This window comes from Impatiens glandulifera, chromosome 2, assembly GCF_907164915.1.
Source record: "Impatiens glandulifera chromosome 2, dImpGla2.1, whole genome shotgun sequence".
Lineage (NCBI taxonomy): Eukaryota > Viridiplantae > Streptophyta > Magnoliopsida > Ericales > Balsaminaceae > Impatiens > Impatiens glandulifera.
Genome location: NC_061863.1, coordinates 47306406 through 47378494, shown reverse-complemented (window position 1 = coordinate 47378494; position 72089 = coordinate 47306406). Strand labels below are relative to the sequence as shown.

Sequence of the window (72089 nt, the reverse complement as noted above, 5' to 3'; positions counted from 1 at the left end):
TATTAGATTCAAGCATAAAGAGAATGTTAATTAAATAAATAAAGCTCAACCACATTAAATGTCTCCAACTTCATATTGATTTGATTGATCTCATTCGAGAACCTCAAATTAAAACAAAGATTTGAGTGTTGTTTTTACATTAGTAATGAATTTGTTTCCCATTATGCATTTATTTAGAATTATAAAAAAAAGTTTAAAATGTTCTACAAGGTTTCTCCAAATTCATTGTTACACTAACGAGAAGAATACGAAAATTTACGAAACAGAACAAGATTGGGATATTAAGAGTACTATAGGTTGTATACTTAACTAACTATATGTTGTAAAATTAACCATCTTTAAAATAAAAAATGAATATGTAATTTTGTAGGTTAGGCTGTGGGGGCTATAAGATTAAGGAGGTTGATATCCTTGCTACTTGCTGGTGCAAAAATCTTGAAGGTAGGCCACTTATAAATTAAATGAAGCATTATTTTATTCAAATGGGTCCTAACATACCCTAATATTTTGTGATGCATATAAGAGATTACAAGGTTCATGCTTCCCATCAATCGCGTCTTGTACTTGAATTTTTTTCCACAATAATAAATAGAAAACCGCACAAAGTAAATTCCACGACGTCTTTTATAGTTTGTGATTCATAGTTTCTTTTTGAAAATGATAAAATAACATTTTGTTAATCTATACAATCGTAAAAATAACCTAATAAAACCCATTAAAAAATATCACAAAGTTTTTATCTTTGGCCGGACCTATTAAAACTTTGATGCTATTGAATTATAGTTTAAGTTAAAAATTAATTTGTCTTTAAGTTATTAGGAAAACAATTCTAATATCACGAAATAAGATCACAAATATTTGCAATCATCAAGAAAAAAAAACTAGTGAAATCGGGAGAATCAATATCAACTTTCTTTTTCTTCTCAAAAACTGATTTGTGATTTCCTAACTACTTCTAGAGTCTTAAAAAAAACATAAGAAATAGAATAAAAAATCACTTTAAATAAAGAAATAAATGACCAAGACTCATATTTCATTGATATATATAATGCGGAAATGTTTAATGTAAATAAAAATAAAATGAATACAAAATAATTATGTATGACAGAAACTCTACCCATAGTTATTTTTCTCAAGGATTGTTATTTTTCATGAAAATAAAATAATTGAATGCATGTAATTAATGTATGATGATTTAATAATAACAATAATTATAATAAAATGTAACACGTGAATTAATTTGGTAATGTATGTGGTGCATTAATTACGATGTTATATAATATAGGTAATGTGAGCTGTCAAAACAATTCATTTATTTGAATGGCCATGCAATTTTATTTTTGGCCATACAAATATTTGTATCATTGATCAATATGAGCGTGTTGCCCATATTCTAAATCCTATATTAAATTAATTTAAGATGCGATTAGGAGAAAGAATATAATTAATTGTGATAAAAATTTACTGTTAATTTGGGAAATTTGGACAAAATATGATTATTTAATATATATGACTACATCAAAATGTCTTATCTATCAAAAACATTATAAAAAATAATAATAATGAAATGAACGGAACATCCGACCAAAGCTTAGTTTAGTCAAGATATTACAAACATGGGTAAGATTTGAATAAGACGAGGATCTCTAATAATAATTTTGTTTTGATTTTGTTTTAATATAAAATGGCAAAAAATATCTGCTAAAAGTCTAGTAACTTCGTAAACAAATTGTTGTGAAATATTGTTCTTTATATAGTAGGGCTTTACCAATAATCGGTAAAGATTTCAAAATATATAAAAAAAAAATTGTTTAATCATATCGACAAATTATGTAACGAGAAAAAAAATATAAAACAAACATATTATCCAATATGTTAATCAAGCTCGTAAGTTTTTTAAATAACAATTAAATTCCCAATCAATTTCACCGACTTTTTAAAATGAATTAAAAAAAATGTAACATTTCAAATCTAATCTAGGCAACCAAAAGTCATATATATTATTCACTTTTGTTTGTTTAGGTTGTTTTATGTTTTGTACTTTTTGTTTTTTAATAAAATAAATATTTGGTCAAAATTATAATTCTTAGAAAAACAAAATAAATGTTTATAATTTATTAAATTTTAATATTTTATTTTAATAATGTTCCCATTAAAATTGTAATGATATACAATTTCTCCAAATATAATAATCATATTACAATTAAGTTCAACCTGCTAGAAGGTGGTTCAAATAATAAAAAATGGTATTAAAAAAAATAATTTAAATTTTCAGCTATCTTCCTACACTAATAAAATAAAAAAGTTGTAGTTAATTTAAATTTTCAGAAAATTAAAATTTTACCTTTATTTCTAATTCCAATTATCACATTCAAATATAACCATACAAATTTTACCGATCCACTAGCCATAATGAATAATAGATTGAGTCAGTTAGACGTGACACTGAGGACAGTAATTTCAATCAGACACATCTGTATATATAGTATGTTACGATTTCTCAAAATAATAATTAAAAACCACAATCATGTATGTATGAATATATATATAGTTGGTCTAGTTTGATACAACTTATAAACTTAAATAATTCGCAATTACGTAATTTGCTAGAATAACAAATATTTTAACGTTTAATGAATAAATTAAATAATATTTAAAAATAAAAAAATAAGCTGAAACAATTATGTGTATCAAACACACATGTCACAACATTAATGTTTTGAATAAGTTGAATACTATCAAATCTATTTAAGCGTTTAATAATTAAGACGAATCGAATAAGTTAAATAATATGAAACAAATAAAAAAATAAGCTGAAACAATTAAGCTTTTAATGAATAAACTGAATCAAACTGGCCCTAAATACATGATTGCAACAAAATACAAATAAACAAATAAATCATAGCCCATATATTGGCTAGTTTGGTTCAATTTATTTTGTAAATGTATATGTTTTCAGGTTATTAAAAATGCTAATATTGAATGTGTTTGATAGGTGTATATTTTTTTTAGTTATAACTTTTTTTTAAAAATAATAAATGAGAACTAGTACGACACTTCACCGCTATGACCCCGCTTAAACTCAAAGTACTTTCTGAAATCGATTTATTAGTTACAACTTATTTACTAAAATATTTAAATATGTTTAATTTTATTCATTAATGATAACTTATTTACTACCATCAAGGGTGGATCTATGTAAAAGGCTACCAAACTGTAGTTCGGGTATCTCAAAATATTTTGTATGTAAATTTCATTAATAATGACAAAAAGAAATACCGTCGTTATTGATTATTTTTCTGTCGTTAAATCAAATTAGTGACCGCAAACTAGGTATATTTTGCTTTCGAATAAATTTTATATAAAAATAAATTTAGGGAGTATATTTTCAACTGTAGCTTCTACCTTACTACTATATTAAACTTATTGAGTAATCAAACTATCATATCCCATAGTATGAGTTTATGAATGGTTGAAATTAAAGGTCACATTGGTGAGCAGAAAAAGATGGTACAACCATTTCATAATAGCCCCATGGCCCAATTTCATCTGCACCACTCATTAATGAATATTGTATATTCCCTCTCTCTTTGTATATATATTTATTTAATGTTACAATTAGGTAATCAAAACACAGTTAAATATTACACATAGAATTTCAAGTAAAACACATATTGATCAATTCTTTGCTAAAATGAGTTACAACTTAATTTGTCACTTAAATCTTAAGTCTGTCTTTATTTATTTTTTAAATATAAAACATTAATATGAATCAATCCTTTCACTCTCATTTAAAACATTTTAAACGAAATAAAGTCTAAAGTAACAAATGAATAGTAAATAGATGTATATATATATGAAACGGTCGCATCACATTGAAGTTGTTTGATTATTTGTTCCCTTAATTTGCAGCTCAATATATTTATATTGAACTGTATGTATAGACTATGGAGTAGTACTAGAATCTGACAAAGCTTTAAATTCATTAATCATTTGCCTTCTTTTATTTTTATTTTTATTTTTACCCGTCTCATTGAATGCTTTTTACTACTGCAATCACCGTCTTCATGGTAGGTAAATAAATAATATTGTAACCAACTCTATTGTCAAATCAATTGCAATTTAAAAAAAAATATATATACATAATACAGATCAATAATAATAAATAAATGCGTCCGAATTCCGACAGTGGTAGTTATAACATATATATGAGAGATAAGAGAGATTAATGGTCACTGGCCCAATGCTTTCTATACTTCTCCAACAACCTATAACACATTTTCTTTTCATCTATAATATTTATAATAATAATAATTAATTACAAATTTTAACAGCCTAGTTGATTAATTATTTAGTAGTTTAGTTGAAGGTGGTCTATTTGTTATTATATTTTAAGTTATATTAAGAATATATAATAATATTGTATTATATTAATTAACACATGTAATCTAATATATAATTAATTAAATATTAGGTTAATGTATACTCTTGACCTATATATGGTGGCCTATTATAAAAAAAAAACAAAAAAAACATGCAAAATGACATTCCACTCAAAGAAGAAAACAAAATAGACATCAAAACAATGTCAATAATCTCATTATCAAGGTCATACATAAGAAATCAAATTCACTATAAGTTGAAAATTCTTCACATGTGCAACATATTTTTGGGCTATTATAGTCATCTGCATCATCTTAGCCTATATATTGGATTTTTGAGCCATCAAATCTCCTCTTCAAGTATGTAGATGTTCTTTTTTGATTAGTAGTGGTTTTCTATTGAATCGCTTCTCATTTTCATATTCATTATCCTTAGTTTGCCGAGAATTAAATAGTGGAAACATTAGGTTCGGGACACTATATATCAATGAATTATACTATGTACAAGGTCTGGCCCGAATGTTGGATATTCATGAGGGTTCTTATGCAATTTTTATTTCTTTTAAAGAGAATATAGAGATGTATAATAGTTTAATGTAAAAATTAACAAAATTAACTTAGCTTAGTTGAATAGTTATTATCTATATAAGTTTATTAATGACTATAAGTTACAGTTTACAACTTAACACACATTTTTATTTTTACGTGGCTCTCTTATATACGCAAATGCATATGCTGAATTGAGCTGACCCTAATTTTATATCTATCATAGATACGAGTTTACCATTCAAATATGTTCTTCGATCCCTATGGCTGAACATAGTTCATAATGCATACATGTCGTCCACCCTCACGATAAGATTGTTCAAGAAATGTGTTATTCTCCTTGTTATCAATTAGAACACTAATGACCGTGCATGATCCAAACCTTTTCAACCTTTTAAGTTGCCTTTTTTCAATAGGTGAAGTCTTCCTCAATCTACATCTCCTCAATGAATGGAGAAGTCAGTAGCAAATCAAACAGTGTTTTTGTTATTATTTGAACTCTCAAATAATGTAACCTAATTATTCGACGTAGCTTATGTCATCTTACACGATAACTTATCCATGATACCTAAAGAGCCATGGACATGTAGTATAACATGGGCAATCCAAAGCTAATCCATCTCGAATAAGTAGGATCCTAAATTTAAACGATCCCTCCAAAATAACATGGAAAAAGTTTCAAAACATAATTGAAAAGTACTATTCTCTTAATTACCCATTGAACAAAGAATTAAAAGCTAAGAAACCATGCACAAGGAAACAAGTTGAAAAATGAATGAATCGATCTGGATCAAGTTTTTAGGTTAACTAACTAGCTAGGTGATCTTGAAGTTTGATGTGATATTAAACTCGTGATGTGAAAGAGTTGTCGTCAATCATGGCGACGGTAGGTTTGGGACAGTTTAGAGCGAACATGCAATTTAAGTGAAAATGGAACTATGTATCGAAAGGAGTTTGTAATTTGAATGGGCCTATGTGTCTTTCATTTTAGAGTTGAAGCATAAACGTCCTACACTACAGTTGCAGAATATTTACGTCCATTGGTTTGAGAATGACAGGACTTAATTATAATGTCTACCAGATCATGTGAGACCTATTAAATTCAATGTTTTATACTATTGCACTACACTATACTACATACTAGGTAAGGTAATATACCTCCCATATTTAATCTGGTCTTAGCATTTATTATTACTCTTTTTATTTTTCTTTACCATACCTATATTATAAAGTGCGTTTTCTATACTAAGTTTGTTTTCCGAGGATAAAATCATTTTATTTTGCAAAACTCGCTAAAATGATTGTACTGAAAACACATCAACAACGATTAATTATGTTAGATTTATAAGTTGGTTACAACTTCAAAAATATTACCAACATTTATAATCATCGAGGAGGAATTAATGACTCATAATAACACAAACATTAAAACCTTAAAACTCCGGTGAATTGGTCGATAATAGTTTCTCTATAAACCGGTCTAATTGGTCTTCTATACGTTAGTTTCTAACACGCTATGCAAATTGTATGCGTCTCTTTCTTGGAACCATTTACTTGCTAGTCCTCTTTGCCTTTACATCTTTCTTTGTAAGTCTGTCTAATTGTGCTTTATGTAATTAGTATTTCCATTTTAGAGTAGATGGGTATCTACTTTTCTCTTGATTTAGAGTTTAACCTAATCTAAAATAGAGATCGGAGGTGTTAGCATTTATTATTTTTACTCATTTCTTTTATTTATCCTGACTATATAAACTTCACTAGTGTATTTTTGCTATTTTCTTTTAAGGATGAATTGTATTTTTTAATCTAAAAAATTTCTACTTCTTCTTGCTATATAATATAGCATGGATGCGACAAATGTTGCATAACGATGAATGTCGAAATTGAGAATGTAGGTTGGGAAAGGAAAGTTGCGAAGTAAATAAATAATTTATTTTTTAATCTAAATAACATTTCATTATGTCATAAAAAATGTCACGTCAAAATAAGATAATTGACATTTTGTTCGTTTAAAACAAATCCTCAAATGACTAAAAATATTTTTCTAAACCAATAGTCTTAAATACAATTCAAAGTTCAACTCTCCTCAATTTGGTATTAAAAGTGTGGTTATATAAATAGCAAATAAGTTAATATATATATTAACATAGATGGAGATAATCATGATTTGTGTACTTTTTCAAAATTTTGTTGATAAGAAGAAATAACCTAACCTTCAAACGTAGTACACTTCTATCTAAAGCGTTTTCGACAAAAATCGAATACGTGACTTTAATTTCTTATGTTAAACTGTTCTCAACGGGCCGGACACCTTATCTAATTTTATATTTTCTTATTTATTTAACACTAAATCAATCAAATCTCTAAAATAATCATATAGACCTCCAACTTAATTAGCAAGTTGAATAATAATAATAATATTAGTGTTTTAATCATATCATTATGTATAATCATTACAATTTAAAAGACTGGCTTAATTAGTTTAATAAACTTTAGAACTCACCCACTTATAGGGTTACCTTTAAATTTTTTCAAGTGGCAAGGCCTGTCAGCCACAGCTTAATTTGTAATAAAGATGTGTTTATGGATTAAATTTTTCCTGGGCTTTCCATTTACAAATTGGGCCATGATGGTCAATTTATATTTATTTAAACAAGTTTTAGAGACAAATATGAATTTAAAAAAGAACAAATTACCAATTTATGAAAATTAAATCTATCTTCTAAAACAGTATTATTCAGGAACATTAGAATTAGATATAATTCAAAAAAAAAATGATTTAAAAGAATTTATAAATATTTTCTAGATAAAAATCAGATCCAACTCCAACTTTAGATCTGAAACATAAAACATAAACTGCAAGACAGAAATAACTAAAGAAAAACATGCACAAGAAAGCTTTATGTACAAAGTTAGATTCAGTTGGGCTGATGATTTCAAGATCATCTTGGTTTCATTTGAAAAACTCTGTTGTACCAAATGGAGTGAAGTGTCATGTGAAACAAATCATACTTCAATGGTTTTGGATGCCAAAGGAAATGCTGCTGAACTTTCCTCACTCCCAATTGCAGCTCTAAATATCTCTTTTCTGGTATGGATACCAATATCTCTTTCAACTTTTCTATATCTTTCTCTGCTACAATAACAGAGAATGCATTCCAATCCAACACCTCGAAAAAAGGGGGCACGAAATTGTCGGATATGATTACGGGTACACATTCGTAAAATATGGCTTCTACAACTCTCGGGCTGTTGACCTCGTAGCCCTTAGGGCAGATACAGTACTTGCTAGTCTTCATGTGCTGAATGTAATTCATCTTGCTGGCTACACCTGGGGGCATGGGACCGAGGATTTTCATTTCGGGGTCTCGGTCCTTCCATTTTTCTAGCAAAATTGTTCTTAAGTAACCATGCATGTTGCCTGCGTAGAATGCCAGAATGTCTCTCTTGGAAGGAGGGTAGCCCCCAAGATCTCTTAGGGGATTTCTCGCTGATCTTACGTATGTTTCGGGTAGGGAGACATCTCGACCTATTTTGAAACCTGCGGTTACGTCCGCATTGCATAGGGCTTTCAGGCAATGTTCCATGTGGTGCCTTGTTTCATAAGGTGCCTGCAAAATAAAGAATAAAAACTTCAATGAACATAAGGATATGGGCGTTATTTGAAAACACATTATTCAATCAACAATCTGTTAATCAATCACAATTAAAAAGACCCTCAATTTAAAAAGTTATTATAGCCTAGTTTCTATCTATGTTATTGGAAGTTAATCTCAAATAACTCACTACCAACACTGAAAAAGGTTGTCCAAGAACTCAACATGAAACATGTTCATATATATTTTCTCATTAATATATTTATACATGTAATATCATCTTACCCAATAACCAATTCTCAATAATACTCACCAAAAAAGGTTATTTTGAAATAACTAAACATCAAACAAGGTCATATACTTTCTCATTAATATATTTATACCTCTCTATCCAAATAACCTACATTAAACAAGTTTATGTGAAAATAATCCTTACTTATTCAAATAACACTAGATGAAATAAACACTTTTTTTTTGTTTATGTATCTGGTAACATACCCAATCGTGACAAGCGACAAGAAAATGATCGGCTCCGCCAGTCCTATTCCAGAAACGGTACTTAGAGGCGATAGTTTCTGAATAAAGCTTGAGATATTGGCGTAGATTCGTGCGGTCATGAGAATTGCGAACATACAAGGTATGTTCTAACATCCTCGAACTAAACGGCATATAAAACAAATGAGCTTTCCTAGGATCCTTTACAACGAAACGATTGTTTCTCTCCATTAGTTTCATAAACCATCCTTCCGAAGCGTACAAACCTTTGAGAATAGGCTGGTGAAATATCGGTTTCTCACCTTCTCGATAGACATAAACCTTTAGTGTGCGTTCCATCAATTCGTAACTCCTGTTAAATGCGAGGAATTTCATTGTTAGGTTGATTTGTAGTTTAAACATAGCAAATCCACATTGATCATATTGATGAAACTCACCTCTTAAACATAGAAACATTCCTGAAAAGAGGAGCATAAAGTTCTCTATTGTTCTTCCCTGCAGGAGGAGCATTCTCAATTTGTGATTTTGCAGCTAGGATTTCCTTGTCAAGTGGAGATGACCAACGCGGTTTCTGCAATCCAGCAAGAACAAATTGTTACATGATTGAGATTTGAGTCAAGTCAATCTGTAGAAACACGAAAAGTTGTTAATCACCATTGCCCGAGAAGAACGACGATGCCTAACCAATAGCTGGTTCATCTCATCAATGGGCATAACAGTCTTGGGTGGCATCTCAGACTTCATCTTCCTCTTTCCTGTAGAAACTTTAGTTTTCGAAGAACTTTCATTAAAATTGACTGGTGGATATGGAGCGGAAGTAGTTGAATTCAATTCAAGCATAATCTCTCCTGATTTTTCATGGGTTTCCAGGTTTGGTTGAGCTTCATTGGAAATTTCCTTAACGGAAATGTAATCCTCAATGTTCTCAAGCTCGGAGATGTCTTCATCAACAACAACCAATTTCGTAATTAACGAATCTTCATCGAGATTTCTTGTCTGTTCTCCAACCAAATAATGAACATCACTCTTATTGACTACATTGTTAATCAAATATGAAGTACTATGGGAAAGATTGGAAGATGCTGGGTGTGAAAAGTACTGACGATCATCTGAACGTGGCTTGGAGGACTCATCAGTAGATGGTAACAGAGATCTTAGACTGTTCCCGTAAGGAAGAAGGAGAAATTGACAAAAAATATGAGTAATAGACACCAAACCAACTACAAGTAACCATTTTCTTTTCTCAGTTTGAAACAATCTGCAGATTTGGATGGGAAACTCCATACCCAAAAATCGAACCTCAATCCTGAAAGAATAAGACAGGCAATTCAGAAAGGGTTCATGGAGCTGGGTAGTAAACGGAGAAGGGAAAGGTCAAGAAATGAGCAGAGAGAGTTCATAGAGCAAGTTAAGTAAGTCATAAATCATAATAATGCATGTAAGGCTACAATTTGAACAAGTAATCAACAAGGTAGAGCCTTTGAAGTTAATGTCCCGGAGAATCTAGTGAAACCCATATTCAAAATCGTCTATTTAAGGAACAAAATCGAAACTATAGGCTTTAGTTAGAGATTCAGCAAAGAAAGAGCATTTAACAGTGAATCGATTCTGTGGTCAGAGAAGGAAATACCTCGAGGAGTCCAACTATGGAAGTGATGAAGAGACCGACTGAGATCGATCAGGAGCAGGGCACTGTTAAGTATTATTAATAGAAATAAATATATTACTAAACAAACAAGCAGACGAGCTTTCTTTATCATCACACTGGACTGGACTGACCGCCATCACAGTTCAGGAACTCTGAAACGCTGTCGTTTTCTTCTATATCTTGTTACAAAATGATTTTTAAGAATTAATAGGCGCGCAGAAATGGCTTTTAGAAATATATTATAATACATAAATAAGTAAATAATGATGTAGAAAATCAATTTGAGAAATTTCGAAAAAATATTATTTGGCACTCTAACTTTTGTCATTTATTAAAGTACTATGTAGTCAATTTATTTGTATGAGTAATTATATAAAAATTGAGAAAAAAAATTACAGTTAAAATGTGATAGTATTTTTAATTTATTTTCACATATATATCCAAATTAACCATAACTCTCGACTCGACAATTCGAACATATGTATATATATAGATTAGTTAGTTAAAAAATTTAACTTATATTGTTAAAATGTCTCGCGTTCATCAAATTTGGTGTTGAATTTAAAATATAAAGTCTTATTAGCCAAGTTTATTAAAAAGTTGTACTTGTTTTTGTTAGGTTGCAAATTCGAAACATACCTATAACCTTTTTAATTTTACTTTAATCGTTTATGGACGGGTCAACCCACAATCCGATTCAAATATCCATTTACTATCATATATATATTCAAATTAACCACAGTTATCGACCCGACAATCCAAACACTTTGAAAATTAAGCATCATTATATATATAGATAGATATGTTCGAATTTTGAATTATGTCATATCAACTATCATAATTTTAGTCATTTAGACCATTTCCAACCGAAAAACTTATTTTCAAACTCATTTTGGTGTAAATGTCTCATCAAACAGTAATTCTTCTTCAACCGAAAAATTCATTCTCAAACCCTAAAAGAATATTCCTATAATATTCTTCCTTAGATCAACTTTTATAACTTTTTAATATCACCTCATATATTTTACAATGTTATAAATTACACCACAATATTTTAATATCACTCCATTATTTTAAATTTGTTTATAAATTAATTAAAAAAATCATTAATGATTCAAAAATTACAAAATACAAAGTTAAAAATATTTTTTTTAACATTATTATAATTTTTTTAATATTATTATCAATTTTAAACATTATTATAAATTTATATTATATAAAAAATATTATATAGATTAATAAAATTATATAAATAAATTTAATGTATAAAATATACCTAAATTAAGTTTAGGGGTTGAAATAAAAGATTTTTTTTTTTTTTTGATATTTATGAACAGTATACGTTTTGCCAGAGAGGGAAAATGATGAAAAACCATTTTGAGTTTGAGTCTCAATCATAGAAAAAAAAGTTGTTTGAGTATGGGTATCAGTTGGAGATGCTCTTAAGTTTTACATAAACGAGTGAACGTTTATCTCCTTACTTTAACTTCACATAATATATATTTGTTTTAATTAATTTATTATATTATTTTGAATATTTAGCACTTTTAAACTTATGTATCTAAAAAAAATACTTAATTTAAAACACAAATACATTTAAATTGGTAGACTATACACAGAGTTATGTTCGTTATGATTTTTTTTGAAAAAAAAAACACTATCTCTAATAAAATTTTCTCAAAATTTTCCTCATATTACACATTTTTTAAGTCGCACAAACTAATTTCGACAAATTAAAATACGTAAATCTCAAAAACAATACTTAAATACGTCCAAAACTAGGGATGACATGTACCCAGGGCGGAGCCAGGATTTGAAACCTACCCGGACTAATTTTTTATTAAAAAGATCTATCCAAGCTAGTTTTATAGTTTGCTGTCATCAATGCCTTTTAGCGACGGAAAATAACCAATAACGACGGTAATTTACCGTCGTTATTGATAAAACACATACAGGTTGTTTAAGGCTACCCGGGCCGGCTTGTACTTGGCTCCGCCCCTGCATGTACCTATAGGTTGGGTAGTGAAGTACCCATCCCTGAATCCAATTTTTATTTTACTACCCGACCCCAACCCTAACAGGTATCTCTTTTTCTATAACATCCCGATGAGTACCCCATTACCCGATTAAAAACTTATAAGAGACTGTAGATATCGAAGAAGAATAAACATAACTTTAATAAATAATTTTAAAATTAGTAATATTAAAATGTTACCAAACAAATAAAAACAATACTTACATACATACTTATGTTGTAAATTTTAAAGAATATAACAATTTTCTTATTATTAGAATGAAGAATGAAGAATGAAGAATGAAGAGAGAAATATCATTTAATATCTATATATAATCATGCTTAATTCTAAATTATTGATAGCGATATGAGTGATTTGGATAATTATGTTAGACAAAAATGTAAGTTAATGGTTGGGTATAAGATATCAAAAATCTTTTTTTAATTATATATTTAAAATAATATTTAATACATATTAATTATGAAGGTGAAAATCAACCCTTTTAATTATACTTTATATTTTTTAATAAATATTAATAAATATTAATAATTTTATAATTTATATAATTATATATTAAATATATATATATATAACAATATATTTAAAAATTAATTTATGGTATATTTAAATAAAAATAAATTCAATTTTATTTAATTATTTGTCTTCTTTAATGATTTTTTTAATAAATAATTATAAATATATTAATAATTTTACTTTTATTAATAATTTTATTGATATATTATTGGTGATATTTTTAAATAAAAATAAATAAAGTTGTTTGATAGGTCCTCCGACGAAAAAGTAGGCCACCAACGAAACAAAACTTATATGTCGTATAAAAAGTAATTAATAGGTCCAAACATTCAACAAATGTTAGTTTTACCTCATTGACTCGTTATATTGTGTTAGTTGATTTGTTATATTGAGCTCATTTACTCGTTATATAGAGCTCATTGCCTAGTTATATTGATGTAATATATTTAGCTAATTGCCTTGTTAAATTTTGTTATAGAAGAAAATACGGGATGAACCAACAAATGCGCAACAATTCAATGACCCAGCTACTATACCACAAACAATAGTCTCCACTCAATTCTCTTTTACCACATTATTGTAGTTATGTTATCATGTGTTTATGTTATAGCAGTTATATTGAGCTTATTTCAGCGTTATATTGAGATCATTGACTCGTTATATAGAGCTCATTGCCTAGTTATATTGATGTATTATCTCATTATATTTAGCTAATTCACTCGTTATATTGTACTTGTTGCTTAGTTATATTGAGATCATTGACTCGTTATATTGTACTTGTTGCTTCGTTATATTGAGTTGATTGCCTCATTATATAGATATCAAATAAATGATCTTACTATAATACCACAAACAATAAACTATAGAACATAATTCAACATTATATTAAGTTTCTTTTAGTTTTACTGAGCATAAATATTTTAAACAATTTAACTAGGATTTGGAAGGTATAAATTCAAAATGGCTCGTTCATTGTCGTAGTGTTGATGCGAGATTTTAACAATTTGGTGATGTAATGAATCCTCAACCCATGCATATTATCAGCAGCATCTTTCGAATTCTCCCATAAATTCCATTTTTTTCAATTCGCCATGGTAAGTTTCCATGTGCCTCATGGTAAAATTTCACAATCAGTTGCGTTTATAGTATCCTGTCACTTCAATTTCAACAATGCAGACTTCAATGTAGGGAGAATGTCGGCATTAGTACACCCCTTTGAACGAATAAAGTGAGCAAACCGCTCGATAATGAGGTCAAGTTTTTTGTACTTATCTTCAAATTTTATACCTTTTGGGAGACACCGATTGTCTATGATTTCCACTTTTTATTTACAATTCCTATTGCCTCGAATGAGGTTGAAAACAACGACGTAAAAATGATTAAGTCTAGCAATCGGAAAAAAAATCTGCACGCAAACAAAAAAATATAACTAAATAATACACACAAGATATCTATCACTTAAGCTCCATATATATATATATATACAACATAAGCATTATATATCTACCACTTAAGCTCCATATATCTACCACATAAGCTCCATATATCTACCACTTCTTCATATATCTACTAATTATGCTCCATATATCTACCACTAAAGCTCCATATATCTACCACTTAAGCTTCATATATCTACCACTAAAGCTCCACATATATACAACATAAGCATCATATATCTACCATATAACTATTTATTACGATCCATATATCTACTTATTATGCTCCATACAACTACCTATTATGATCCATACAACTACATATTATACTCCATACAACCACTTATTACGCTTCATATAACTACTAATTACGCTTCATATAACTACTTAGTACGCTTCATATAACTATATTTTACGCTCAATATAACTAGTTATTACGAAATATAACACGCAAAAGATAACTTACCTTCCAAAATCTTGGTTGTCAACATCGTTGGTCTTCCTCTTTTGTGCATTCAGAGTCGTTACAACAGTGGTTCCATCAAATAGAACAATGTTGGAATTAAGTGGGACGGTAGATGAGATGTTAATATCGGTAGAAGAATCCATAGATCTTAGAGAATAGATAGCAAGAAGCGATTTGATATTGGAGAATACGTACAGTGAGAATACAAGAGAAGGTGAGGTGGGGGAAATATTAGGAGGCGAGGGGCTTCCACGGCGAGATGGATAACAAGTGGCGGTAAGAAGAGATTGATGGAAAGAGTTGAGCGCTTCCACAGCGAGACAGAAAATACCTCACGGCTCGACTAGGGTTTTGCACAAGAGGGAGCGAGAAAAGAGAGTAATGAGAGAGAAGCAATGGTTAGACTGACGACTCGACTAGGGTTTACACAAGAGGGAGCAAGAAGAGAGAGTAATGAGAGAGAAGCAATATAATTCAATCTAGGGAAGACGAAGAGTCACAGATTAAAGCTATTTTTTTTTAAATTGAAAAAATCCAGCGTGGCAATGCCACTTAGATTAGCTTTATGATCTGAGCCCTACCCTCGGCCCCAAATCATTATTCTATTTATAATTATAAATTTGTTAGGATATTTCATATTAGAATTTTCTATATTATGTAAAAACAAGATTATTCTGTATTAGCAAATTTATTGAAAAATATGATATAACAAAATGATGTATAGTAATATAATTTGCTTTATAATAGTATAAATAAAAGATCAAATTGATTTATTTGATAAAGTTAAAGCCTTAACATAAATTAAACTTACATTGTCACGTTCTAGAAAGGTACATACGATATATTTAAATAAAAATAAATAAAGTTGTTTGATTATTTATCTCTTTTCCTTTTTATGATTTTTAATAAATAATTATATATTAATAATTTTATAATCTATATAATTATTTATTAAATATAAATATATATAACAATATATTTAATGATTGAAATTTTATATTATTTTGTTGAAAGCTTAAAATTTTCATGAGATTTAAAATTATAATTTAAATGCTCATAAATTTTGATTTCTGAAACAACAACTCATAATATATTTAATGTGATGTGTATTTATTATATTATTAATTACTATCTTGTTATATACTTGAACTTTTTTTCAAGATCATGAAAAAAAAATGTGCCATATTAGAATATGATATACCAACATAAACATATTATTTATAACTATAAATTTGTTAGGATATGGATATTAATTCATATTAGAATTTTTTATATTATATAAAAACTATTAGTAAATTTATTGGAAAATATGATATAACAAAATGATGTATAATAATATAATTTTCTTATAATAGTATAAATAAAAGATCAAATTGATTTATTTAATAAAGTTGAAGCCTTAACATAAATTAAACTTACATTATCACATTCTAGAAAGGTACGTAGGATATATTCGACTGATTCTTGTATTATAAGGTTTTTCTTGGTGTAAGTGAATGTTTTATATTGCGGACACAATAATGTGGTTTTGCACAAAAACCAGGTTGTTTACAATAATCAATACCATAGTATATAAATCATCTTAATTAGACACACTTATATACTGGATCTATCAATTAGACAGATGTATCAATTGAGAATCTGCTACAAAAATACCTGAATATATAAAGAGATTTAACTAATTAATTTTCATTTGCTTAAATATATTTTTTCATTTATGAGAAAGAGTAATCTAATTATACCATAAGTGTTTATAATGACAAATAGAATGATCAATGAAAGAACAATCTTAGCCATTAGAAAAAACAAAAAGAAAAGAAAGAGATGCTTATGTTTTGATGTTATATGACAAGTTAGAACAAAGATTATTTATATTAAGAGAATGTTAAAATTTGTTAGTTTAATTAAGTAATAAATAAATATTTTTTATTCATTAATTAAAAATTAACTATTTAATATATATATATATATAATATCTACTTATATCTAATATTAATATATTTTTTTTAATTGCATATTTAATACATACTTATTTTCTACCTAAATTATTAAATTCAAATATTTTATGCATGTGAGATTCATCTTTTAAATGGTTATTGAATTATTGATGATCTAGAGTTACTCAATTCACTCCAAACAATGCTTAATGTTATTTAAGAATGCAATTATGGCATAATGTTAATTTTAATATTTATTAACTATTTGAACCAGGTTGATGTTTAGATTTTTTTTTAGTTTGTAAACTGGAATGTATTGGACCTTAATTTAAATATCTTCCCCTTAGTTAAAATTATTTTCACCTACCTAGTGAATTAGGTTTAATCCCCAAATTTAATTATTTATTTAATAATACCTTAAATATAAGTACTGAATTAAAAAGTAAGAATACATTTAATTATTTTCTCTTAAGCAACCCAATTATCAGGTACTCATCCTCTACTCTCTCATGCATATTAAATATTTATTGAAGGAGTAATTGGTAGTGTTTCTCCTTGTACATTATCTTATTTTAAATTATTTATTTTCATTTATATTTTATAAATGGTTTCTTATACATTTATTTTTAAATTTATATCTTTAATATTATAAAACTGTCAATTTGTGTTTAAAATATGTCCTTTTTTTATTTCATACTGCGGGTAAAGCTTTTATCTTCGTCTTGAGATGACTTCTTCAACTCCATTTTTAAACGGCGACGCAATCACTCTGTTCTATTTCTAGACAACGATGTTACAGACTAAGACGATGAAGAAGTTGTTACTCATAATTCGTCTATTCTATATTTAAATAGTGTGTGTTTGTGTTGTATTCCCAAAATCATCACTAAATAATAAATAATATTGATATTGTTGAAGGAGAAGAAAATTAATAATAGTCATATAATTAAAATGTAAATAATATGATAGAGATTACGAAATATAAAATATGATAATGTAATACAAAAGATGTAATATGCTTGAATCGTCCAACTATAATTGATTTAAACTAAATTGACGGTTATCCCTTAGAGAGAAATAATATAATTTGATTTGAATACGAAATGAGTTTATTAGTCAAAATAAGATATAATCCAAATGTGAGAAACACAAGATAGTTACAACTTTAGGTTATAGATGGTTTTAAATTAGTTATGAATATGGTTTAAATTTTGACCATAACATTTAAAATTGTTCATACTTGAAGTTAAGTTCTTCATTTTGTATTATTTGAAACGAGACTATCTATTTCAAACAAAAATAAATGTATAAAAAGCAATTCAAACAAAATTAAATGTAGACAGAGTAATTTCAAACAAAATAATGTATAGTGAAATATTTAAAACTTAATTAAATGTATAGTAAGTATAATACCTGTAACCCCTGAAAAACCCCTTGCGTCGGTTTCCGTGAAAAACTTGAGGTTCGAGAAATTTAACATTGGTTTACGTGTCAGAAATTTTCTTTTAAAATAAAACATTATTTTTTTAAAAATTTCATTGATTGCTGAAAACTTTTAAAATTAATTAAAAATAATTAATTTCGGGGTTCAATTTTAAATAATTAAGAGATCTATTATAATTAAATTACAGTTTGATTTTTAAAAATCTTTTAGTTTAAATGAATTAAACATAATTAATTTAAAAGATTATTTATTTTGAAAGAGAGTCGTCAATTGATTTTTGAAAATCAATAATGGTTGGCATACGTATATACAAACGTACTGACCAGAGTTTTTTTTAGTTCGTAGTTTAGTGATATTCGGGAAAGGGTTGTCGCACTTTATCTTCCGTACTTGTTTTAAAAACGGTCTCTACTTATAAAGTTGGCTTTTGAAAATTTGTTGTATAACGTTTGAGTTTTAACCGATTATTTTTCCGGTCCTAGTCATGCTTTTAGGTTTTAATCGTTATTTAAAATATTGAAATAACAATATTTAAGATAATAGTACATGTTGCTGATGATTACTAGGGAGGAAATACTTGAAAAATATCAGTCATTTTTAAAAATATTAGGGTTAAAAAATAAATACCAAACGAGCCTTTGTCAAAATATTTTACATAATATTTTTAAATAAAAGACGGTGTAGAAAATCAATTTGAGAAATTTTGAATGGACCAATTATTATTTGGGACTCGAACTTGAGTAATTTATTAAATAGGATCGAATTTTGAATTACGTAATATTTATTACAACTATCATAATTTTAATTATTTAAAATTTTTACAGAAACGAGTGAATGTTTGTTTCCTTACTTTAACTTTCACATAATATTTTATTTTTCTTAATTAATTAATTTATTTATAAAAATATAATAATTTTTTTTCGAATTTTCAATTATTCTTACACATTACATCTTTTTTAAAATATTCAAACAGTATTTAGCACTTTTAAACGTATGTATCTCGAAAAAAACTCAATTTAAAACACAATACGTTCAAATTGGTAGATCATACACAAAGTTATATCCGTTATAAATTTTTTTGAATGAAAAATACACTATCTCTATTCAAATTTTCTCAAATTTTTCCTCGTATTACACGTTTATTAAGTCGCCCAAACCAATTTTGACAAATAAGAATGCGTAAATCTCGAAAATAATACTCAATTTAAAAAAACAAAATACGTCCAAAACTAAGGATGACAATAGGTACCCTATAGGCCGGGTAGTGAAGTACCCATCCCCAAATCGGATTTTCATTTTACTACCCGACCCCAACCCTAACGGGTATCTCTTTTTCTATCATATTCCCGATGGATACCCCATTACCCAATTAAAAACTTACAACAAGAAATTTTAGATATTGAAGAAGAATAGACATAACTTTAATAAAAAAATTTAAAATTAGTAATATTAAAATGTTACCAAACAAATGAAAATATTACTTACCTCCAATTTACATTGTAGATTTTAAAAAAAAAATAACAACTTTGTTAATATTAAAATAGAGAAAAATTTGAATGAAAGTTTAAAAAATTAAAGGTTGAGTATGAAGAATGATGAGAGACAAAAAAATCATTTTGTTATCTATATACATACAATAATGCTTAATTTTAAATTAGCGGTCGATAGGAGTGATTTTGATCTTTATATTAGACCAAATGAACCGAGTTAGATTCATTTAAATATAAACTCAATTATAAGTTAATGAGTGGGTATAAGTTATAAAAAAAGTCTTTTTTTTAATTATATATTTAAAATAATAAATAATACATATTAATTTTAAATAATAAATAATACATATTAATTATGAATGTGAAAAGTCTTTTTTACTTTTAATTATACTTTATAATTTTGTAATAAATAATTATATAATATATATTAATAATATTATAATCTATATAATTATATATTAAATATATATATATATACATATTTAAAATTTAATTTATAGTATATTTAAATAAAAATAATTATATTTTGTTTGATTATTTGTTTCCCTTAATAACTTTTTAAATAAATAATTATAAATATATTAATAATTTTACTTGTATTAATAATTTTTATTGATATATTATAGGCGATATAATTAAATAAAAATAAATAAAGTTGTTTGATTATTTATCTCCCTTCATTTTTATATGAATTATTTTTAATAAATAATTATATATATTAATAATTTTATATGTATTAATTATTTTATAATCTATATAATTATTTATTAAATATAAATGCATATAACAACATACTTAATTATTGAAATTTAATATTATTATTTAAAAGCTTAAAACTGTCATGAGATTTAAAAATGTTATTTAAATGTGCTATTTTTTCCTTCAAGTTAAGATGGTCAATTTTGGTTTCTCAAACAACAACTCTTACTATTTTAACTAACTATTTTAAATCTTAATTAATATAACTAATATGATGTGTATCTGTCAATAAATTAAGATAAATATAAGTTGCAAAAACGTACTTGAATCTGTAACGAAGAACGGTTCATTAAATCGTTCTTCATTATTCTTCGGATCTTCTCTTAATCTTTGATCTTCTTGTTCTAGATTTGGACCTGATCTTAATGTCTAATTCAAGGCGGTTAAAATCGAGAGTTTACGTAAAATCGTTTTACATATGTAAACTCGTAAAATCTAGATTTTACATTAAATAGTAAGAGTTTACTTAAAACTTATTTTAATTATTAAATAAAAAATAAATAAACTCTAAAATATTTAACAAATTTATAATTCTTTCACTTATAACTATCCTATATAAACATATTATATACTTAAATCTTTCGCTTAAAATTTTATATAAAATTTTTATTACTAAATTGTTTATATATATAAATTAAAGATAAAAAAATATTTATTAAATTAAAAAAATATATTATTGTTTACGGATATATATATATATATATTAAAATAATAAATATTAATAAAATTTAGAAAAATAAATCTGTATTATATTATTATTTATTTATTGTGAACCGTGATATTTTAATTTAAGAAACCCTAATTATTCATCTTTTGTATTTCCATTCTCTCCCTCTTTATTCTCTCCATCAATGGGGCGGCTCTTTTTCAAAGACATTTTTCTCAAATCTTACTCTCAATAGTCTCCTTCTTCATAGATCTTCTCTTCGATCCATTCACATTGTCATCTTTTACGACTTTCACAAGACTTCTTTACTCTCGTTTATAAATCTACGGACCAAAGACCGGGAAAGAAATTTTTAAGATAAAATCATCTGTTTATACTGATTTTACCGCATTTATCGATTTCAATGAGTTAAATCGTGATTTAACTACGATTTTGTTTAAAAACGAGTTTATTTGATTCGTAACTCGTTTTTGTTAGGTCAACTCGCAAACTCGAACGAGTTTACGAGTTAACTCGCATTTTTGACAGGGTGTAATGTGAGAGAAACATAATAGGTAGGTTGTCTATATGAACCTAGCCTAATATACTCATTTATTATTCGGCCCATCAACGAAATAATAGATGGTATTTATGTTTCTACACTAATATATTCCCAAATTTATTATAGATGTCTAAATAAACTATAACATGTATACTTTAATAATTATTCGGCCCATCAACTAAATAATAAATGGTATTTCTGTTTCTACTCAAATATATTCTCATATTTATTATATTATTATAGATTTCTAAATAAATTCATAACATTTATACTTTAATAGATCACTTTAATTGGCCTTTAATCTTTATTATGATAATAACTAATATACAATTATTAAATAATATATGTACTCAAATATTGGAAATAATTCCAACATATTTTACTACCCAACGAGTAAGGTACTAGTGACTAAGAAGAAAGTCAGGTGAAGTGATCACCATAGAGAATTTTTCAAATCAGGCACATGGTGTTTGTTTGAGACCATAAAGAGTTTTGTGAAGCTTGCAAACTTCGTCAAGCTGATGAGGAACACCCGGGGGAGGCATCATATAAACCTCTTCATGAAGGCGACCATTAAAGAAATCATTATTCAATCCATTTGAAAGATTTTCCATTGACAAACTGAAGCAACAACAATCAAAGTGCGAACAATCGTCATTTTCGCAATAGGAGCAACCTTATAATCCATGCCATACTCTTGAGAATAACCTTTAGCAACAAGTCAAGCTTTGTATCGCTCAATGGAACCATCTGATTTTGTTTTAATCTTGTAGACTCAACGATAGATAATGACATGTTTTTCAGACGGTAGTAAAACCAAATCCTATGTATGAGTTTGATATAAAATAGTAAGTTCATCAGCCATAGAAGACTACCAAATGGGATCACGAACTACCTCTCTATAGGATGAAGGCTCAACAAAATGATGAAAAAAAGTGACAAAAGAAGCAAATGAAGTAGAATAAGAAGAATATTCATTATCTGGAAGTTTAGTAGACTTGCGAATGTGAGTGGAGTGACGAGGAGGAGGATTCACAGTCTCATCCGGAAATTGGGTGGTCATATGAGTAGGGACATAGGAGGTGGATGTATCGTGAACCAAAGTATCAGATAGATCTTCATCGGGCTCAGTTTCAAAGAGATCAATACGAACTAGATCTATTTGAGTCATATGATGTGAACTAATAGGAACAAAGAAGAATGAAATGTGCTCTAAAAACACAACATGACACGAGACATATAACTTTTGACTAAATGAATCAAACTAACGATATTCATTTTGACCAAGACCATAACTCAGAATAACACATAAGGCAGACCGGGGAAACAACTTATTACGCTCAACATGTGGTCGAATGACAAAACAAATACAACCGAAAATATGCAATGAAGAATAATCATGTGAATGACCATATAAATTTTCAAAAGAGGACAAACCTGAATTATGAGATATTGAGATTCTATTGATCACATGAGCAACGGTAAGAAGTGTTTCCCCCCAAAACACACTAGAAACCTTGGTTGATAGCATTAAAGAACGAGTTGTTTCAACAAAATGACGATATTTTTTCAACCATACCATTTTGTTAAGGAGTGTCGGTACATGAGGTTTGGTGAATGATATCATTAGAGTCAAGTAATTGAGAGAAAATCATTAAAAGTGTACTCATCCCCCAAATCACACCTAAAAAATTAATGACTGAAGAATGTTGGGTTCTCACAAGAGCTCGAAAATTGGTGACTATAGAAAAAAATTCAGATTTGCGTTTCATAAGATAAATCCAAGTAGAACGAGTGAAGTTATCAATAAATAAAACATAATATCGAGAATCTCCTTTAGAGAAAATAGGATAAGGTACCCACACATCATAATGCCCGAGATCAAATGGATCAATAGAAAATAAATATTTTTATAAAAATGCAATGCTGAAAATTTAGTCAATTTATAACCACTACAATAAAAAATGTCATGACTTTCTAAACAACCCAAAACTCGAATAGACACTAAAAACTTTAAATGAGATCCGGAAACATGCCCCAAAGGAGAATGTGAACGGTAAAATTATGAAGATGAACGATTTAAACAAAATTATGAAAAATCAATGTTTGAGGCAGCAACATCTAATACTTTAAGTTCATCCAAAACATAAAGTCCTCATTTCCTACGGCATGTCCTAATCAACTTCTGCGATCGCGGATCCTTAACACAACAAATGGAGAAGTAAACAAAATTGTGAGACCATAATCACACAATTGACTAACAGATATAAGGTTTACAGAAATACGGAGAATATAGTAGCATGTGGGAGAGATAAACAAGATGTATGTACATAATCAAATTATGGCAATAGAATTGGAGTATCATCGACAGTCATGACGGAAAATGATAGAACATAATTAACTGACACAAATGAGTTAATATTAGGAGACATGTGATGAGATGCGCCTAAATCTAATATCCATAAGGGAAACGATGTACATGAATTATCAGACGATGACAAACCTTTATGAGAGGAGGCGGACATGGCGTGAGGCGTGAAACTACTGAAATTGCTCAAACATATATGGATCCAAGGTCGGAGCAACAATTGTATTACCGATAAGTAGTGGGAGATACGTCCATTGTGCACTCGATGTCGAACGTTGTGATTGAGGTGGTCGTAGTTGTTGTTTATTCTTATTCACCAATTTCGAATATTGAGTCTTCCAATGACCCTTCTGCTTGCAGAATGCACGTTCATTTAGAGAGGCCTTAGAAGCAAGTCGATTTTGATTGCTAGCAACAAAAATAGATGGATGTGTAGGCGTAACTGATTCATTGTCTGTTTTAGACCTAAGTTGAATTTCTTCCGTTAGTAATTCATTGACAACAGAGTCAACAGTAGAAAGAGGGGAGCGATGTAGAATTGTTCCACGTAGTTCCTCGAAATCATTTCGAAGGGCCATTAATAATTGCACTAAACATTGTTCTTCTCGGCGAACTATGTAGGGTTCAAATTTTTGCAATTGTGCAGACTCATTGAGGGTCAATTGATCCCAGAGATCATGCATGACATAATAAAATTCTTGTATACTCTCATCATTCTGTTGAAGTGAGCTAATATTTGTCTATAACTGATACTGCTTAGCAAAATTTGACTATGTATATAGTTTGGTCATATGATCCCAAACTCTCTTAGCTATATCATATTTGGCCAACTAAATGTCAATAGAGTGGATAATAAAATTGTTAATCACGTAATGATTTTCGAGTTATCTTTTTCTCAAGTATCAACAAAAGTTTCATAATCACTCCAATTATCATCTACAGGTTTTTGATTCGCACCTCTATTACATATTCCACATAGATTTTTCCCACAAAAAAATCATAACATAACTCTAATATGTATAATTTTTGTCGTCTAACTGAATACTAATGAACTGAAGCGAATCATCTTTACGACCAGACATGGTGAAAACAACAGCAACAAATACATATTCCAAAATATAACAACGATAACACAAATACAGTAGCACGAATATGGAACAACACGGCATGACGCAACACGATGCAGCACGACGCGACACGAATACAAATTTTCAAACAAAATCAACTAGAGCAACAACTAATCAAAATGAAACGAAAGTAAAAAATACCATTGACGATTATAGACTCCAACACCAAATCCAGATCGGAAGCTGTAAATTGAAGGTTTAGGTTGAACAAAGAAGATTTGATACCATGATAAGATAAAAAAAAAATAGGTTAGGATTTCTTATTAGCACGTATTAATGTAAAGAATACAATAAAATAGTATATATAATTAGTTATTACCGAAAAAGAAGACTGAATAACCTTAAATGTACATAAATATAATATATCTAATAGTGATTCATCATTTGGTTCCGAATCAAAAGATGCTCAAAAGACAACAACATGAAAGAAAAATGAGACATTGATTCATGATTTGAAGGAAACAGATCTCGGTTAGAATTTCCAGATTGTGTTATTGAACTTTATTTTGTTTGTTTTTGTAGATGTATGTTTGCTGCAAATAGAGATATCCAAATTAAAGTTCTTATGAAATGGCCATTTAAATGCATGCATGATATGAATTAGTTTGTCAATTTAATAGAGTCGTTAGCTTATTTGCATGATTATTATGAAATGCTAAATAATTAATTAAAGGTAGTTGAGCAATAAATAAACATATCTGTCTTTGATCACAAACAATATATTATAAAGGTGCTGCTATATGACGGCACCATTAACGTCATCTAATATAATACGTCAAAGTTTTATCCATGAATCAAGCATGCGTAATAAAATAATGAGAATAGACAGACAAATAGACAGATCATAATTCATAATATTTATATATAGATAGATTGATTAGATTTTGATTTTTTATTTAATTGGCACAATCCGCCACTGGTTTTATGCAAATTCCCACCACATTTAACGCAGAGCATGTGTTTGGAATGTCAAACGTAATTACATGGGATGGGATTTAAACAAATTCAATGTCAATCATTAATTTCAAAATGGTTTCTCTATTCATATATAATATATTAATAAGGGTCATTCTTCCATCCATGTTTCATGTTTGTCACAACCGACTTCTAAATCATGATAAGTGGAATGTAATAATCCTTTCTTATTATTGATATATAATTAATGACTCCACATTCTACAACTGTGGAGAATCTGTTTGTAAACCAACTTAATTAGGGAAAACTTAACTCATAAATTCTAAAAAGATTAATGACACCGATCACCGGTTTTTCCGAGAAGACCTCTCTCAAACTATAGTAATCGCGGATCGGATTGGGTCGTTTTAGGATAAATTTAAATTTGTTCATATTACATCGATTACATTATATCAAGGTCTTAAAGTTCATCTCGTTTAATATTAGATCAATTTGATAACTTTTTGGATAATCTATACATCAAATAATTCATATTACTAAACTAATTAATTTTACTCAAATAAAACTAACTATAAAACACCAACATAATGATTTCAAACAAATGTTATTATTAAACAAAAACATAACCATCGTAACTTTAATTAATATATTCCAACTACGAATAAGATTAGTTTGGTTAGTTGAATATTGTATCCGACCTTAATTTATCGGTGTTTAATATATCAAAATTTTATATTCGACTCTATATCCGACAAATAAGATGTTTTATTCGGATTGGATAAGTATATATTTAGGAAGTTTAGATCGATTTCATTGCTCACTCTAATACAAAACATCCTGTTAACATAAAAAAGAATGAACAGAAATGGAGCCCAGCTATGAATTTAATATATAGCTCTAATTGATCTTATAGAAGCAGCAGCTTCCTGTTCTTGAGGGAAAATGTGTCATTTTTATTGTGATTCTCTTGCTGAAATCAATGCACATATCCCCATATGTCCCACAACCACAAACAATTTTCGATCTGCTTATGTAACCCTTTTTCACCTTTTAGCTAGCTCCATTATTCATATCTTTTAATTTCATATTATTATACCAAATTTTAACATATGTTCTTTTTTAATCAGTTGCCTGATTAGATTTTGCTCATATAGAATGAAAGGCTAACTCATCAAATATTATTATTACTTCTCACTTTAATTTAGTGTTTTTAATGAAAAGGAGACCTCAAGATAATAAGATATTTAGTCTAATTTTTTATGTTTATTTGTTACTTTTTACCCCTTTTTCAGTTAAATATATTAATTTCTTCTGTTTTTTATAATAGGCAAAAAAACAATATAGATTTGACTAAATGATTCAGATTATATTCTATATGCTAATAACAACTTGTATTAGTTGTTGCTTCATCTTCCAAGAAAAGAATTATTGAACCAGAATATATAATTATATATTGAATGAACTAGAATGAATTAACAACAGGGATTAATGTTGTATCATAACATTAATGAAGTTGGACAGGTGGACTTTTGGTTTATATTCTACACCTTGACTTCTTGGCCTTCCATATATATTCTTTAAACTATTTTAATCTCTTCATCATTATCCTAATTTCATCGAAATTATATTGATTAGGATTGAAATAATGTTTGATTAGATTTTATTTGGTGACAACTAAAAGGTAAGAGAGGATACTCGAAAAAAGGGTTTTATTCCTCGATAAATTGGTACTAATATTATTAATCTCTAACAATTGGGTATTTAAGAAATCAAATGGTTGTAAATTAAAACCCTTATTTTAAATTATGTAGTATTATAAATAATGATTCTTATTCCTTGAGAAATGAAGTTGTTATGCTCATCCATATCCTCAACACTAATGAATCAATAAAGCTAATTTCCCTTTTAAAATTCATTGTGAAGTGAAGGTACCAAACAAAAGCTGACAGACAAGAAGGATACTAACACATTGGAGGAAAAAGAAAAGAAAAAAAAAAGGTCCTTTTAAAAGAGACATGCACAATAAACCAAATGTCATCGTCTTCCTCAACTTTAAAAAACCAGTCTTTCATGAAGAAGTTTCTCTCTCTTTCTCCTTCTCCTTCCCACCCTTTTGAAATATCTCAATATCCTTTACTACTACTATGTTGATCTTCTTCTTCAATGCTGCTGCTGTGGCTGTGGCTGAGGAACAATCATCAAATGATTCGGTCACAAATTTCACTCCTAGTTTGGCCATTGTCTTGGCAATTCTCTCCATCGTCTTTGCCTTGACTTTCATTCTTCTTGTCTACCTCAAATTCTGTTACATAAGTGGTGCATCTGTTCACGACGACGACCAAGAGAGTCGAACCGGACCTGGTCATTTGAGGTCCGGTTCTAGATTCTCTGGTATTGACAAGAATGTTGTTGATTCTCTTCCTTTCTTTAGATTCTCTTCTTTAAAGGGTTCTAGAGAAGGACTTGAATGCGCTGTTTGTCTGTTCAAGTTTGAGGATGTTGAGATTCTTCGTCTTCTTCCAAAGTGTAAACATGGTTTTCACATTGATTGCATCGATGAGTGGTTGGGACAGCATTCCACCTGTCCTCTTTGCAGGCAAAGGGTGACACTTGATGACCTTAATAATTTCCTCTCCGGCAGCTTCAGGTGGCCGTCGGCGGCTGAGTCGATGGACGTTGACTCAAGCGTTGAGCTCTTTGTTGAGAGAGAAAGAGATGAGGCGGGTTTGAATTCATCTTCTTCAAGATTCAGCATTGGAGGAAGTTTTAGGAAGATGAAGGAAATGTATAGGAGGAATCAAGAACATGATCAACAAGTTGTTCTGCACAGAGTCAACCATAAGATCAGTACTGTTTCTGATCATCTTTTTGTTCTGAAGAACAGATGGAGCAATGTAAGCTCGTCGGACCTCTTGTTCTTGAACAAAGAAATGCTCCGATCGATGTCAAGCAGCCGGTTCTCCGCCGTAGAAGACAGGAATGAGAAGAAATTCGCTGTGAAGATCAAGGACGAAATGGAGAGAGGATGGGAGTCTGAGACCAACAAATTAGGATTAGTAAACTTGAGCTGTCACACATCAAGAATACTGATCCAAGATGGACAGAGATCAAGGTCAGAGATCGCAGTTCATCCGAGGCTCATCGACTTTCCCATGAGGAACTGCAACAGAGGATCTTCTCCTCCTCCTGCTGCTGCTGAGATCGGATCAGTCAGGAGGGAGGAAAGGATGAGGATGAATTGGCTTTCCATTGCTAGAACAACTGTCCGATGGTTTGCCAACAGAGAGAGATTTCAACCAAGAGTCTAATTTTTTTTAATATACTAAGATTGGTTTGCCAACAACAGTTGGGTTAGGACGAATAATTGCAAGAGAGCCAATTGATTTATATGTATAACTGTATTTACATGTGACAGAAACGCGCAAGAACAAGAAACAAACTCAAAAAATAAAACATACATTGTCTTCGTCAGGTAGCTCCATGCAAGTAAAAATGCATATGTATTCAACGAAAAATAATTTCTCTACCAATCCTGGAGCCATTCTGGATCATCATTGAGTCCTTCATTAATACTACATCCCGGAACTGGAGGCGCAATCTGGTCCTCGCTCCGAGTCTCAAGTTGTTGCATTATACGAGAGAGGATCTCGTGAGGAACTCTCATGCTTCCATCTCTAATCTCATTCCAGTCTACACCCTTAAACCATGGGTGCCCCTTGATGGTAGCCTCATCTCCTTGCCCCATTCCCAGCCTTGTGTTTTCATCAACTTCCAGTAGCTGAAACATTTTCATTTCTTTTAATTCATCTTACAGTTTCTAGCTAATAAAGACACTTTCCTTAAATCTTGCTTATAATAGAAATCAAAATGGAGGGTGGTGGTGGTGGGTACCTTGGTGATAATATCAACAGCCTCGTGGCTAAGAGTCTCGGGCAGGGTTATCTGCCCCTTGGCGATCTTTGAAAAGGTTTCAAGCTCGCTCTCCCTCCAAGATCCAAATGGCATTTCACCAACCAACATGAAATAGATCAACACTCCTAGAGCCCACCTGCACAATTTTAAATTATGAAGGAAGAAAGCATTCATTAATGTATCGGGATACAGAAACACAAATAGATTTCTTGCCATATTTTGTTTTTCCAAACGTTTTTGTATTTGGAAACTTAACGAGATACAAAAAGAGAAACAAGCGGAGATTATTATGAATGGGCCATACCAGTCAGAAGGAAGACCATGGCCTTTCCCTTGGACTATCTCTGGGGACAAGGAGTCAACCATCCCACAAGTTGTAAATGTCCTTTCGCCCAATAAATTCTTGGAGAATCTGAAGTCCACTAGCTATTATGATATAATAACAGAGAAAAAATATACAATCTTGTCAGTCGGCACAATACATAAACTTCTAGCAACATGGAAGAGTAAGTTCTGCTAACCTGCACATATCCCGTTTCATCAAATGTCAGGACATCAGGAGATACACCCCGAAAGAGAACACCAATCTGAGATTGAAACAACAGAATGGGGCAAAAAATACATATCAGTCTCCAATTTAGAAAAGAATAATAATAATAGATATGGACCTTGTGCAGATCTTCCAAGGCAGTGACAACACAGGCAGCGCAAAACTGTGCTGAGGATTCATTTAGTGGCTTATAAAGTATGGAAGCAATAGGACATACGATTCTTGTATTCAACAGTATTCCAACATATGCTGCATCAGCACAGGTACAAACAACTTGTGGCACTCCTGCCGAAGAGCTTAAGCTTTTCATCAAGTTCTTCTCTTTAAGTACTTGAGCTTCCTTTCCAAGACTTCTGATTTTGTGTTTGGAATACCTTTTCAAAGTGAGATATTTACCTGAATGGTACATGATTTATCACTCAATCCAAATAATTAAGTACTATATTGAATTATGGTTCATTCGATAACTATTATCTAAAATCACTTAATTACTTAGATTCAGTTCAAATTAAGCTAAATCGATTAACATGGCCTAATACGACAAGCTAGGAATGACTCAGTTCAAATTAAGCTAAATAGATTAACATGGCCTAATACGACAAGCTAGGAATGACTTAACTCACTAATATAATATTGTAAGAGCATTCAGAAGACGATGTTAACCCTTTAAAATTAATCAGTCTGCGTTACTAGTGAAATAGTAAGTACTTTTCCGTCATTAGTTTCAAATTTTATCATAACTAAACTTCATATATTTCCATTTGGTGTATTCAGCATTTATCTTTTAGACACTAATCGGTACTTAAAATTCCGTATTCAACATTCTTCACTTAATTTTCAGTATTTTCGTACGCAATTGATACATACATCACTAGACAACATGAAGACCAACCTGTATCACATAAGGAAACGAGGCCTATCTCGCAGCAGTCTGTGGTGTATACACATTTCTTCCAGTCCTACACAAGGTCAAACTCATTTTTTAAACTCAGAAGAGAACGTTCTTTCATGGCAGCGCCACAGTATTAGTGAGAGACTGAGAAATAATCTTACCACATCAGAGAGATTGACCTTGACCTTTCCCAGTGCAGAAGAATCAATGGGTTTTAAGAATCTTTCAGATAAATGCAGAGAATATGGTCTTGACCTAAAAAGAGACTCCAGGTATTCAAACTTGAAGGCTTACAATCACAAAAGAATAAGAGAGTATTAAAAACAGAATAAGCTTTACTTGTGATCATCCTGGGAAAGCTTCGTCAGGGAGCCAACAATGGAATCAAAATTTTCTTTCAATAAAACAGCACATTCAACATCATCCACAGCAATGACAGACAGCATCCCGACATGCTCTCCTAAAAGTGTCCATTCACCAAAATAGCTTCCCTCGTTCTTCTCTACACATAGTTCCTTATTTCCTTGAATTCCATCATCCTCCTTCTTCAGGTCAGAAAGAATACTGTTGATATTCGACTTGTTTAATGCTTCAGCGTCAACAGTAATCCGCACTTGACCCTTCTGGATAATGTACAATCCAGCAAGAACTTCATCCTGCATATCCGCTCTTGACAAATCTCAAAAAAGAGACTAACTTCAAGAAAAAAATATTCCAAAGAAATGACCAAGTTTTACCTTATCAGCAATAATCTGCCCACTTGAGAAGGAAATTTCAGAGAGGGAATCAGCAATTTGACTGAGCTGTAAAATTGTTAATCTTGAGAGGAGATCTACTGATCGAAGCAACTTCAATGAGGATAAATTTGCAAACTCTGACATAAGGACTCCCCGAAAATCTTCTCTTTTTAGAGCCCAGAGTGTCCCATCTGTCACTGCTCGTACTGATGCCTGGAGCGGCTTATTATACCTGACTTGAGCATAGAGAGTCAATTCTTAAGAAGGAAACACTTAATGGTTTATAGCAAAAATAAGTCGATCCAGAAATTTCTGAAACAAAGCGAAGTTAAAGGAGAAACGAAGCTAGGGGCTTACATGAGTGCCAGCTCCCCAAATGATGTCAATTTCTCTGCTGTATACCTTTGCAGAACTCTAGTTACCTCTCCATCGGTTCCTTCCTGCCATTGATATTTTGAAGTTACTCAATGTCAAAATGGAGGAGAAGTAGAATATAGTGGCCCCATTTGGAAATACTTATAATTTTTCTTTCCGAATCCATATGAGTGTCAACGAATCTGTCTCCGACTAAATTTAGTTTCCAAACATAATCTCATCCACATACATTTCTGGATCCAGGTGTTTCCAAACGGGGATGCATATTCTACATATCCACAAATATTTAGAGAGAAAAAGAGGGGCAAACCTGAGTTGCCAAGACCTCATATTCCCCACTTCCAACAACATAAAAACAGTCCCCCTCACCACCCTGCAAGGCATGGTAGAAATTATGAATTTCAAATGTCTTGAGAAACAAGAAGAATTGTCACTTCATATGAAAAAGGGAAATCAGTCTTAAAAAATTATGCCACACCAATCTTAACTTTTTCCCATCAACTTCAGTTACATAACAATTAAAGTCTATTGGATGAAAACAAAATTGAGAATGACTAATTGTGAACCTGTTTAACTACAACTTCTCCAGCTTGAACCTCAACCCTATGCATGCAATCTAGTAGAACGTGACACTGAGAGACTGTCAGTTTACGGAAAAGAAAATGATCATGCAATGCACGTTCAATGTGTGCCTGCAATAATGGTTGTGAAATTATTAGGGCATTTTCAAGTATACAGTGCAGGGAACTTATAAACAGTTAGTCTTATATGTCTAAAATGTGAATAACAGTCCAAAAGGCTTCTTCTTTGAAGAAGATTCTTACTTCTTCTTCCCATGTCTTCCTGTGGGCTGGAGATGGAGGAACCCATACCGCTCCATTCTCTAAAGAACTCTCAATAGCTCGGATTCGCGCACGCGATAGATCGTGTCTTACATGTTGATTCTTGGACATCCAGCTTGTGGTCGAAGGAGATTCTGATCCAGTAACCTCCACAACTTGAGGGTTAGAAGGAGCTCTAACAATACCACCAGCAGTTTTGGATTGAACACTAGCATCCTAGAAATAAAAGAAGAAAAAATAACAGTTAAAAGTGAACTGAGCATAAAGTACAGCAGGATAACTAAGAAAAACAAATCCAAAATAACTGTGGAATATAAACTTCCTTACATCAGTTAATCCGTTAACATGTACAACTATCACAGTAATATCATCTGTGCGAGTCTCGTATTGCAGCCAAAGTCTGTATGATTCAGCAACAATTGCAGCACATGCATCACGGGGATCTTTATGTTGTAGGACCTGAACATCATCATCAAGATATTAAAAAAGTGCTCCATAATAAAGAAAAGAAACACAACAAAACTATCCAGCAATAGCAGAAGAACAGAAAACTTCCATGGGAAGAAACAAAGGTTGCATGAAGTATTGTAAGTGGCAATTCTACTGATGAAATCATATTCATTCAGCAGATAAGATTTTGTATTACTAATGATGGTAGAATATAATTCTAATTCAACTATCATATGTGTAAAAAGGATGCAAACAAATCTGTGTTTCACTATCAGTACATGTGAAACTCTTAAGATTGTAACTCATGTTTAGAAGATGTACAACATTTATAGATGGGAAGTTTAAGGGTTCAAATATTACCTATCACATAAAAGGTACAACATAGATGAATCAAATTTTCACGGAGTTACAAAAAATCACGAAGAATTAATATGTCCCCAAGACAGAAAGGTATATGATATTGCCTTTTAATCATATATATAGTCCCTTTTAGTAACACTCTGACAATATCCTAGAATAATGATAGCAACCCAAACATTATGGATCTAACATAATTTTGGTACGGTAACTAAACATCCTATTTCTGGATCTTGAAGAAAAAAAGGAAAGAAGCTGTTTCAAATCAATCAGATTCAGATTTGATGCCAATCAGAATAATTAAAGGAAATTGATTTTATTTGATTCTGTTAATTTCTTACCATTAGGAAAGTTGTATAAAGTTGTAATAGCATAATTTAGGGAATTTGTAACAGAAACAATAAGGAAAAGTGTACCTTACCATATCAACCACAGCTTGGCTTGAAAGGAACTCAAACACACCATCACTAGCAATCACAAAGAAAGGATGATCAGGAGTAAGCTCAAACACAACAATCTCAGGGTTTGCAACGACTCCAATTGTCTCGGCAATTGAATCACCTATACTTCTTGTAAAAGCTGTACCGGGATACATCCCATTTTCTACCCATAATCTAGGAGGATCGCCATCATCGCCTTCTTCAGTACCCCAGCACACTACGTCCGGGTCTTTAAGTCCTTCAATCTGGTCTAACGTAAGAACTCTAGCTCCACAAAGCTTAGCCCGTTCAAGTTCATCAGATCGGTATGGAGTTTGATCTATAGACAGGTCAACAGCTTTGACATCCTTCCCTCTCCTTTCAGCTATAATAGCCCTAGAATCACCTGCATTAGCAACATAAAGTGTCCTACCACGAATAAAAATTGTAATTGCAGTTGTCCCACTCATACTGTCGTCCAAAGTATCAGCATGCAATTGCGAGTTTGTTGTCAGAAACGAAGCATGACAAGCCTGAACAGGGTCTGAGTTAAGTTCGCGGTTCCTGAGTAAGTTTTCACATAGCTTCCTCTTCACAAATTGTGAGCATTGAGCTCCAAATTCTCCATGTCCATCAAAAACCCCAAAGAAATGGTCATCTGAGCTGTTGCCAAATGGTGTATGTATGCAAAAACTATCTTGATTAGCTTTGTCAAGTGCATCTGGATAGTACCCTCTCTGAGATAAGTAAGAATATTGCAACTCATAATTCCCAGATGGAACCTTGACAGTACGTGATCCCTCTGGAGGAAGAAATTGTGCTGAGACTCTAGAAAGCCTATCTATGCCCACCTCAGAATCCCTAGTTAAACTCACCTGATTCAACAGATCCCTTGCTTCCCCATTTAAGCCATTTGAAGAAGCAGGTGAGAAGACGGAGATCTCTCCCACTCTCGGACTTTCTTTGATTTGCCCATTTCTAGGAGCACAAATATCACCAATCCAGACCCTCGAACACGTACAACCCATCACTGAATCCAGCCAAAAAATTGAATACCAATTACCAAAACCACTAAAAGCTTCATCCGTTTCAAGACCCAGTTAGCTGCTCCCGGATTCACAGAATGGAAAAAAGCAATTCAGATAATCTGCAGCAATGTTCCTCAAGCAACCCGACCTACAAATAAGGACAATCAAACCAAATCTACTAGAAGGTCATAACTTAACACACTACTACTGTATGTAAATTATAGAAAGTTCCATAAAATCAAAGGTTCAAATAACTGCATTTACCATTACGGGGAGTTTACAGAAGGGAAAAGATGTAAATGAGAGAGGGTAATAGCTTACTATAGATTCTTGGATCAAGAAAATCCGATGAAGGGATATTCAGTTGAAGAGTGTCTACGACGATTGGGCGAAAAGGGTATCGGAGGAGAGGAGTTTAACCTCGAAATGCTGTAGAGAGAATGAAGATGGATGGATAGATTGATAGATAGTATAATTGATCAGCGAGAAAAGGAGGAGTTTGTTAACAAAGAAGAGAGAAGATAGAAGAGAGGGAGAAAGGGAATTTGAAGCCTTGTCAAGTGAGAGACGTATCAGTCAGTGCATGTGTGGAAAGGGTAAGGACTTCACCTTTTCCTCTCCGACCACGCAAGTTCCACGCGCCGCCGCGTCCGGCTTTGCCGGTGAGTTTCTTTAATTTTTAAATTTTATTTCATTATGAATCATTAACTAAAATATTCTTATTTTAATAATTTATTTTAAACTAACATCAATTAACTTTTGGTTTGAATTAAAAAATATAAATCAAAGAAGGGTGGTGTATTATCAAAAAGGGTTTTGATCTTTTTATTTTATTTGAGTGGATTTTGGGTAAAAGTTTTGTTTGACTAATTTTTTTAGAAATGAGTATTTTAAAATTTATTGATCATTTTATCTTTTAAAGAGATTAGATAGAAAGATGAGAAAAACCATATTAAATAAACAGTATTTTAACCTACCAAACGAGTGATGAGATGGATAAGTGAAATCATGAAAATATTAGTTAAATTTTTGTACTAACAATTTTATTATCATCTACTTACTAACTCGCTTCCGACCTTTATTATATATAATGAATCCTTAATCATTACATCACTTCTTTTTATAAATTTATGTATGAATATATAATTGATATGATTAACTTTATTAACTCACTTCGGTCAACCAATAATTTTATTATCATTCACTTACTAACTCATTTTTGTCAACCAACATATTCCGTATTACACAACCATCTCCTTTTTACCGACCTTTATCAACTCTTTTTTGACAAACAACAACAATATTATTCTCATCTACTTATCAACTCACTTCCGTCAACTTACATATTATTTATTATCTCTTTGTAATTATTATAAATTTGCATCGGATGAGATTTGAACCATCAATCTTTATTATGCACAATTAACACTTAATCATTACCCCACTTAAAATTGTTAATTTTTTTTATAAATTTATGTATGAATATATTATTAATATAATCAACACTTATATATATATATATGGAAGGTTATAAATATAATTATTAATATATATATAAATAAATTATATAAACGAATTTAAATTATTATTAATTTAGTTGTTTAAAATATTAAAGTTATATTATTAGACATGTGAAACGTTCATCAATTTTAAAATTAAGTTTAAAATAAAAAATACTATTAGTTTATTGGGTTAAAATGTTAAACTTATATTGTGTGATGGTAAGTTCAAAATTTGTATATATAACATTTTTATTTATTTTTTCATGTTTATGGACGGACAAATCTACTCATGGACCGACCCAAATATTACTCTAACTTACATAATATCAAGTTTCTCGACCCCGGTAATTCGAACACTTAAAAAATTAAGCATTATTATTATTATCATTATATATATATTATATCCTAAAACTATTCATATATTTTTTATTTATTAAATTGGATTTATTTGAATTTGAAAAAAATATATAATTTTTTATTTTAATTAAAATAATATTTTAAATTAAATAATATTTTAAAACATACTTTAATATTTAATAAAGTTTTTTTTAAGTAAAAGTCAAACTTTCTCTCTTTTTTACATGTTTTCTTTAAAAAGTAATGAATAAAATATCTGGTAGGTTGGTTAGGATTTGAGTTAGGTACGGTTAGATTTGAGTTATTAAAATAATTAAAATAAAATTAAATATTATTTTACTTTCTTTTTATTTATCACATTATTTAAATTATTAATTAAAATACTAAATATCTTATATTTTAAATTATTTTTTTTATTTTATTTATATATATATACTATTTTAAATCTTTTTATTAAAAATAATTATTATTTTTTTTCCCTTTAAAATTTTTAAATAATCTCAATCCGAATAAACTCTTATTATTATAACTTGAGTTATTTGAAAATAATGATTAGTGATGTTGTTAATAATTTTGAAAAAAATATATAATATTTTTTTATTGAAAAATATAAAAAGTATTAATATATAATGATAAAATAAAATTTAATAATTTAAAATTATTTGTTTAATAAATTAAGTAATATAATAGGAGTGAGAAAAGTAAAAAAAAAAATATATTTTTTTTAATTTGAATTATTTAATAACTCAACCCAAACAAGGTATTTATTTCATAAATTAGGATGATTTGAAGCAAATCTAAAAGTTAATTATATATAATAAAATATATATTAACTATATTTTAAAAGAAATTTTAGAAGTAACTCTTGATTTTGATAACTGAAACAAAATTTTAGAAGTAACTCTTCTTTTTGACAAGTTTACCACTAACAACAGTTTTAAGTCAAATATTGTATTTTAATATATTTAACTTCATTTACATTTATTATGCACATAAATACCCGGTCTAGAATGGTCTAGAATGGTAACTAGTGACGGATTAGGAATTCAAATTAGAGTTGGTTTGAAAAATAAAATAGAATAGACTTAAATGTAAAAAATAATTATGAATAAAATAAGTGAATAAATGTAAACTTTATTCAACTTTTTAATAAATTATAGAAACAAATAATAAATTAAATTAAAAAATTATATCACATATTTTTAAGTTAAAACAAACTTATATATCCTAACATAGATTTGATCCCTTTCGTTAACCATCCATACTTCTGTTATAAAAATTTAATCATATTTATTATATACATTTTTATTCAGCTTATTCGTAATATTTTTTTTAGATGGAATCGAACTCATGACCTTTTAGTCTTTTAAGTCGACTCTTACCACATGACTATTTTGGTGGAGTGTTTGATTCAGCTTATACGCCCAACTTATTTATTTTTTATATTTATAATATTATTTAATAATTAATATTATATATTATATATAATGTTATATATATTTATTAATTAAATTTTAAATATTAATAAATAATTTGAATTAAAAATCAATAAATTTAAAAATAAATTATATTAATATATTATTTTTTTATAAATTTTTGTTAATATACAATTTTAAATATTAATAAATAACTTAAATTAACCAATAATATAAATATATTAAATTTTATAAATATATTTAATATAAATTTAATAATAATATATATATATATATATATATTTAATAATATTTTAAAATTCTCAATCTCTTCTCTTTAACTTGAAAATCACCTTTTATCTCTATTTTCACTGATTTTTTTTATAAATATTTAGATTCATTTACCCTCTATATATTTGATCAATTTTTTTTTAATTATAATCGGTATTTTTAAATAATTAATTAAGACTAGTTTGATTTTCAAATTATAATTATAAATTAAAAAAGTTATAGTATATTTATATTTTATATTTTGCTTAATTATTTATATATTAAGATATATATATTACAAATAATAAATAAAAATGTATTTAAATGTATATTTTATTATTATAATAATTTTATATATAATTTTTTGGGTGAACTTATTATGCAAAATGATTGTAGTAACAGTTTATTACGCAAACTCTTAAATACATCGTTTAAACGCGGTATAAAACAAGACCCTAATTTAAATAAGAAAATAGGTTTTTGAGTCAGATAAATAAATAGTACCAATCAGATGCAAAAATATGGAAACCATGTTTGTAGATACCTCATTATTAATTACTATCTTATCATTTCAGAATCATTCAAATTGAGTAGGGTGCAACAATATTGTAATTATGAGCCCACTAATTACTATTTCTATTGTTTTTCATATTTGTTATTTTTTCAGATTAAAGTATGTAATGATATTGCATCTAAGCTTAATTCATCACATATAAACAAATAAAAATTATCAATAACTTCTTAAAATAACTTCACTCATCCAGTACGATTCATTCAGTACGATGATAACTTATTATTCACTCACGATAAATTATAAGCAATTTCAGAGTCACAATTTAAAATCTATCCGGACTAAATTTTTATATAAAACTTATCCAGCTAAAATTAATGAATTATTTGGCATTATTATGAATTATCCTAATAATGGAGAGAGTACGATTAAAAGTACTGTTTGAGCTAGTGAGCCACCAGGATTTTTATAAGTGAGATTATAATAATATTGTCATAAAAATAAAAGTTAAATATATGATAAATCAAGATACTATAAAACTATTCTTATACATAAAAATAAGTGAATAAAAATGAGCATATATATATATATATATATATTAATAATAAAATTAAAATTTTATTTAGTACAATATTAATTCAATTATATCTAAAAACGCTTTGAGTTTAAATGGAGTTATGGTTGTGGGATGTCATGCTAGTTCTACTTTATTAAAAAAAAAAATAATAATCTCCCACTTTTATATCTCCAAATCGCAATCCACATTCATAAATAAAAATAAAGCGATTTCACTTCTTTTTCGTCCGATTTTATTGGGGCTTCTTTCTTCGGTCCAATTATCTTAGTTATCGTTAGTAACCGTTTCTTCAGCTTCCTCTAGGGTTACATAATAAATCCCACATATAATTAAATTAATGTTAAACAAAATGAGAGAATTGGCTAATGGCCAAGAGAAAAAACACAAAGACAAAGTGTCTATCATTACCCATTTCTTGTGTGCTCTTCCTTCTTGGTCTGGTCTGGCTCTGGTCCCTCAAAAAAGAAGTTTTACTCCCAATCCGATCACAAATAAGTGTTGGCTCAGGACCCACTTTCATGTTTTCATGACCCATCCATCCCCTTTTTATATTGAAGATTTGTGGAAGAGGAACAAACAACAATTGCTTACATGTGTGTTGCCTTTTTGTTACTATAATTTATAATGTTCCTTTTTCACATAAGATTTTTTATTTATAAAAAAAAACCATCATGACAACAGGATCGGATCATTGTTCTGCATGATGGCACGAACTGCAAATCACTCTTTTTCTTTTTAAGCATGTTTAGATCCCTAATTACATCATGATTAAGTATCCTTTTACATAATTTCATCGGTGGCTGTTTTTTTGATTGGCCCGAATCGGTTTCATCCTAATTATTCATGAGATAAGATCAAATATATTAATATAGTGAGGTTCCAGATGCAATGCATTGAAATTTGAGGTGAAAACATTGATTAAAGGGTAGGAAACAGTAAAGAAGCACATGGTGATGGGTCAACATAGGATTCATGTACATTTAGCTTATATTAATTGTCTGTTATATTAAGGACACACACATATATGTTTAGAAATCTAGTAGATTCCAAACTTGAAACAACATATAGCATGTTCACATGTCTCTATAAGTTTCAACTTTATTTTGCACTTGCTTTTGGCTTAATATATTGTAATCAGAAGGAAAGAATTTGTGGATTTCACAATTGCTTTTGCCCGACAATGCTTTGTATATTATTGAATCAAGGGCTTCAAAGTTTAAGTATTTTAGAAGGACATTTATTTATCTTAATTATTGTTTGAATGTCTAGGTTTATGGGTTAATATTGATAAATCAAATGTTATTGGTTACTGATGTGAATAATTTTGTCCAGAAGACTGATATGATATTTGATAAAATCTGGAAGAATAATAAATTATTTAAAGAGGAGATGTTAAAAGATTAAAGATCCCAAGTTAATTCTGTCATATTTTGTTGGCATCATAATTTAAGTATAAGTCGATTTATTAAAGTAAATTAAAATTTGAGATAATTATTTCAAACCTTGCTCAAAATTATAAATAAAAGATCAATTTTATTAAACATTTTAACTATTAATTTAATAAAATTTAGTAGTCAAAACTTTAATTTACTTAAAATTTGTTAGCTAAATTAGTGATATACATTATTTATTTATGAAAAATAAATGACAATAAATAATAAAACCATTTCCAACCTAACAAATTGATGCCTAAAATGTTTTTTTCATTCTAACACAACTACATACAGCAAACTCATTTTGAGTATCATTTTCTCCATTTACAAAAGGCAAATATACGTTTACACTGTTCAAAGAATCTCATTCCATACCCAAACTCAAATCCAAACTAAATTTTTCCTCCAACCGACACCCAAACTCAAATCCAAAATGAATTTTTCACAATTTTCTCTATCTTCCATACCATACATACGTTTGCACCGTTCATCAATTTTAATTTTTTTTTCTTTTAATTTAAACCTAAACTTAATTTAGGTATATTTTATACATTAAACTTATTTATATAATTTATTTTTTTAATTTATTTATATAATTTTATTCATTTATATAATATTTTTATATAACATAAATTTATAATAATGTTTAAAATTGATAATAATGTTTAAAAAATTATAATAATATTAAAAAAATTATAATAATTTGTGTATTGTAATTTTTGAATCATTAATGAATTTTTAATTAATTTACAAACAAATTTAAAATAATAGAGTGATATTAAAATATTGTGGTGTAATTTATAACATTGTAAAATATATGGGATGATATTAAAAAGTTATAAAAGTTGATGTAAGAAAAAAAATATTATAAGAATATTTTTTTGAGTTTGAGAATGAGTTTTTCGGTTTGAAAATTACACGAAAATAAGTTTGAAAATGAATTTTTTAGTTGGAGATCGTTTCATAAACTTTTTCTTTTTAATTAGTCATCTAATTGTTACACTATGTTTATTTTATATATTTAACTTTTTATATAATTTTTTTATATGTTTAATTTTTTTAATATAGTTAATATTTATTTAATTTTTTTATAATTTTTTTATATGTTTATTTTTTTTGTTTAAATTATTAATTTAGAATTAATTTTATCATAATTTTAATAGGTGTAAGTTTGAAAAATTATTAGGGTTTAATTTGTAAAGTTAGTAATACATAGATAGTTATTAAAAAAGTTAGTATAAAAACTAATATTTTGAGAATATTTTTTGAGTTTAAAAATTAGTTTTTGTGTTGAGAAGAATTATTGTTTGATTTGATAGTGACTACATTTTGAGTTTAAAAATGAGTTTTTGAATTAAAAATGATTTAAGTTAACTGCGTTTAAATTTATTAAGACTAGGGGTGTTCAATATTTGGTCTGAACCGAATATCCGACCGAATTTGAATTCACTAAATTCGAATTTCATTTTTGGTTTTCAAATCGAATTTCAAACCAATTCGAATTCAAATACGATTTTCGAAACTCAAACCGAAAACCGAATTCATGTTTTTATTATTTATTTTTCCAAACTTAGCTTAAGAAAAAGTTTAAAATAATCAAATTAATATATTTTGAACTCAAGATTTAATAATAAAAAAGAGGGTAACAAAAACACTAGTGGTCTAGTGGTAGAATGGTACCTTGCCACGGTACAGATTTGGGTTAATTCTCAAATTCGAATAAATCGAACCGATGAACACCCTTAATTAAGACCTTCCTATTTTTGTATAACTTTAATCATAAAAATAAAAAACAAAAAAAACTAAATCTGAAATCTAAATTTACTCCTTCACTTGAATATGTCAATTCAATGTTTAAACATATAAAATATTTATTTTAGTTTAAAAAACATTATATTTAAATATTACGATAAAAAGTGTAATTAATTGGTCAACAATGGTAAAGAAAAGAACCATGGATCCACTCTCTCTATTCCAAATCCTCCCTACCCAGAAAAAAAGAAGGATGATCGAGATCTTCCTCGATTGTTACTTGTATTACTCTGAGTGAGTGATAGAGAAAGGAGAAGAAATCATGGGAAGAGAAATAGAGAAGATGATTGCAGTCGGTCTCGTTTGGGGAGCTACGAACGCCCTGATGCGCAGGGGAGCTCTCATCTGGGACAAAGCCCTCAAATCCTCCCCTCCCCCAAACGCATCTATTCACCCGCTTTTCTCCCATCTCCAGAAATGGCTTAAGCTCCTCTTAGTCTGGCAATATACAGTCCCATTCCTGCTCAATCTCACAGCCTCAGCAACTTTCTTCGCTATCCTAGGCGCCGCCCCTATCTCTCTCGCCGTTCCAGTGACCAACGCAACCACATTTGCTGCCACCGCAGTGTTTGGAATTCTTCTCGGTGAAGAAACTCGAGTCCTGTCCGCTCTATTCGGTACTCTTCTAATCATTCTCGGTGTATATATCTGTATCATGTGATTGAATCATATATGGGTTTGATTAATTTGATGTTGGATCTTGATTAATTCAGAAATTTTATGATCAATTACATCTGGGTATCTTAATTTGTTTCACAATTGCATTCATGTTAACTGTATATATATATTTGCGTTTATCAAATAAAGCTTAAGGTTTGAAGAATTGATAAAAATGACTATATTCCTGAAATCCCTCTTTCTGGTAGTAACTATTAATGAATCCTAACCCACATTCCCTTGCTGGGAACGCCGCGATGAACCACATGTAACAAGTAGTACCCAGGTGGGGCGATCCTAGCGTTTGGAGGCGCTGTGACTGTCAAATGACTACCTACAAGGTGAATCACATCCAAAACAACCATCCTCTGGTTATGCGAATAACCGTGGGTTGTAAATGGAGGTGACAACATTGTCACTTTCAAATCCTCTTCATCCACGTTCATGTCCGACATTATCACTGCCAATGAGAACTTACGACCGTACCTCAACCGACTCTGCGAGAACAACTCTGAGATCTCGGGTCTGTGTTTGTCCAGAATCGGATCCAAGTAATGTGGCGTGAATTTCTCCACCCGAAGCTCTGTCTTGAACTTGGTTTGGTTCAAGAAATCGTAAGTAGGATTTGTGTTACTTCCTGCCACGAGTATCTTCCCATCTGGCAAGACTGCGGACGAGGAATGGTACATACGGGGAATGTCAGTTGGGTTCATTTCCTTGAAACGATTACCTGCCTTCTTATCTGGATTGTAGACTACTGGCCTGAGATTCGGCTCGTCGGCTGACCTCCAACCGGAAGATCCCATTTTGGCACCGTTCAATATGAGCAATTCCGCATTTGGGAGGATCAACATGTCACCCATCACCCTTCTCGAAGGCATCATCTCAATTTCCCATTTTGGTTTCGCATCCGACAACCGAATCCTACCGCAATCTAGAAGGGCCGGTGAGTAAATCCTTTTGGAAGCCAATGTGAAGGCATCTTTTGTATTGCCACCGCAGACTAGAACCTCGGGTGAGGAAGATAAGACACCTCCGGTTACCTTCAACGGGAGAAGGGCTGACATTCCAGAGGCAGGGTAATTTCGGGAGCCTCCTGGAAGGGTAGGAAGATATCGGAGGGTTTTTCCTGTTTGTGGATCAATGGTGATAGCACGATTATTTGCAAAGATGAAGAGGCTTCCATCGGGAAGGAGATAGACGAAGGGATATAGATTGTTCTCAACAAGGTCTTTGGTTTGTAAGAGGAAAGGAAGATCAATACTTTTGATCTCATTCTCGAGGGTATCTCCTTTGACGAATTCATATGAGTATTCGCCGCGCCCACCCACCACCACAAACGACCCGTCCTCGAGCTTCTCTTGCGTTGAGTACCTTCAATGTTTTGCATAACAAACATAATCAACAATCTAAACCATACCCTGATAAATTTGATAAAACTTGAATCCAAATAGATATATCAAATTGTACCATCTCTTAACAGAAAGTCCTTGAGGATTTTCTTGCCAATCACAGTCAGAACAAGGAGACAGGAATCGAACGGCTCTTTGTCCATCCCTAAAACCACCGGTGCTAATAAGAGATCCGTCCATCAAAACTCCTCCAGACGAGCACCATGAATCCGTCAAAAGCTGCATTCACAATTAATTCCTTTCCTTAAAAATAAAACATTAACAAACATAAACATAAAACACAAACACACAACCTTAAGGGTCCGAAATTCAGAGGTAAGCGCATTGTATTCAATTGCATGAGCCCAACAATCTTCTTTATCAACCTTGTTCGTGGCTCCCTTTGGAATGAGACGACAATTCCCCTCAGGCTGCAATTTGATTCCAGAAGGACCGAGGTTGGTGTTATCGTACAAGATAACCTTATTGTTTGGAAGCAGTTGCGCCTGCATTGCTGATACACCTGAATTGGGATTGTCTATGGCCCAAGAGCCAAGAAAGTTGGTTTCAAAGTCGAGTTTTGATTCGGAAGTTTCATCTCCCCTTCCAAACCCTGGAAATGGAAAGAAGGGAAATGCAGTTGTGGTGGAGATGGAAATGAAGATCGAAAGGAACAGGATCGACCTTGAAGAAGAAGACATTCTCCAAGAGACGACCTGCCCTTTTATGTGTTATTGGAAATGTGAAACCTTAGGCCTGGTCTTACAAAAAATGAAATTGGTGCTGTTTTTATATGTGATATGAGATAGAATAAACTAAATATAGACACCAATGGCGAATGGTTGAAGCTAGTTTGATGTTCATAGAAAAAAACTAGAGATTGAGAGAAGTTCAAGAGAGACTAGCCACATTTCATGGGCTTAATTAAACCTGCATTAATGATGCTTTTAGCTAAATAAATTGCATCAGTAGTTAAATTTATTTCGATATGTAAGCTGTAAATGTAATAAGTTTTATAGGTTACTACTGTTTATTAATTATATCACTTAATATCACCATAAATATGAGTTTTTTTTTTTTTTTTTGTTACTGTGGATATTTAATTGCACCCTAAATATTTGTCTTTTTTATTGTAATTTCACGTTTATCTTATTAGATGATTTTACGTTTATATTAGGGTTATTTTTTTGAACTCGTAATTTTTTAGTCTCTTTAAGTTGACTTTTATCAATGGGTTACCTTCGGGTTGTTTATTATTATTATTTCGTGAATTGTTTATTATTATTATTATTTGACTGCAGAATTGCAAAATAAAAAAAATTAATGTATTTTGTTCATTTTGTGACCTTAAGTTTTTTTTATATATTAAAATGGGTCTAACTCTTCTCTTTTCAGTTTTCCTAAATTTGGGTTAAGGGGGAAAGGGCCATAGATGACTGAGCGGTCACTAAGATCCGATCAATCATTTAGAAACATGAAAAAACGTTAATTATTTTAAAAAATAGATGTATAATTAAGTCATGTATTAAAAAGTCATCTCGTGTACAAATTAAAATAATTTTTTTTAACGATTTCCTATTAAAAGTCGAACCTAGATTCAGATCAAAAAGAGTTGCAGGAATGATAAATCATCCCAGCATAAACAATTGACCCCAAGAACAAGTTTGAGGTCATTTTTCTTCTACAAAAAGTAAGGAATCTCTTCTATAACGAGTAAGGAATCTGCTCAAGCTAATGAAGATTTAGAAAGTTATAAAACTTTATTTATCTCAAATTAGATTTTCATTATTACCGATTCATTTGAGAAAAAAACACATTAGGAACTGAATCATAAAAGAAGACAATTTTTTTATTATGGTTTATTGTAATTAGTCGTTATAGGGACAACGAATTTGGGAACCAAAGCAAGACCACGAATATGACGTGACCTGTTATTTGTATCGAAGATAGAAATAAAAAAAATCTTACTATTCAGGACAAAAATCTAATGAACATGTCAATTTTCCAAAAAAAATAAATTATTCCTCGCTGGACACGGAATCATTTCTCTATTATAATATGTAAGTCATAACAAAAATTGTTTTAATCAGGTTAATAACAAAATTAACCAACTTAGACCCATTTTAGTAATTGAGGCCAAAATTAATTTTATTAAATTTAAGATAATTAATGATTTTATTTGAAAATTAGCTAATATTTTTTCAATATCAAAATTAATTATTATTTAGAAAGTTTGTTCAAGTTAATATATTGAGTTGCAATTATGGATGAGGTTAAAGTTTTATTTCTTTTGGTGCTATCATCGTATAATAGAATAGATCACGCCTCTAAGAATGATGAAGTATTTATCCGAGTCCTTAATTTTTATTTTACTACTCGATTCTGACATTAACGGGTATTTATATTTTTATCTTCATCTTCGATTCGCCGGTACTCTATGCCCCGATTGATAGCTCATTGCTGATTAAATTATAAATTTACATGATCATACTGAAAAGAAGTTACAAAAGTAAATCTTGAATATTAACTGAGTAATAAATAATTTTAATGTAGTAATATTAAAATAAAACAAACAAATAAAAACATTACTTTTATTTATATATATATATATATATATATATATGATATAAATGTCAAATAAAATTCCAACATTCTTATTTCTATAATTGAATAAAAAAAAATATAGAATAAATATTAAAACAAATTAAGGATGGTGTGATGTGTTTAAGGATGAGCATTGAATAATAATAAAATAAATGATGTAATGTTTATGGCAAAGTTAATGTATTTGAGATTCTCTGCTACCAAATGATTGTGCTCCATGTTTCCTCTTATAAGGGGAGAAACAATCTTGTAAATAAAAGAAAAATATTTTTTTTATTTACAAAATTGCCCCTCCCCTTGTGAGAAGGAACAAGGGAGGTTTTTCTTTTATTTACAAGATTGCCTCTCCTCTTGTGAGAGGGAATCAGAGGAGCACAATCATTTGGTAGCAGAGGATTCTCTCTCACGATAATGATGGATATCTGAAAGTCACATTAATGTTCAACAAATATATATTAATATAGTTGATATTAGGTTCGGGTTTGAGTTTGACACCCTCTTTATTATCGATTCTAAACTTGATTGAGTAACTTATTCACTACCCAACCCCAACCTTGACCCCAATTTAAAATACCTGAATTTGATAATCATGTGCCTATTATCATTTCTAATTGCGATCACACTAACCTTTAAAAGTGGGGTAAAAATGAAAATAATTTTATTTTTATTTAATATTAAATTAAAATACGATAAAATTAGATGAGATATTTTAAGATGAGAAATATACATATAAAAAAGTATTTTTTTAATAAAATTTTAGACCAAGTTAAAAAAATATAAATTCTTATAAGATACATAATTAATTTCTATTTTTGATAAAATGATTTTATTTTATGACAAATAAGTTATCAAACTCAACAGTGATTCCTAAGCGATTAAAAATTACGAATTCGATTTTCACTTTTATTTAGAACGTTTTAAGTTTTTTTTGTTTGTGAAAGATGACATATCGTCAATTAAATAAAAAGGCAAAAAAGGGCAAAGAAGTTACACGAGTTCAAAGGAAATCGAAGTAAAAATAAACTGAATGAAGGACAATAATGAAAAAAGAGAGATAACAACAAATGAGAATTGAGAATTAAAGTACAATGAAGTCAGTGGTGAGGGTGACTTTCTCGTAAGTGATGTTCCAATTTTGACAATTTAACCAATTCTTCTCGTCTATGGGAATACGCCTCCACGTCCGGATGAGGGAGTTGTCGTCGGTTATGATATTGTTTCATACTGTATCTGCCTTGTTACGGAACTCCTGAGAAGGCTCTAGCGTTCCTCTCCATCCAAATATGATAAACAATGTTGACGAAGAAACACTTAAAGGTATTGGAACTGAAGTCGTTGCTCTTGGTCTTGGTGATGGCGAGGTCCTTGATGTCGGTCCATTCGTTTGGGAAGCTAAAAAAGCTCATTAATGCAAAGAATCTGCGCAAAAGTAAGGAGGCAGGAGGCGAAAGGGAAATTCCCAAGGAGGTGTTCAATGGACTCCTCATATCCTAAGAAAATGAGGCAATTATGGTTCAGAATGCTCATGTACTTCTTGATCCGATCACGGGAATAGTCCTCAAAACGTTGTAAGTTATATTGAAGCTTATGCTAAATGCAAAAAAAAAATGAAAATTCATTTTAATAAATTAAGCCCAAAATGAATATACATTAAAGTTGAAGATATTTAAAGTATATTTAAACTTTAAATGACATATTGAATAATTTCAAAAATATACTTCAAGTGAATGAAATTTCATCTAATATTAATACCCTTCCTAGGTGAGTGTGGCCCTAGTTAACCGATCTTCAGATAAAGAGCAACCAAAAATAATAGTGGTGTGATACTTAATGAGATTTGGGTATTAGGTATCACAGTTTGCTCTATCAATAATCAATTAATAACATGTTTATAATAATGAAATTATTTGATTACAAAGGAGAGAACATAAAGATGATGAGAGAGGGAACCCAAGTATCATGTGAGAATATGAAAAACAGTGAATCACAACCTATTATATGATGGAGGTCGGTGGTTGAGCGACTCTCCAGATCAACGATTATGACGAGGAAGAGTGGTTCCTCGTTGGTAGAGGAGGTGTGATGATCCATCTAGTCGATGGTCGACCTCAGGTGTTAGTGAGAGCCTATTCAAAACCGACGACTAGTAGGTGGGGTAGCTAGAGAGTCGCACCGACTATCGGTTTTCACTTGAATTTCCATGTAACCTCTAAGATCGTGTCTTGCGACCAGACTTGGGGAAGCACGATAAATAGGTGGAAGACACTATTGGAGTAGGCATGGTCGAAAATTTGTTGAATGCTCAAATCGGGATTCTGTTTCTCAAAACTAAGGGGGAAGCGCCATCTTTAACAATTAGTGGGTGAAAGAAAGAGTTCCTCAGGCCCAGGGCAACGACGAGAGTGGGCCGTCAATGAGAGTTGTTGTTGTAGTTTTAGACTGTACTCAAGACATGGACATTGGAGTAAGCAAGTCGGTTAAGGATTTTGTCGATGCTCCTAAAATTGGTTGTATTCAGGTCGAGGGCAACAACAGTTGTGGGTCGTTGGTGGGGGATGTTCTGGATGTAGCGGGGCAGTCTAATCCTCTAAAGGTTGGTTCTCCGTCTTATGCAGATAAGGTGAATAGTCAAAGGAGAGCAATTTGGTCAGATTGATCCAAAATGATAGTTATAGGTACGAAATCCTTCAAGTTTAGTACGATGATTGATCGATTGAATGTGATGTCAATCTCTAAGATCAAGAACTGTAAACGTTGAAGGATCGAGTTAGGATTGGATCATTTAAAACTTCTACGTCGTTACATGTCCTCGTCATCATGGACGAGAAAGCGTCTTGGATCTGGTCCACTTGGTGGTGACTTTTGGTTCGGGTTCAACTCCTGTGGAAGGTATGTTACTCTATGGGTTGAATACCGAACTGTATTTATTATGCCTCATGATAAGTGTATAATTCCATTAGTTGAAGAAGGAATTCCGTGCCTTGAGAATGCTATTAATTAATAACTGGCTGATGATGAACCTAATGTTTAACGTAAGTGTTATGGTGAGGAGGAGCGGGATTACGCCGGAAGGCTGACCAATAACAATGAGAGTTCCAATAATACTTGGGTCTTGTTATTTAAGCTATCCACGATCGATTAAAGCATTAGGTGAAAAGTTAGGTGGCTATGTGGAGATGGACGAAATACCGAACTAAAATGTAATTTTGGGAGGGAAAGGATTCGTGTAGGTCCGGTGGAAAGAATGTCGAATACTATTGTCCTGGAACATGGTATGCTTATGTATAAGGTTGCGGCGTGAACTGAATAGCCTTTTAGTGTGTTAGTGCCAAGTTTTAATTTATGTCCGAATTGTAGGAGAAAGACGTACCAGTTCAGACTTCAGACTTCCCCTTACACGTAATTAGAGGAGAGATAAATATTGGAGTCAACGTCGCAACCAATTGATGTGAATAATTGTTCAAAAGAGGGAATTAAATTCGGTGAGACTGTAGTGAGTGTGGAAGATATTCACCAAGACGATGAACCATTAGAGGCAACATTTACAAATGACTGGGTAGTGCCATGGAGAAGGAAAGTCGGGATTGCGAGATCGAAAGTAAGTCATCGGGATTGACCTCTAGGTTGGTACATGTATCATCACCTCCATCATATAGTTCCAAATTTGATTTGCGAGTGACGTCTGAGGAGTCTCCTCTAGTTAATATTCTGAGAAATATGCTCAAGATGGTTTTGTATCAAGCCCCATCCGATATCAGATTTGGTGGATAATGTGAGCTCATTGATGCGACATATTGTGAGATATGGTCTCCCATAGAAAATATGGTTCAAGTAAACCCTAATAGATCTTTGTAAACTATGAATGTGAGTGATTCGCCTATTAGAGTAAGTGATGTATTAAAGGAAGAGTCGATTGCGTGAGATAAAGAATATGATGCTGATGAGAAGGTATGTGTGGCATTTTCGACTCATAATATAACGTTGAATAAAAAAATCTCATGTTAGAGAGATTTTTTCTGATGAGTTAGAAGTGTGGCACGAAATTCGCAAAATCCTCACATTTACATATAATAAGAGGTGTTAACTCAAAAGATTGGTGATCTACCTCCTTGGTTCTGTCAAAACGTGTATCAAAGCCGAATCGGATTTACTCCAAGTAAGTCTATTTTAATAATTAGTAAAATATTATATTGGGATGTGTGTGGGATTAATGATAGCGAGAAACATTGTATTCTTAAACCTCTTGCGGGATTTATTGGAAGTGGAATATATTGTTTTTATGAGACGGAGATTCGCCAAATAAATCAATGGATTTTTAGGAAGTTGTGTTATTGGAAATTGTGTGAATGGGTAACACTTGACTCTATCGGGGCGTCAGATGAGATTCTAATTGCTTGGAATGATGACGTCTTCGAGAAGATGCATGGATGTTGATGTTGAAAGATTTTTTTAGTTAGCGTGTAACTTAGGAATCAGGGAGATAACTTTCGTTAGGTGATGTCGGTAGTTTACGGAACAATGCTCTATGAACTAAAAATGGAGTTCTGTAACGAATTGACAATAGTGACTAATTTATGGGATCTGTCGATCATCTTTGCTGGTGATATGAACAAAGTGAGTGACCTGTTTAAAAGAAAGGGTGCTAGACGATTGACTAATCAAATGAGAGAGTTCTCTAATACTATCGAGAATCTAGAACTTATGGATCCGCCACTTGAAGGAGGACAATACACGTTAAGAAGAGGCAATGACAACTATAGGTTATCCTAGTCTCGCATTGACACGTTTTTGGTTAGTGAGTCGATATTTCGGGGGTGGCTAATATTTTTCAAAAGGTACTTCTATGGAGTTGTTCGGATCATTGACCTAATATACTATAGTGTAGGGTTGTGGATAAGTGGCTGATCATTGACGACTTTATGACGCGTGTGCAATAATAGTGGGGGTATCAAGTTTCTCCTGGTTTGACATCGTCGAAACTTTGTATGAATTTATATAACTTACTTAAGCTACTAAAAAGTTGGTATGTGGGTGAACGTGCAATATTTTGTGCAAAGGTCGAGGATTTATGTATTAAGATTAATGTTCTCGATGAGGTGCAAGAGGTGCATGACCTTTTGGCATAAGATGTTAACTCTCGTATATTGCTAGTTAGTAATCTTTTTGAGCTATATAAAGAAGAAGAGATCGGGGCTAGACAACGTGGTAGGGATACTTGGCTGAGAGTTGAAAAAAAAATACAAAAAATATTCAAGGGGTCTCGAAGGCCTAGGCTAGGAACAATACGATTAACTCAATTTCAGTGTAGGGTGTTTTCCATGATTGCAAGCCTACGATTTCAAGTAGTATTATGCAATTTTATAAAGATTTATTCAAAGAATCATATAGGGTTAGACTAAAGTTGGATGGTCTGAATTTTTCTACTATTAGTGTAGAGTAAAAGGACGCATTGGAAGCTCGTTTCACAACAAAAGAAGTGAAGGCAGCAGTAATGAGTTGTGGGAGTGATAAGGCCTAGAGAAGAGATGGATTTACTCTAGCTTTTTTCAAAAAATGTGGTTTTTTTCTCAAAAACGATATCATGGAAGCGATCGAGCAATTTTTTTTTATTATAAATTCTCATTATTTGACAAGAGTTGGAACTCTTCACTAATATGCCTGATTCGTAAAGCGCTTTTGACTATTGATTTGAAATTTTTTAGACCTATGAGTATTGTTTCATCTTTCTACAAGATTGTGTCTAAATGTTTAGCGAATAGGCTACGCGGAGTTTTTGATTCAGTGATCTCAACAAATAAAATTACTTTTATTAAAGGTTGCAAATTTTTTATGCGTATATTATTGCAAATGAATGTATTAATTCAGCAAATTTCTGGGAAGATAAGTGTGCTTTCGTGAAACTAAATATTGAAAAAGCCTATGATCGTGTTAATTGAGAATTTTTATTTGATGTAATGGGTAGAATGTGTATGGAAGAGATTTGGATAGATTTGATCAAATTATGCGTGTCATAAGCTAAGCTCTCTATAATTGTGAATGGAAGACTAAAGGTTTTTTCGAAAGTTCGAGGGAAATCTGGTAGGGTGATTCTATTTCCCTATTACTGTTCGTCATTGTCATGAAAGCTTTTTCAAGAATGTTGGCTTTCTCCGAGCATGCTAGCCTCCTTAGAGGAGTGGATTGTGGGATGTGGAGGTCTCCATTTGTCATTTTATTTTTGCGGACGATACCTTATGCATGATTCAAGCCACTCACAGAAATTTCAAACATCTTCGCGATATTCTCTAGTTGTTTGGAGTCTGTTCTGTATTACGGGTTAACCTCGGTAAGTTTGAGATCTTTTTCTACAATTTCGTATCCAATAGAAGGAAGATGACATTTTCGAGCATCTTGAGCTTCGGGGTGAGATCATTTCTATCTACTTCTCTTGGGATGCATTTAGGTGCTAAAGCCCGTTTCAAAGCTTCTTGGGATCCGATAATCACCAAAATGGAAAGAAAGTTACCAATCTAGAAGAGAAAGATGATTTTAAAAGGTGGGTGTTTGGTTCTCATCAAAAGTGTTCTATCATTTATGCCTACTTACATGATGTCTCTAATTCTCATACCTAAAAGTGTGGCTGTGAGGATGAAAATAATTATTTGTAAGTTTTTTTGGAGGTCCTTTGAGTCATCCTTCCGTCATTTGATAAGTTGGGATAAAGTGAAGAAATTTAAGGACCAAGGGGGCTTAGGTATACAAGATTTGACTTTGTTTAATAATAATATTTTTTTCGAAATGGTGTAGTAGATATTCCTTAGAGCCTACCTCTTTGTGAGCTACTGTCATCAAATGTAAGTATGTGCAAGATTGGTCTAGCTAGTTCACCAAAACATATTAACCAGGAAGTGAAATACAATATTTGGAGTGACATCTCGATAATGTGGAACTCTTTTCATGGACAATGCATATTTTCGGTTGGCGATGGCTCTTCGATGAGTTTTTGGGATGACATATGGTGTAGTGTTAGAAGTCTTTCTCATCGTACATGGTCCTTATCTCGATTGCTATATATAGAGATGTTATAGTCAATGATATGTTTGAAGCGAGTTCTAATGGTTTTGCAATGAGAATTAAGTATAGGAGAAGACTAATGCTGAAGAGTTGGCTTCACATGATAGAGTGTTGAATTTGGTGGGGCGTAAAGAGGTGAATCCTTCTTTGTGTGATATTTTGCGTTGACAATATATTGATAATTTTAAGGTTAGTCATTCTTACTATTTAATTGTGGAGAATGCTCCTTACGATCACATATGAGAGAAGCTGTGGGACTTTAAGCTCTCATCGAAGATCTCGTTCTTTGGATGGAGTGATTTTGAAGGATGATAGATGCATGGAAAAATGATGTATTATGGCAAGTCATTGTAGAATGTGTCATAAAAAAGTGAAATCGACGTCTCACTTGCTTTTACACTATGATTGAGTGACTGCAATTTGGAGCTTATTATGGAAGATGACTATTATTCAATGGGTTATGCCGAAATCTATCATTAGTTGTTGAGAAGTGTGAATAGAGACGGTAAACTCGATTGGTCTAAGTCATTGACCCATATCTCACTTATCTTTTGGTGGACAATTTGGTTTGAAAGAAACAGTAAAATTTAACGTTTAGTGATCGTTATCGACCAATTCGTTTAATTCATAATACTATTATTATGACAATCAGGGACGTTTCATTGGGTAAACCAATTGAGAGTTGAGACAGTTGAGGAACTCATCTTGAAGATCTCCGTGCTCGTTAAAATTTGTTTTTTTGTTTGATCATTGGTGAAATATTTTGTGTTGTGTTTTTTTTCTAAATATTTTTTTTTCAATCTTTGTAATGCTTTTATTGTTGAGCTTAAATGACTCTCATTTATATCATTTTGCATGGACTATTTTCAAAAAAAAAAATATTTGATTAAAAAGAAAGTTGTAAGTAGTCAATTACACAAGAGTAGAAAAGGGTCCTTCCAAGTTCCAAATGAAGTAAAGAAACATAGAAGGTCTATCTATATACCAAATTAATTTGCATTGGCTAGCTAGCTACATTTTAAAAACCAAACCTTGAAAGATCTGTAATATTATTCCCTAAACGAAATGACCCCTGGATCGGCCTCCACTCCACAATTCAAATCTAATAACTGATGATAATGCACAATACTCTCCATTAATCTAATTAAAGAGAGAGCCTCAATTCCAAGTCTAACTCGTGCTTCTCTTCCATTTCAGAACCCATGCCCGCAGGTTTATTATTAATGTCATTCTTCTTTCCTTTCTTCCGCTGTTCCTAATTTTAATCAATAACACATCAATTAATGATCCATTTTCTATGCAAATCCCCATCCATGCATATGCATGCATGCACAATTGAAAAGAAACATATATATACCTGATCAAGTTGCATGGTGTAAAAGTACTGTCCACTCATGCTGTGTTGAGCAAAATGCTGGTTCTCTGCAAGCATGCCACCGCTAGGGTTCCATCTGCTTAATTAGCATTTATCAATGTTTTTTTAGAACAGGAAACTCATACATTCTTCTCAAATAATTGAATAAAAAATTCTATCATGAACATTCTTGTTCTTAGAACTCCGGAATCAACATATTTTGTTGCTTCCAAATTAGCTTAATATTCAGCAATCTGTCTTCTCTCTTGAAGCAATGTTTTGGTTTTCAGTCACTTGTTTTGATCCAACAGTAGGCTTCTACTTCCATTGGTACACCAACTAGTTGTTTGTTAGTCTGTCAACAAAACTCATATACATACTTTTTTGTTATGTTGGCTATATGAGTCTCATTTTACTAAGAATGATTATCAAGATTCTATGAAACTATTGCTCACAGACAAAATGAAGATGGCGAAAGACAATCAAGATGTTCTGTGGAGAATGAGCATGCAATGAATGACTAGAAAAATGGAGGAAGGAACTATATATAATTACAACAGATTCAAAGAATAATTCAAAAGAGTGAATAAGAGAAAAAAAGTTATTAGAAGAAACTAATAAATCTTTTAACTATGATTAATATTCTTCGTTTTCTTTAGTATGAGCATAGATGTTTTAAACCAAAACAACACAACTAATAAATTTGGAATTTGTAGCTATATTTGTAATAATTAAAAAAATTACTCAAACAAATTAACAAACTTAAAACAAAATAATTCCTACTTAAAAATGGATCAAATAAAATCATTCATCAAGTTATAAATATGAAATTATTTTGATTTGATTCATATGAGCCTTTGGAGACATACAAAAAGACATTATTTAATATATGACTCTTATATTAGATGATTATATTAGATCTAACATTAATCTTCTTTTCAAGAAAATCATTTTGTGTTCTTTTAGTTAAAAATCAAATTGACTCCAATATTAAAATAATGAATCAAGTGATAATGGTGCATTAATCAATTGCAAAATATTATTGGTAGGTTAATCATTAATTGTCCTAACAACTTCAAAAAGATTGTTTGTACACAAAATCAACATTAACAATATATTTAACTCTTGAATATGATTTTAAATTTGATTCTAAAATCAAAAGTTTGTAAATTAAATAATAGTTTATATTGACTTAAACAAGCTTCAACAAATTGAAATTCTGAAATATCATCAAATTTGAATTAAATTAGCTGAATTGTTTTCAATATAATCATTGTTTACCTAGTATTCATGTGAATAAATAATATGAATATTAAAAAGATCCATTAATTCTAAATAAAAATGACAAAATTCTTTATTGGTCTCAAATTTGTAAATGATACCAATGATATTTATGTGAATAAAAAAGTAGATCTTATAAATTATATTGGCCTAATGAACTGTAAATCTGTTAAAACATTCATGGTTAAGGATATCAAATTATATTAAAATTGTAAAAATTTATTAATGAAATCCATAGGGTAACAAACTACATGAAAATTTGCAAAAATTATATTTGTATGTAGGGACAACCCTTTGTTTTATTTAATTAATTTATTATATATTAATATAACCTATAATTAACTATAATTAACTATAGGTAATTAATTTTCCATATCATAATAATAATATTTCTTCCTAATTGGATTTAATTCTCTTCTCATCTAATTGTTTGTAATTTATTTTTCTCATTTTAGATTTAAACTTATCAACACAACACTAATGGGGTTGAGAAGGGCATTAGGGTGTCTCGAGTGGCTGGACTGCCAGCTGAGTTTGCGTCCTAGTCTCACTTCCTCGGCCTGATCACCATGGTTCACCCTCTCATGTTGGATAGGTGGTCATTAAGAAGATTTGGTTCATGAAATTCATTTTGACTGCATTCTATATGATTTCTCCTCATCAAATGAAGGAGTCATAATGCAAAGTTAACGATGACATCAGTTAATACAACAAATTTTTGATATCTTCTATGAGATCCATTTCCTCAAAAAAAAAAAAACATCCGAACAAAAAAATCTAGAGGAGCCCTTTGCATGTGTTAATTAAATAATGTTTCAATATGGCCCAAAGCACTACCTCCTCAAAAAGATGGTTCCTTCTGCGTTACTACCTACATTCTTCCAACATATGCAAATTCTCTTTCATTTACATGTCCTCCACTCTAAATGACACATTTTTTTAGCCCCAAATTAGTTAGTTGTTTTACATTTTGAAGATTATGACATGCTATGGACAAGGGCGCAAGTTTATCCTAAGCCAGCATAGCTAGCTCACAACACCATATTTAGATAAGTATTCGATTCTCACTAAGAACACTACGATTAAAAGGACTACGAAGGGTCGTTCTAAACAACCGGGTCAAAAACAAAAAAATGAAGAAAAAAATAAGTGGAAGATAATTGAATACCTGGGTGTAGGGGTAATTAGGTTGGAGTCAGCATAGTTAATGTTATAAGCTCTTTCTGATTCATGAGTAGTACTACTACATATTCCCATCTGTAACACAAGTTGAAATCAGACATATATATATATAAGAAGGAATTAACACACTTGAACAAGACTAATTAGGGAGATCATGAGTTTTAATTACTATGATATTGTTTGAATGGGTTTGGAAAGCATAAACTGGATGATCAGACAAAGATGTGTAAGACAAGAAAGATGATGATATTGGTGAATAGGCTGCTAATTAATTTATAAATTTAATTCCACATAAAATTAAGAGATGATGAACCTGAATGGATTGGAGTCTGATCTTTTCTAGCTGAGCAACACCAAGGCCTCTCTGTGGCTGTTTGTTCGGTTTATGATCAGCTGAATGACTTAATTTCTTCATCCCTGATCTACTCCTGCTGCTGCTTGAAGAAGAAGATGAAGATCTATCTTCATTTCCTAGGTTTGCCTTTCCAAAATAACGAGTACTGTTATCCATCTCTTGATCTTGATCTTAATCTTAATCTTTTCTTTCCTCTCTTCTTCCTAATTAATTCTCTAATGTGGGGAAGATCAAAAATCAAGATATAGAGAGAGAAACAACTATATAATAATAATATTAATATTAATATTAATATATAAATGAATTAATCAATCATCTTTATTAATTTAAGTAGCTCTCTTTTAAGCTGTCTGGATACCCTAGCTAGCTAGCTAGTAACTATTGCATGCATCGCTGGATGCCTGGATTGTGTTCTAATATTAATGATATATATAGCTCTCATCAATAGTAATTACTAATTAGTATATTTCCTTAATAATTAATTTGTAAAGCCTGTTTTTGTGGAATAATAATACATATTAATTTAATTTATACCTTAACATAATTAAGAGCTCTAACCTAAACTGCGCTCCTTGCCGCGGACTCTATTGGTCATCATCTCAAACTCTTGAGATAAGGTATATAATAATTAGGATTGCGATTTTTCAAACTAATATCTGAAAGAAGACGAGTAAGATGATATTTGTGTCCTAGAGCACGATTGAATTTTAACAATTTTTAAGTTTATTTTTTTAGAATAATGTGATTTTTAATGTATGAAATATTATATAAAAATATACTTAAATGTAATATTATCATATATAATACGGAATAAAAATGATAGTAAAAAATATCATTAAAATAAAAAGGGACATGTATAATAAATTTACTCTCCTCCCAATTTCATTCTTAACTACTAGCTTAACAATGTTAGTCATAATTAATCCTAATCAGGACTACATTTTTAACTTGTATGTGTGTATACAATTATATAAATTTAATTTTCTTTTATTAAATAATTCATTGTAGAAATAAAATTATTTTTAAGTTTTTAATTTTATTTTTAAATTATATATAAATTTACATAGGCCTTGTTTGAGGAGGTGGTTTTTTGGATTTTGTCTGGGTTTTATCCAAAAAAAACCATTGTTTGATAAAAAGTAGGAAAAAATTGGTTTTTAAAATTTAAAAACTAATTTGCCTTTTGACTTTAGAAAATGAGGAATGATAGAGAGCGCGACTCTGAGACAACGACTGGGAGCGCGATGCCTACGTGGTGTGCTACGTGGGTTGACAGGTAGAATATTTTCTTTTTATTAATTATTTTATCTCTCTTCTTATTAATTAATTTTTCTCTCCTCTTATTAAATAATTTCTCTCTCTATCTCTACAAATTAATTTATAAATAAATTCTAAACCCTAAACTCTAAACCCTAAAACTTAAATACTAAATTTTAAACCCTAAACCCTAATTAATATCAATGATTAGTTGAATTATGAATTTATCTCTTTTATTTTTATTTTACTTTTATGACTTTTCAATTCCTTTATTTATCAAATATTTTTGATGGCCTCTTTTTTTTATTTTTTTTTATATTGACTTATTAATATTTTTTTAGTTTTATTACTTATAAATAAATGTTTATCTAATATTTCTATTCTTACGATTAATTATTTTCTCTCCAGTAACTAATTATTAATAATAGGAGAGATAAAATAATTAATAAAAGGAGAGAGAATATTCTACCTGTCCCACGTAGCACACCACGTAAGCATCGCGCTCCCAGAGATAAAATAATTAATAAAAAGAGAGAGAATATTCTACCTGTCCCACGTAGCACACCACGTAGGCATCGCGCTCCCAGTCGCTGTCTCAAGTCGCGCTCTCTATCATTTTTCTTAGAAAATATAGTGTAGGTGAGAGAATAATGATTTAGAGAGAGAATAAAATTAGAGGGTAATTTTATTATTTAAATGATAAAATTATTTGATTTGATGGTTGATAAAATGTTTGGATTTTGTGATAAAAACTGGGTTTTATCCCAAAAAACCCCATTCATCAAACGAGGCCATAAACAGTTCGAACAAGTAATGAATTGTATTAGTCACTTTTAAGAAACTAATCCATTGCTAATCAATTAATTAATTAGTACAAATTTCAATATTCTGAGAGGTTTTAATTTAGTATCTTCCATCAGTCACATGATTATGACCCTAAGCCTAGAATGACTTTGACATATATATATATATATACATATATATATATATATACATATATATATATATATATATATATATATATATATATATATATATATATATATATAAACTATATGGACTATTTCTGAATTAACCCGGTTAATGAAAAAGTGTTTTGCATATATATATTTCTTAAACTACATTCAATATAGAAAATTATTTACCATTTGAGAAAATGAACTATTTGGAAGTATTTTAAAACCCAACTAATTAACTATTTGAGAAAATGAACCATTAACTATAGTATAAACAATAGAGTAAAACAAAATAAATGTCTGAATAAAAATATTTACTCTATCTTTATTTTAAGAGAGCACTAAATCACAAAGATTAAAATTATCCTTTAATTCAATTGAATAAATATAAACTCTAAATAATATATTAATCACTTTCAACAAATGTATAAGACTTTTTAAATTTGTAAAATTAATATATACATATATATATTATATATATATATATATATATATTTTGAAAATAGTCAATATATATTAAAATGGTTTAATTAAGTACAATAAAAAAACATGACATTAGAAAATAAAATAAAAAGAAATTACCAAAAACATATGAAATATAAATTAAAACAAATATCTTTCCTAATAAATTATTGAGCTTGTAAGTATTCGAAAAAAACGATTAACTCTACAATTGACTTCACTAGTTTTTCGAATTGAATATTAGAAAACATAAAAATAATATAATGTTATGAATATATACATTGGACGACTATTATCATTTAAAGGTTTAAAGGTTTGACGATTTCTCTTTTAACTATATAGTCCATTAAAAAATAATTGGGATTCTAACCCAAACATGTATGCATCAAAAAATTCTCAAAAAAGAGTCTTTCACTTCTCAAAAACTACATAAGGACTTGGACATCACCCAATAAATTCTAATCATACTCACAAAAGACTCCACATACTATAAACGCTTCCACAATGCAAAAGTAATGCAAAAGTAAGTGAATCGTTGATTTCACCTTTTATGACACATACGACTAGAGGTGTAAACGAGTCAAGTTGTTCGTGAGTAGCCCGATCAAAGCTCGGCTCGAACTCGGTTTGACAGAGCTCGAGTTGAGTTCGAGTTCGAGCTCAAGCTCGAGCTTTATATTGTTGTTCGAGTAGCTCGCGAGTAGCTCGTTATATATAATAAAAAACTCCTAATTTTTTGAGCTATCCACGACTTTCATTCTCAAACCCTCTATATCTATTCTTCTTTCATTGTCAAACAACCAAACTCATCTCCTCTCCTTCCATTCCCATTTTCTCCTTCCATTCCCAAACACCAAACCCCTCTCTCTTCTCCTTCCATTTTCAAACGACAAAACCCCTCTTTATTTTTTCCTTCAATTTTCAGCCAAAAGCCTCTCTTTTCTCCTTCCTCCATCTTTCAGATTCTTTCTCCATCAAAAGACCTTTAAAAATTTGAGCAGCTTGCTTTCATTATTTTATATTTCGAATCTTGTTAAATTTGAATATCACTATATGACCCGTGCATTATATTGTCAAAGTTTTAATATTTGTGATAAACATTTTTTAAATATTTAATTTCAGTTGTAATTTCTGAATAAAATGTTTGTGATTGAATGATTATCTTTAAATTATGTGATTGTATTTATATATCTTATTCTTAAATAATATTGTGATTATATATGTGTAGCTTGTGAAATATATATTATATTATATTTTAGATATTATTTAGTGGTAAAATATAATTTTAATAAATAAAATTTAATTTTCGATTTTCGAGTTCAAGCTCGAGTAGCTCGAATTGTAATCGAGCTGAGTTCGAGTATATATATAAGTTTTTATATTCGATCGAGTTTGAGTATTTACAATGCAATTCGAGTCGAGTTCGAGTAGTATATGGTATCCCTACATACAGGGCGGGCCGGCCCTGAGAAGCCCTGAGATTTTGGGGACCCTATCCAAATTTAAATTTTGGGGCCCTACAATAGTAAAAAAAAAATTAATTTTAATTAATAAAATAAAATATAAATAATTAATATATTATAATACGAGACTAAAAAGAGATAAAAAAAAAAGTTATTTTTATAATATATATTTAATATTAAAGGAGAAAAAAGAGGAAAAAAAATAATATTAATAATATAATATTATTAAATATAAAAAAATGGGGACCCTTATAAAAGTGGGGGTCTTATGCAAGTGCATTGGTTGTCTTACCCTAAGGTCGGCCCACGACAGCTCCCACCATAATATAACATTTTTTCATTTATATATATATATATTAATTTGGATTTTGTTATATAAATGACTAGACTAGGACTAGGACGAACAAAAGCCTAACTAATCACGTTTTGTGAAGATTGAAGAAGAAACTGTTTGGAAAGTAATGGAAGTCACGTAATATAATGAAGGGGCAAGAACCAAATCCACTAGTGCACATTGTGCCTGCGTGTGAAGGGGCAAGAACCAAATCCATCCAACTAGACACAATCAACCTCAATCCCATATAATATAAGATTCTGTGTACTTTTTATTATAAATAATATTAATCTCAATACCATCTTTTTATTATTTATTATATGCATATCTTTTGGAACCATCTTTCGTATTGTACTTTTATTTATAATATATATGAGTTACTTTCATTATAAATTCCATATTGCTTATAAACAATGTTATTTCCATGGATTCTTATTGATATAAAACAGATCATGATATATATATAACAGATCATGATATATATATAAGATAAATGAATCAATAGCTTTTATACAAATTAATAAGTTTAAGTTATTATTTTAACCGAATGTTTTATGTTGACTGAAATTATATTAAATGTAAGTGTAAGGGCTATTTGTTATTTTAATAAACCAATTTGGGGTTTTAACCCGACGAAGAGTTTGTAACCTTCTAACTGAAATGATCAAGATTGTGGTTAATGATTCCTTGCCTTCTCTTTAGCTTTCTTGATTGATTTTGTCTAGCAAGTCTTAGCTTGCTGGATTTGTTTATGGTATCAGAGCATGGTTCATATTTTTCTTCAAACACAGACGAGAGCGATTCAACTGATAAGAATCAAGAAGTGGAGAACTCAAACCCTAATGTGATTATCAACGAAGGATCGTCGTCTTCAAACACAAATCAAAAACAGATGCTCAATTGAATAGGATAATGGCGAACAAGAGGAAATACAACACCAATCCACTACTTCTTCAAACTTCAAAATGGAGACATTACGGGTGCAATCATTACTAATTCTATACTAACAAGATCATTACTATGAGTGGTGTACAAGTATTAGGCTAACATTTGAGGCAAAAATGAAGCTCAGATTCATCGATGGATCTTGTAAGATGCCACTGGATGTAGATGGAGTAATGCAAATGGAAGTTAGTGGATGCTATGATGAAAAACTAGATAATAAACACTATAGATCAAAACCTGAAAATTCATTTCCAGAATGTTGTAATTGCTCAACAACTATGGAAAGATATTCGAATTACATATGAAGGCAACAATAGACCAAGACGTTTTCAGTTAGGGAAGAATATATCCACTATTCAACAAGATACTTCTGATATTGTTGAGCATTATTCTAAAGTTAAATTAATTTGGGATGAAACTACACATTTAAAACCAGCAAGAAAGTGCAACCGTGATAGATTAGATGTTGTCAATTGTTATGGATGTAATGTTGTAAATGAAGTAGCACAAAATGTTGAAGAAGCAAAGTTGCTTAAGTTTATGATATAAGTAAATGACTCTTATGAACATGTTATAAATAATATGTTAACATTAGATCCATGGCCTTCAGTTCATAAGACATTTACTATTCTAGTTAATGTTGAAACTAAGAGGAATATTAGTATAAATAAAGGAGAATATACTGCAATGATGGTCAAGGAGAAGACAGAACTGAACAACAAAAATCAAAAAATTGAAGGGAGTTCAAAATTACCTACTGAAAATTCAAACTTTACAAGAACTTTATCTGCACTCACTGTGGATTAAAAGGTCACATAAAAGAAGGTTATTTCAAATTGCTTGGATATCTGGAGTGGTTCAAACAATCAAGAAAAAACAAGTTGTTTTCAACAAAACAAATGTGACAAATTTCCATTGGATTACATTGAAGAAGATGTAGAGGTTAATGGAACGGAATATAAATTGTTCAAAGAATGGTGCAAGGCAAATTCAAAATGAAAAGAGAAGGTAACAAGAGGAACTTCAGAGTATAGTGCATGTAAGTACACTAAAATTCCATATTATTATGATTCTTGTTATGCATTTACATTTGAACATAGCATGAACACATATTATAATTATAACAATGACATAATGTGGTTGATAGATTCAGAGACAAGAATTCATGTTTGTAATACTAGAAAATTGCTCATTAATATTAGAAAACTTGAGAAAGTAAGGATCTTATACTTAGAAGATGAATCAATTAAAAAAATAGTTTAATTAAGAGATATGAAACTAAACGAAAGATTAGTACTAAAAGATGTCATGATAGCAAGAGACTTCAAATACAGTCTAATATCAGTAGCAAAATTGATTAAAGATGAGAATATGATGTGTATTTTTTATGAAGATGGATGTATTTTACAGGACCATAAACTGATCAACAAATTTCAGCTTGGGAAGAAAATTGGAAATTTGTTTTTTTTTTCTCTTCGTTATTGTTCTAAAGACATTTCTAATAGTAGTTTTACTGAATTTTCATCTCCTATTATTGATTGTACTAAAATGCTTAAAAGACTTGGTCATTCATCTCCTAAAGTTATGAATAATGTCTACCCTAGTCTCTGGGAAATAAAATACACCATTTTGAAATTTGTTTTATTTCAAAAATGTCAAGATTCTCTTTCCTGATAGTTATTCTATTTCAAAAAAAATGTTTTGAACTTATTCATGTTGATTTTTAGGAACCTTATAAAGAACATTCAATAATTCAAGTTTCTTATATGTTAACCATATTAGATGATTAAAGTAGATGCACATGGATTTTTTTCTCAAAGATAAAACATATGTATTTAAAAACATAAAAACTTGTATTACTTTGGTGAAAAATCAATATGAATCTTCAATTAAAATAGTAAGAATTGATAATGGCACTGAATTTATAAATTCAAAATTCAATATATTTTTTTATTGTTTAGGTATCATTCATAAAAAAACTTGTGCCTCCACAACAAAATGGTATTGTTGAGAGAAAATATAGAAACTTGATTAATATAGCAAGGTCATTGACGAATCAATCCAAACTTAATATCAAATTCTGGCTTTTTTTCTCTTCTTAGTGCAATTTATTTAATTAATAGAATGTCATCTTCAGTTTTGAATTTTAAAATACAATATTTTATGTTACATCAAAAAAAAGTGTTCATATAATCATCTTAATATTTTTGAATGTTTTGTTACATTGCAAATGTTTTGCCGCATAAAACCAAATTTGAAGATCGTGGTATTAAATGTATTTTTATTGGTTATCCATATGATCAAAAAGGCTATTTGGTTTATGAAATTAGTAACGGTGTTATTACTATTTGAGAGATGTTGTATTTTATGAAGATATATTTCTATATCAAAATATAACTGACAATTCACATGACACAATATCTGTTCCAAATAGTTTTGAATCATCTATTATTATTGATAATGAAATATATTTTGATGATGATATAACACATGAAGTTATTTCTGACAGTTCAATTGATTTGTTTGAACATTCTTCTCAATTTGAGTTACAATTATTTGATCACCAACTTGTTTTATCAACCGATCATATTATTACTTTACCTAATTATTTGATTCTCATCATGTTCATCATAATAGACGAAGTACTAGGGAAAAACATTCACCTTCATGGTGGAAAGATTTTGAAGTAATTCATGTTGAGATTGAATCCACAAATTTCAATTAATACACCCCTAACACTTATCATTTTGTAAATTCTCTGTTAGATTGTGAATACATTAACTTTCTTTCTAATGTTGATCATACTTACGCACCATAGACATTTTTAGAGGCTTCACAAACTCCTGATTGAATTCAAGCCATGACACATTAGCTTGAAGATCTAAAACATAATCATACTTGGGAAATTATAACTTTACCAAAAGGAAAAAAGGCTATTGATTGTCACTGGATTTTCAAAAACAAAATTAAACTTTGATGACAGTTTAAACAAATTTAAGACACGTTTAGTGACTAAAGGTTTTAATCAAAAAGATGGAATTGATTTCCATCAATGTTTTGCACATGTTGCTAAATCAATTGTAGTTCGTTTTTTAATTGCACTTACTGCCTCTAAACGATATGACATTTACATCACATTGATATCAATAATGTTTTTCTTCATGACAATCTTGATGAGGAAAATTTATATGAAACTGGCTCAGGGTGTACATTCTGATTTTAAAAAATTAGTTTGTAAATTTAATAAAAATTTATATAGTTTAAAACAAGTTTCAAGACAATGGCATGCTGAAATTTCCTTAATTCTAATTACAATAGGATTTATTAAATTACAACATGATCATTGTCTTTATATTAAACATTCTAAATCTACTATCACTATTTTGCTTATATATGTGGATATTTTTCTTATTGCTGGAAATGATTTGACTGAAATTTATTTGATAAAAAATTTTATTGATTCTAAATTTACCATAAAAGACCTTGGGAAAGCCAAGTACTTTCTCGGTCTTGAAATTGTACAAATCAAAAATGGTTTTTGTGTTAACCAAAGAAAATACATTCCTGATCTTATTATCTTATTAGTGTTGTTGGTCTTATGGGTTGTATACCAACTAAAATACCCATGATCAAAGGCATTAAATTTTCCAATGATCATGAGAATATCTAGAGATGGCAATGAGTACCCGTATACTCGATACCCGTAGATACCCAATAGTAGAGTTCGGATATTTAAAATCAGGTTCGGGGTTGGGGCTGGGGAGTGAAAAATGTTACTCGGTCGGGTTCAGGGTTGGGGATGGGTAGTGTTGGAAACCCAAACCTGATATCCGATATCCGAACATATTAATATTAATATATATATTGTTAAAATTTAAATAACTTTTCAAATTTCACCTCTTAACCTTCGTTACAATACAATAAATATGGTATTTATTTTCTCTTTACCAAAAATCATAAGTCACGCCAACATCATTATAATAAGTGTTTACTTCTCATTAGTCATACTCTTAATCTTCATTATTCATTTATCATCTTTTTTCAATTTTACTTCAACTTTTATCTTCAACATTCTCTATAGTTTTTGTTCTTCAACTTCTATCTTCAACCTTATTTCTAGTTTTTGTTCTAATTTCAAGTCTTCAATAATAAAAAGATTGTTATACTGTTCAACATCTACAACATAACTATGCAAGTAAATAATGTTTTCATTTGTGTTTTTTAAATTTCGATATTACTAGTTTTAATGTTATTTATTATTCAATAAAGTTATGCTTATTCTTCAACTTTTATAATCTTATACTTATTTATTAACTTAATCTTCGATCTCTATTTTGTAGTTTCTTCTTCCGTTTTAGCGCAACAAAGTTGACATTTCTGTAACTTCTACAAAACTATTCAAGAAGGATGTGTTTTATTTGTGAGAAAATTTTCTTGACGATGAATATTTTGAAGTTTATGTTTAATTAAGTATAATATTATATCCGTTTTAAGTTTACTTATATTTTGTAGTATGAATTAATTTATATTATGTAGTATGAATGAATTTATATTATGTAGTATATAGGAACGATTAACTGTTGTTTAAGGATACAATATTTATTAATATTTTTTGGTCAATTATATTTTGTAATAACATAGTTAAGATATTAGATTTAATTTATAATAATTTTCAATTATTTTAGTTTAAACGTTTAATTAAAAAATATATATTTAATATTTAGTATATTTAGAAAATAATAAATATAATTCCACACTTTAATCGGGTAATGGGGTACCCATCGGGTATCGGGTACCCTACAAATTAGGGATGATGATATAAATAGAGATACCCGTCGGGTTCGGGGTCAGGTTCGGGTATAAAATAAAAATTGGGTTCGGGAATGGGTACTTCACTACCCAGCGGGTATGGTACCCGTTGTCATCCCTAAGAATATCACATATCCTTCTATATATAGGAGGCTTATTGGGAGATTATTATATCTTAATTATACTAGATCAGACATTATATTTGTTGTACAATAATTGTCTCAATTTTTTCTTTTTGATAATTCACTACATATTGAGGCATTCTCTAATTCTGATTGGAGCTCATGTCTAGAGATAAGAAAATCATTATTAGGTTATTGTATCATATTTGGAAATTTGGTTATCTCTTGGAAAACAAAAAACAACCTATTGTATCTCGTTCTTTAGCCGAGGCTGAGTATCGCGGCTTAATTAGTTGTGACAGTTTGCGAGATTAAGTGGTTTTCATATCTTATTAATGATTTCCGAATTGTTCTTTAATTACCTATTACATTACATTGTAATAATCAGACAATCATTCATATTACGGAAAATTGTGTATTTCATGAGCGGATAAAGTATTTAGACATCGATTGTCATGTAGTCCGAATCAGTTTTTTTCTAATTTTTATAAATTGCTGATATTTTTAGGAAGACTTTGGATTATCTACGATTCAACTTTTTTCGATCGCAATTATTTTTGCGAGGGAGGAGTGTCAAGATAAATAAATAAATTTGTAACTTTGTAGCTTTTATATAAATTGATAAGTTTAAGTTATTATTTTAACAGAATGTTTTATGTTGATTGAAATTGTATTAAGGGTAAAGTGAGGTTATTTTGTTAGTTTAGTAAACCAATTTGGGGTTGTAACTCGACAGAAGCTTTGTAATCTTCTAATTGAAATGTTAAGATTATGGTTAATGGTTCATTGACTTTTCTCTAGCTTTCTTGATTGATTTTGATATATATAAAATAATAGCAGTAAATAACAAGATAGATTTAAGGTATTTAACTAAGTTCTGTAAGGAGAATCTCTCGATATTATATTATATTATATTAATTTGTACAAATATATCAAAAACTATAAAATTTAAAATAGTTAAAGACATAATATAATTTTTTTATGTGAATTTATCCCAAGATTTATATTTTTTATCAATTAATAAAACTTTTTATCTCCTTTTATTAATTTTTTTTCTTATATTAGTATTTGATATTTGATTATTTTAATTTTTTTAAATTTTTTCTTATTTATATATTAACATAAATTATTTTAAAATTATTTTTCTTTTAGAGACTATCCTGAAATATTATAATATATAAAATAGTTCAATGTTCACTGTTCACTGTAATATTTATTTTTATTAAAAAATCTAAATTCTAAATTAAAAATTAAACAGAACAGCTATTAATTTTATTTATATTAAATAAAACAAAACAAAAAACTTTAAAAAAATTTACATTACAAGAAAATTCACAAACAAATTATAAGAAATCTTGTTTATATTTATTTGGTGTTTTATCATTGATTTAGAATTTAGAATTTTTAGTATTAAAGTAAACATTAAATTACTTTATACATTAAAATATTTAAGTATTAATCTCTAAAATTATAATTTAAAAATAAGATATAAGAATAGATAGATAAAATAATTAATTAATGGATAAAAGGGAAAAAAAATAAATAATTAAATAATAAATTTAAAATTAAAATAATAAAATTTAACACGTTACTAGCCAATTTTTTATAGTACTTTTAAATGAATTTTTTATTAGTATATACGTCTAAATGAGTTAGTTGTACAAATAGATACGTTTAAGTGTGAGCTTTTTTCTATTTTATTTATATCTTTATTTTATTTATATCTTTATCTGTGGAAATGGACGGAATAGGTAGACACTAAATAGCCACTAAATTTCAAGTTTTTTTTATATGCTTAACTTTTAATTTTGACCCTTTAATTTATTATTCTTGTATAATAAATTAAATATATATTTTATTTAGTTTTATTATCATACATATATATGTATAATATTATTTATTATAATTATTTTGACATTAACATTTCATTATTAAAAAATTATATAATTTTACTAATTATTATTATTTTCTATAATTTTATTAAATTATAAATAATATTATTAATTTAAATATGTTAGTATTTTTGTCTTATATTTATTTTTGTTACAACCAATTAATA

General features: G+C 29.8%; 6 protein-coding genes across 7 annotated transcripts; 2 read left to right on the top strand and 4 right to left on the bottom strand.

The window, feature by feature from the left end:
• Positions 1-7775: 7775 nt before the first annotated feature.
• Positions 7776-10729, bottom strand: LOC124925352 (probable glycosyltransferase At3g07620). The gene is made up of 5 exons (XM_047465331.1): positions 10650-10729; positions 9674-10325; positions 9457-9590; positions 9023-9371; positions 7776-8539 (listed from the first exon to the last, which is right to left on the bottom strand). Exons 2-5 carry the CDS (start codon positions 10301-10303, stop codon positions 7871-7873), a joined length of 1782 nt encoding a protein of 593 aa, XP_047321287.1. The 5' UTR covers positions 10304-10325; positions 10650-10729; the 3' UTR covers positions 7776-7870.
• A 17545-nt stretch (positions 10730-28274) lies between these two features.
• Positions 28275-29759, top strand: LOC124923808 (E3 ubiquitin-protein ligase ATL42-like). Its single transcript, XM_047463786.1, has one exon. It carries the CDS (start codon positions 28511-28513, stop codon positions 29672-29674), a length of 1164 nt encoding a protein of 387 aa, XP_047319742.1. The 5' UTR covers positions 28275-28510; the 3' UTR covers positions 29675-29759.
• LOC124923807 (protein phosphatase 2C and cyclic nucleotide-binding/kinase domain-containing protein-like) lies at positions 29729-36468 on the bottom strand. Of its 2 annotated transcripts, none has more exons than XM_047463784.1 (16): positions 36250-36468; positions 34903-36103; positions 34002-34133; positions 33657-33890; positions 33399-33524; positions 33143-33205; positions 32815-32897; positions 32458-32689; positions 32060-32376; positions 31882-31975; positions 31721-31787; positions 30947-31224; positions 30800-30865; positions 30583-30704; positions 30258-30414; positions 29729-30144 (listed from the first exon to the last, which is right to left on the bottom strand). In XM_047463784.1, exons 2-16 carry the CDS (start codon positions 35926-35928, stop codon positions 29890-29892), a joined length of 3252 nt encoding a protein of 1083 aa, XP_047319740.1. In that variant the 5' UTR covers positions 35929-36103; positions 36250-36468; the 3' UTR covers positions 29729-29889. The 2 variants fall into 2 exon arrangements, with proteins under 2 accessions (XP_047319740.1, XP_047319739.1); XM_047463783.1 differs by having other exon boundaries at positions 34903-36076.
• A 7500-nt stretch (positions 36469-43968) lies between these two features.
• LOC124927838 (transmembrane protein 234 homolog) lies at positions 43969-44556 on the top strand. The gene has a single exon (XM_047468321.1). The coding sequence runs from the start codon at positions 44068-44070 to the stop codon at positions 44464-44466; it is 399 nt and encodes a 132-aa protein (XP_047324277.1). The 5' UTR covers positions 43969-44067; the 3' UTR covers positions 44467-44556.
• Positions 44557-44675: 119 nt separating this feature from the next.
• LOC124924760 (putative aldehyde oxidase Art an 7) lies at positions 44676-46616 on the bottom strand. Its single transcript, XM_047464753.1, is given in 3 exon segments — positions 44676-45836; positions 45903-46087; positions 46090-46616. Coding segments are annotated over 3 exon segments (1809 nt in total). The 5' UTR covers positions 46555-46616; the 3' UTR covers positions 44676-44677.
• A 10038-nt stretch (positions 46617-56654) lies between these two features.
• Positions 56655-59838, bottom strand: LOC124924759 (protein SPEAR3-like). The gene is made up of 4 exons (XM_047464752.1): positions 59641-59838; positions 59314-59402; positions 56868-56961; positions 56655-56765 (listed from the first exon to the last, which is right to left on the bottom strand). Exons 1-4 carry the CDS (start codon positions 59836-59838, stop codon positions 56655-56657), a joined length of 492 nt encoding a protein of 163 aa, XP_047320708.1.
• Positions 59839-72089: the final 12251 nt, after the last annotated feature.

Excerpts from the sequence above, each read along its gene's own strand:
- LOC124925352 (XM_047465331.1), bottom strand. The coding sequence starts at position 10,303 with ATGGAGTTTCCCATCCAAATCTGCAGATTGTTTCAAACTGAGAAAAGA. Across the intron at positions 9,591-9,673 it reads GTCGTTCTTCTCGGGCAATG|AAACCGCGTTGGTCATCTCC; the intron begins GTGATTAACAAC and ends GCTGGATTGCAG. Across the intron at positions 9,372-9,456 it reads AATGTTTCTATGTTTAAGAG|GAGTTACGAATTGATGGAAC; the intron begins GTGAGTTTCATC and ends CGCATTTAACAG.
- LOC124923808 (XM_047463786.1), top strand. The coding sequence starts at position 28,511 with ATGTTGATCTTCTTCTTCAATGCTGCTGCTGTGGCTGTGGCTGAGGAA.
- LOC124923807 (XM_047463784.1), bottom strand. The coding sequence starts at position 35,928 with ATGGGTTGTACGTGTTCGAGGGTCTGGATTGGTGATATTTGTGCTCCT. Across the intron at positions 31,976-32,059 it reads CTTTCCCAGGATGATCACAA|GTCAAGACCATATTCTCTGC; the intron begins GTAAAGCTTATT and ends GTCTCTTTTTAG. Across the intron at positions 30,145-30,257 it reads CTGTTGATATTATCACCAAG|CTACTGGAAGTTGATGAAAA; the intron begins GTACCCACCACC and ends AAAATGTTTCAG.
- LOC124927838 (XM_047468321.1), top strand. The coding sequence starts at position 44,068 with ATGGGAAGAGAAATAGAGAAGATGATTGCAGTCGGTCTCGTTTGGGGA.
- LOC124924759 (XM_047464752.1), bottom strand. The coding sequence starts at position 59,838 with ATGGATAACAGTACTCGTTATTTTGGAAAGGCAAACCTAGGAAATGAA. Across the intron at positions 56,962-59,313 it reads CTAATTACCCCTACACCCAG|ATGGAACCCTAGCGGTGGCA; the intron begins GTATTCAATTAT and ends CTAATTAAGCAG. Across the intron at positions 56,766-56,867 it reads ACACCATGCAACTTGATCAG|GAACAGCGGAAGAAAGGAAA; the intron begins GTATATATATGT and ends GATTAAAATTAG.